Here is a 72089-nt window from a genome sequence, read left to right as displayed (position 1 = left end):
GGGACTTAAGGCGCTACAATGTTTCCTCACCTGGAAGCCTCTCCAGCACTTAAGACACTGCACTGTTTCCTTACCTGGATCGCTCTCTGGCACTTAAGGCTCTGCACTGTTTCCTCACCTGGAACCCTCTTGAGCACTTAAGACGCTGCACTGTTTCCTCTCCTGGAACCGGCTTCGGCACTTAAGGCGCTACACTGTTTCCTCACCTGGAATCCTCTCCAGCACTTAAGACACTGCACTGTTTCCTCACCTGGATCCCTCTCCAGCACATAAGGCTCTGCACTGTTTCCTCACCTGGAACCCTCTAGAGCACTTAAGACGCTGCACTGTTTCCTCACCTGGAACCGGCTTCGGCACTTAAGGCGCTACACTGTTTCCTCACCTGGAACCCTCTCTGGCTCCGGCACATAAGGCGCTGCACTGTTTCCTCACCTGGAACCCTCTCTGGCACCTAAGGCGCTGCACTGTTTCCTCACCTGGAACCCTCTAGAGCACTTAAGACATTGCACTGTTTCCTCACCTGGAACCGGCTTCGGCACTTAAGGCGCTACACTGTTTCCTCACCTGGAAGCCTCTCCAGCACTTAAAACACTGCACTGTTTCCTCACCTGGAACCGGCTTCGGCACTTAAGGCGCTACACTGTTTCCTCACCTGGAAGCCTCTCCAGCACTTAAGACACTGCACTGTTTCCTTACCTGGATCCCTCTCCGGCACTTAAGACGGTGCACTGTTTCCTCACCTGGAACCCTCTCCGGCACTTAAGGCACTACACTGTTTCCTCACCTGGAAGCCTCTCCAGCACTTAAGAAACTGCACTGTTTCCTCACCGGGATCCCTCTCCGGCACTTAAGGCTCTGCACTGTTTCCTCACCTGGAACCCTCTAGAGCACTTAAGACATTGCGCTGTTTCCTCACCTGGAACCGGCTTCGGCACTTAAGGTGCTACACTGTTTCCTCACCTGGAAGCCTCTCCAGCACTTAAGACACTGCACTGTTTCCTCACCTGGAACCGGCTTCGGCACTTAAGACGGTGCACTGTTTCCTCACCTGGAACCCTCTCCGGCACTTAAGGCACTACACTGTTTCCTCACCTGGAAGCCTCTCCAGCACTTAAGAAACTGCACTGTTTCCTCACCAGGATCCCTCTCCGGCACTTAAGGCTATGCACTGTTTCCTCACCTGGAACCCTCTAGAGCACTTAAGACATTGCACTGTTTCCTCACCTGGAACCGGCTTCGGCACTTAAGGCGCTACACTGTTTCCTCACCTGGAAGCCTCTCCAGCACTTAAGACACTGCACTGTTTCCTCACCTGGAACCGGCTTCGGCACTTAAGGCGCTACAATGTTTCCTCACCTGGAAGCCTCTCCAGCACTTAAGACACTGCACTGTTTCCTTACCTGGATCGCTCTCTGGCACTTAAGGCTCTGCACTGTTTCCTCACCTGGAACCCTCTTGAGCACTTAAGACGCTGCACTGTTTCCTCTCCTGGAACCGGCTTCGGCACTTAAGGCGCTACACTGTTTCCTCACCTGGAATCCTCTCCAGCACTTAAGACACTGCACTGTTTCCTCACCTGGATCCCTCTCCAGCACATAAGGCTCTGCACTGTTTCCTCACCTGGAACCCTCTAGAGCACTTAAGACGCTGCACTGTTTCCTCACCTGGAACCGGCTTCGGCACTTAAGGCGCTACACTGTTTCCTCACCTGGAACCCTCTCTGGCTCCGGCACATAAGGCGCTGCACTGTTTCCTCACCTGGAACCCTCTCTGGCACCTAAGGCGCTGCACTGTTTACTCACCTGGAACCCTCTCCAGCACTTAAGGCACTGCACTGTTTCCTCAACTGGAACCCTCTCCGGCACTTAAGGCGCAGCACTGTTTCCTTACCTGGAACCCTCTCCGGCACTTAAGGCACTACACTGTTTCCTCACCTGGAAGCCTCTCCAGCACTTAAGAAACTGCACTGTTTCCTCACCTGGAACCCTCGCCAGCACTTAAGACGGTGCACTGTTTCCTCACCTGGAAGCCCCTCCAGCACTTAAGATGCTACACTCTTTCCAAACCTGGCATTCTCTTCAGCACTTAAAATGCTACACTGTTTCCTCACCTGGAACTGTCTTCAGCACTTAAGGCGCTACACTGTTTCCTCACCTGGAAGCCTCTCCAGCACTTAAGACACTGCACTGTTTCCTCACCTGGATCCCTCTCTGGCACTTAAGGCTCTGCTCTGTTTCCTCACCTGGAAACCTCTAGAGCACTTAAGATGTTGCACTGTTTCCTCACCTGGAACCGGCTTCGGCACTTAAGGCGCTACACTGTTTCCCCACCTGGAAGCCTCTCCAGCACTTAAGACACTGCACTGTTTCCTCACCTGGAACCGGCTTCGGCACTTAAGGCGCTACACTGTTTCCTCACCTTGAATCCTCTCCAGCACTTAAGACGCTGGACTGTTTCCTCACCTGGAAGCCTCTCCAGCACTTAAGACACTGCACTGTTTCCTCACCTGGAACCCTCTAGAGCACTTAAGACGCTGCACTGTTTCCTCACCTGGAACCGGCTTCGGCACTTAAGGCGCTACACTGTTTCCTCACCTGGAACCCTCTCTGGCTCCGGCACATAAGGCGCTGCACTGTTTCCTCACCTGGAACCCTCTCTGGCACCTAAGGCGCTGCACTGTTTCCTCACCTGGAACCCTCTCCAGCACTTAAGGCACTGCACTGTTTCCTCAACTGGAACCCTCTCCGGCACTTAAGGCGCAGCACTGTTTCCTTACCTGGAACCCTCTCCGGCACTTAATGCACTACACTGTTTCCTCACCTGGAAGCCTCTCCAGCACTTAAGAAACTGCACTGTTTCCTCACCTGGAACCCTCGCCAGCACTTAAGACGGTGCACTGTTTCCTCACCTGGAAGCCCCTCCAGCAGTTAAGATGCTACACTCTTTCCAAACCTGGCACTCTCTTCAGCACTTAAAATGCTACAATGTTTCCTCACCTGGAACTGTCTTCAGCACTTAAGGCGCTACACTGTTTCCTCACCTGGAAGCCTCTCCAGCACTTAAGACACTGCACTGTTTCCTCACCTGGATCCCTCTCTGGCACTTAAGACACTGCACTGTTTCCTCACCTGGAACCGGCTTCGGCACTTAAGGCGCTACAATGTTTCCTCACCTGGAAGCCTCTCCAGCACTTAAGACACTGCACTGTTTCCTTACCTGGATCGCTCTCTGGCACTTAAGGCTCTGCACTGTTTCCTCACCTGGAACCCTCTTGAGCACTTAAGACGCTGCACTGTTTCCTCTCCTGGAACCGGCTTCGGCACTTAAGGCGCTACACTGTTTCCTCACCTGGAATCCTCTCCAGCACTTAAGACACTGCACTGTTTCCTCACCTGGATCCCTCTCCAGCACATAAGGCTCTGCACTGTTTCCTCACCTGGAACCCTCTAGAGCACTTAAGACGCTGCACTGTTTCCTCACCTGGAACCGGCTTCGGCACTTAAGGCGCTACACTGTTTCCTCACCTGGAACCCTCTCTGGCTCCGGCACATAAGGCGCTGCACTGTTTCCTCACCTGGAACCCTCTCTGGCACCTAAGGCGCTGCACTGTTTACTCACCTGGAACCCTCTCCAGCACTTAAGGCACTGCACTGTTTCCTCAACTGGAACCCTCTCCGGCACTTAAGGCGCAGCACTGTTTCCTTACCTGGAACCCTCTCCGGCACTTAAGGCACTACACTGTTTCCTCACCTGGAAGCCTCTCCAGCACTTAAGAAACTGCACTGTTTCCTCACCTGGAACCCTCGCCAGCACTTAAGACGGTGCACTGTTTCCTCACCTGGAAGCCCCTCCAGCACTTAAGATGCTACACTCTTTCCAAACCTGGCATTCTCTTCAGCACTTAAAATGCTACACTGTTTCCTCACCTGGAACTGTCTTCAGCACTTAAGGCGCTACACTGTTTCCTCACCTGGAAGCCTCTCCAGCACTTAAGACACTGCACTGTTTCCTCACCTGGATCCCTCTCTGGCACTTAAGGCTCTGCTCTGTTTCCTCACCTGGAAACCTCTAGAGCACTTAAGATGTTGCACTGTTTCCTCACCTGGAACCGGCTTCGGCACTTAAGGCGCTACACTGTTTCCCCACCTGGAAGCCTCTCCAGCACTTAAGACACTGCACTGTTTCCTCACCTGGAACCGGCTTCGGCACTTAAGGCGCTACACTGTTTCCTCACCTTGAATCCTCTCCAGCACTTAAGACGCTGGACTGTTTCCTCACCTGGAAGCCTCTCCAGCACTTAAGACACTGCACTGTTTCCTCACCTGGAACCCTCTAGAGCACTTAAGACGCTGCACTGTTTCCTCACCTGGAACCGGCTTCGGCACTTAAGGCGCTACACTGTTTCCTCACCTGGAACCCTCTCTGGCTCCGGCACATAAGGCGCTGCACTGTTTCCTCACCTGGAACCCTCTCTGGCACCTAAGGCGCTGCACTGTTTCCTCACCTGGAACCCTCTCCAGCACTTAAGGCACTGCACTGTTTCCTCAACTGGAACCCTCTCCGGCACTTAAGGCGCAGCACTGTTTCCTTACCTGGAACCCTCTCCGGCACTTAATGCACTACACTGTTTCCTCACCTGGAAGCCTCTCCAGCACTTAAGAAACTGCACTGTTTCCTCACCTGGAACCCTCGCCAGCACTTAAGACGGTGCACTGTTTCCTCACCTGGAAGCCCCTCCAGCAGTTAAGATGCTACACTCTTTCCAAACCTGGCACTCTCTTCAGCACTTAAAATGCTACAATGTTTCCTCACCTGGAACTGTCTTCAGCACTTAAGGCGCTACACTGTTTCCTCACCTGGAAGCCTCTCCAGCACTTAAGACACTGCACTGTTTCCTCACCTGGATCCCTCTCTGGCACTTAAGGCTCTGCTCTGTTTCCTCACCTGGAAACCTCTAGAGCACTTAAGATGTTGCACTGTTTCCTCACCTGGAACCGGCTTCGGCACTTAAGGCGCTACACTGTTTCCCCACCTGGAAGCCTCTCCAGCACTTAAGACACTGCACTGTTTCCTCACCTGGAACCGGCTTCGGCACTTAAGGCGCTACACTGTTTCCTCACCTTGAATCCTCTCCAGCACTTAAGACGCTGGACTGTTTCCTCACCTGGAAGCCTCTCCAGCACTTAAGACACTGCACTGTTTCCTCACCTGGAACCCTCTAGAGCACTTAAGATGCTGCACTGTTTCCTCACCTGGAAGCGGCTTCGGCACTTAAGGCGCTACACTGTTTCCTCACCTGGAAGCCTCTCCAGCACTTAAGACACTGCACTGTTTCCTCACCTGGATCCCTCTCCGGCACTTAAGGCTCTGCACTGTTTCCTCACCTGGAACCCTCTAGAGCACTTAAGACATTGCACTGTTTCCTCACCTGGAACCGGCTTCGGCACTTAAGGCGCTACACTGTTTCCTCACCTGGAAGCCTCTCCAGCACTTAAGACACTGCACTGTTTCCTCACCTGGAACCGGCTTCGGCACTTAAGGGGCTACACTGTTTCCTCACCTGGAAGCCTCTCCAGCACTTAAGACACTGCACTGTTTCCTTACCTGGATCCCTCTCCGCCACTTAAGGCTCTGCACTGTTTCCTCACCTGGAACCCTCTAGAGCACTTAAGACGCTGCACTGTTTCCTCAACTGGAACACTCTCCGGCACTTAAGGCGCAGCACTGTTTCCTTACCTGGAACCCTCTCCGGCACTTAAGGCACTACACTGTTTCCTCACCTGGAACCCTCTCCAGCACTTAAGAAACTGCACTGTTTCCTCACCTGGAACCCTCGCCAGCACTTAAGACGGTGCACTGTTTCCTCACCTGGAAGCCCCTCCAGCACTTAAGATGCTACACTCTTTCCAAACCTGGCATTCTCTTCAGCACTTTAAATGCTACACTGTTTCCTCACCTGGAACTGTCTTCAGCACTTAAGAGGCTACACTGTTTCCTCACCTGGAACCCTCTCCAGCGCTTAAGACACTGCACTGTTTCCTCACCTGGAACCGGCTTTGGCACTTAAGGCGCTACACTGTTTCCTCACCTGGAAGCCTCTCCAGCACTTAAGACACTGCACTGTTTCCTCACCTGGATCCCTCTCTGGCACTTAAGGCTCTGCTCTGTTTCCTCACCTGGAACCCTCTAGAGCACTTAAGATGTTGCACTGTTTCCTCACCTGAAACCGGCTTCGGCACTTAAGGCGCTACACTGTTTCCTCACCTGGAAGCCTCTCCAGCACTTAAGACACTGCACTGTTTCCTCACCTGGAACCGGCTTCGGCACTTAAGGCGCTACACTGTTTCCTCACCTGGAAGCCTCTCCAGCACTTAAGACGCTGGACTGTTTCCTCACCTGGAACCGGCTTCAGCACTTAAGGCGCTACACTGTTTCCTCACCTGGATCCCTCTAGAGCACTTAAGACGCTGCACTGTTTCCTCACCTGGAACCGGCTTCGGCACTTAAGGCGCTACACTGCTTCCTCACCTGGAAGCCTCTCCAGCACTTAAGACACTGCACTGTTTCCTCACCTGAAACCCTCTAGAGCACTTAAGATGCTGCACTGTTTCCTCACCTGGAACCGGCTTCGGCACTTAAGGCGCTACACTGTTTCCTCACCTGGAAGCCTCTCCAGCACTTAAGACACTGCACTGTTTCCTCACCTGGATCCCTCTCCGGCACTTAAGGCTCTGCACTGTTTCCTCACCTGGAACCCTCTAGAGCACTTAAGACATTGCACTGTTTCCTCACCTGGAACCGGCTTCGGCACTTAAGGCGCTACACTGTTTCCTCACCTGGAAGCCTCTCCAGCACTTAAGACACTGCACTGTTTCCTCACCTGGAACCGGCTTCGGCACTTAAGGCGCTACACTGTTTCCTCACCTGGAAGCCTCTCCAGCACTTAAGACACTGCACTGTTTCCTTACCTGGATCCCTCTCCGGCACTTAAGACGGTGCACTGTTTCCTCACCTGGAACCCTCTCCGGCACTTAAGGCACTACACTGTTTCCTCACCTGGAAGCCTCTCCAGCACTTAAGAAACTGCACTGTTTCCTCACCGGGATCCCTCTCCGGCACTTAAGGCTCTGCACTGTTTCCTCACCTGGAACCCTCTACAGCACTTAAGACATTGCGCTGTTTCCTCACCTGGAATCGGCTTCGGCACTTAAGGTGCTACACTGTTTCCTCACCTGGAAGCCTCTCCAGCACTTAAGACACTGCACTGTTTCCTCACCTGGAACCGGCTTCGGCACTTAAGACGGTGCACTGTTTCCTCACCTGGAACCCTCTCCGGCACTTAAGGCACTACACTGTTTCCTCACCTGGAAGCCTCTCCAGCACTTAAGAAACTGCACTGTTTCCTCACCGGGATCCCTCTCCGGCACTTAAGGCTATGCACTGTTTCCTCACCTGGAACCCTCTAGAGCACTTAAGACATTGCACTGTTTCCTCACCTGGAACCGGCTTCGGCACTTAAGGCGCTACACTGTTTCCTCACCTGGAAGCCTCTCCAGCACTTAAGACACTGCACTGTTTCCTCACCTGGAACCGGCTTCGGCACTTAAGGCGCTACACTGTTTCCTCACCTGGAAGCCTCTCCAGCACTTAAGACACTGCACTGTTTCCTTACCTGGATCCCTCTCCGGCACTTAAGACGGTGCACTGTTTCTTCACCTGGAACCCTCTCCGGCACTTAAGGCACTACACTGTTTCCTCACCTGGAAGCCTCTAGAGCACTTAAGAAACTGCACTGTTTCCTCACCTGGAACCCTCTAGAGCACTTAAGACACTGCACTGTTTCCTCACCTGGAAGCCTCTCCAGCACTTAAGACACTGCACTGTTTCCTCACCTGGAACCCTCGCCAGCACTTAAGACGGTGCACTGTTTCCTCACCTGGAAGCCCCTCCAGCACTTAAGATGCTACACTCTTTCCAAACCTGGCATTCTCTTCATCACTTAAAATGCTACACTGTTTCCTCACCTGGAACTGTCTTCAGCACTTAAGAGGCTACACTGTTTCCTCACCTGGAACCCTCTCCAGCGCTTAAGACACTGCACTGTTTCCTCACCTGGAACCGGCTTCGGCACTTAAGGCGCTACACTGTTTCCTCACCTGGAAGCCTCTCCAGCACTTAAGACACTGCACTGTTTCCTCACCTGGAACCGGCTTCGGCACTTAAGGCGCAACACTGTTTCCTCACCTGGAAGCCTCTCCAGCACTTAAGACACTGCACTGTTTCCTCACCTGGAACCGGCTTCGGCACTTAAGGCGCAACACTGTTTCCTCACCTGGAAGCCTCTCCAGCACTTAAGACGCTGGACTGTTTCCTCACCTGGAACCGGCTTGAGCACTTAAGGCGCTACACTGTTTCCTCACCTGGAACCCTCTAGAGCACTTAAGACGCTGCACTGTTTCCTCACCTGGAACCGGCTTCAGCACTTAAGACGCTACACTGCTTCCTCACCTGGAAGCCTCTCCAGCACTTAAGACACTGCACTGTTTCCTCACCTGGAACCGGCTTCGGCACTTAAGGCGCTACACTGTTTCCTCACCTGGAAGCCTCTCCAGCACTTAAGACACTGCACTGTTTCCTTACCTGGATCCCTCTCCGTTACTTAAGGCTCTGCACTGTTTCCTCACCTGGAACCCTCTAGAGCACTTAAGACATTGCACTGTTTCCTCACCTGGAACCGGCTTCGGCACTTAAGGCGCTACACTGTTTCCTCACCTGGAATCCTCTCCAGCACTTAAGACACTGCACTGTTTCCTCACCTGGATCCCTCTCCAGCACATAAGGCTCTGCACTGTTTCCTCACCTGGAACCCTCTAGAGCACTTAAGACGCTGCACTGTTTCGTCACCTGGAACCGGCTTCGGTACTTAAGGCGCTACACTGTTTCCTCACCTGGAACCCTCTCTGGCTCCGGCACTTAAGGCGCTGCACTGTTTCCTCACCTGGAACCCTCTCTGGCACCTAAGGCGCTGCACTGTTTCCTCACCTGGAACCCTCTCCAGCACTTAAGGCACTGCACTGTTTCCTCAACTGGAACCCTCTCCGGCACTTAAGGCGCTGCACTGTTTCCTTACCTGGAACCCTCTCCGGCACTTAAGGCACTACACTGTTTCCTCACCTGGAAGCCTCTCCAACACTTAAGAAACTGCAATGTTTCCTCACCTGGAACCCTCGCCAACACTTAAGACGGTGCACTGTTTCCTCACCTGGAAGCCCCTCCAGCACTTAAGATGCTACACTCTTTCCAAACCTGGCATTCTCTTCAGCACTTAAAATACTACACTGTTTCCTCACCTGGAACTGTCTTCAGCACTTAAGAGGCTACACTGTTTCCTCACCTGGAACCCTCTCCAGCGCTTAAGACACTGCACTGTTTCCTCACCTGGAAGCCGCTCCACCACTTAAGATGCTACACTCTTTCCTCACCTGGCATTCTCTTCAGCACTTAAAATGCTACACTGTTTCCTCACCTGGAAGCCCCTCCACCTCTTAAGATGGTACACTCTTTCCTCACCTGGCCTTCTCTTCAGCACTTAAAATGCTACACTGTTTCCTCATCTAGATCCCTCTCCAGCACTTAAGTAGTATGCTACACTGTTTCCTCACCTGGACGCCTCTCCAGCACTTAAGAGGCAACACTGTTTCCTCACCTGGAACCCTTTCCAGCGCTTAAGACGCTGCACTGTTTTTCATCTGGAACCCTCTCGAGCGCTTAAGACGCTGCACTGTTTCCTCACTTGGAAGCCCCTCCAGCACTTAAGATGCTACAATATTTCCTCACCTGGAACCCTCTCCACCATTTAAGATGCTGCACTCTTTCCTCACATGGAACTGTCTTCAGCACTTAAGAGGCTACACTGTTTCCTCACCTGGAACCCTCTCCAGCGCTTAAGACGCTGCACTGTTTCCTCACCTGGATCCCTCTCTGGCACTTAAGGCTCTGCACTGTTTCCTCACCTGGAACCCTCTAGAGCACTTAAGACTCTGCACTGTTTCCTCACCTGGAAGCCTCTCCAGCACTTAAGACACTCCACTGTTTCCTCACCTGGAACCCTCTAGAACACTTAAGACGCTGCACTGTTTCCTCACCTGGAACCGGCTTCGGCACTTAAGGCGCTACACTGTTTCCTCTCCTGGAAGCCTCTCCAGCACTTAAGCCACTGCACTGTTTCCTCACCTGGAACCCTCTCCAGCACTTAAGATGCTGCACTGTTTCCTCACCTGGAACCGGCTTCGGCACTTAAGGCGCTACACTGTTTCCTCACCTGGAAGCCTCTCCAGCACTTAAGACACTGCACTGTTTCCTCACCTGGATCCCTCTCCGGCACTTAAGGCTCTGCACTGTTTCCTCACCTGGAACCCTCTAGAGCACTTAAGATGTTGCACTGTTTCCTCACCTGGAACCGGCTTCGGCACTTAAGGCGCTACACTGTTTCCTCACCTGGAAGCCTCTCCAGCACTTAAGACACTGCACTGTTTCCTCACCTGGAACCGGCTTCGGCACTTAAGGCGCTACACTGTTTCCTCACCTGGAACCCTCTAGAGCACTTAAGACGCTGCACCGTTTCCTCACTTGGAACCGGCTTCGGCACTTAAGGCGCTACACTGCTTCCTCACCTGGAAGCCTCTCCAGCACTTAAGACACTGCACTGTTTCCTCACCTGGAACCCTCTAGAGCACTTAAGATGCTGCACTGTTTCCTCACCTGGAACCGGCTTCAGCACTTAAGGCGCTACACTGTTTCCTCACCTGGAAGCCTCTCCAGCACTTAAGACACTGCACTGTTTCCTCACCTGGATCCCTCTCTGGCACTTAAGGCTCTGCACTGTTTCCTCACCTGGAACCCTCTAGAGCACTTAAGACGTTGCACTGTTTCCTCACCTGGAACCGGCTTCGGCACTTAAGGCGCTACACTGTTTCCTCACCTGGAAGCCTCTCCAGCACTTAAGACACTGCACTGTTTCCTCACCTGGAACCGGCTTCGGCACTTAAGGCGCTACACTGTTTCCTCACCTGGAAGCCTCTCCAGCACTTAAGACACTGCACTGTTTCCTCACCTGGAACCCTCTAGAGCACTTAAGACGCTGCACTGTTTCCTCACCTGGAACCGGCTTCGGCACTTAAGGCGCTACACTGTTTCCTCACCTGGAAGCCTCTCCAGCACTTAAGACACTGCACTGTTTCCTCACCTGGATCCCTCTCCGGCACTTAGGGCTCTGCACTGTTTCCTCACCTGGAACCCTCTAGAGCACTTAAGACGCTGCACTGTTTCCTCACCTGGAACCGGCTTCGGCACTTAAGGCGCTGCACTGTTTCCTCACCTGGAAGCCTCTCCAGCACTTAAGACACTGCACTGTTTCCTCACCTGGATCCCTCTCCAGCACTTAAGGCTCTGCACTGTTTCCTCACCTGGAACCCTCTAGAGCACTTAAGACGCTGCACTGTTTCCTCACCTGGAACCGGCTTCGGCACTTAAGGCGCTACACTGTTTCCTCACCTGGAACCCTCTCTGGCTCTGGCACTTAAGGCGCTGCACTGTTTCCTCACCTGGAACCCTCTCTGGCACCTAAGGCGCTGCACTGTTTCCTCACCTGGAATGCTCTCCAGCACTTAAGGCACTGCACTGTTTCCTCAACTGGAACCCTCTCCGGCACTTAAGGCGCTGCACTGTTTCCTTACCTGGAACCCTCTCCGGCACTTAAGGCACTACACTGTTTCCTCACCTGGAAGCCTCTCCAGCACTTAAGAAACTGCACTGTTTCCTCACCTGGAACCCTCTCCGGCTCCGGCACTTAAGGCACTGTAGAGTTTGCCTATCGGTCAAATAACTACATTGAAGCATTTTCCACTGAGTGAACTGGGCCACAGGCCTCAAGTAACTGGACAAAAGCTCAATCACTGCACACCGACAACACACCCCGGAATGAGCATCAATAGGAAACTCTTCCAGCAAACCACACCTCAGGGGCAACCGCTGTCACACCTAGGAGCTGGCCTCTGTAAGCCATCACCACTGGCAGTCCGAGCCCAAGACAGCCAAACCAAATTCAGCCACTCCCTGAGAAGGAAACTATTTGGACAAGTCCCACACAGTGAAAGGACCTTGGCTGAGATGGCTCTTGGGCTTCAATGTTTTTCTTTAGTGCAAGGTGTGCGAGCACTGGCCAAGCAGTCAAAGAGGACTACATGCCGTTATCCTCTGCTGTACAGCACATGCTATCAAACCAAGGTGTACTACCTTACCAGGGTTCCAGTAACTCTTCTCACCGGTGGCCAGGGCGCTGCTCCCCTCTGTCCTTCTGTCAATCTTAGCACCATAAAGCGACCCGTTACATGCATTTTGCTGCCAATGAATGAATACATGCATTGGGACTCAGTGTAGTATGACCCTGCAGATGGGGTGAGCGTTAGCGAGCTTGCCAACTTACCGGGGCAAGTGAGCAGGCATGTAAGTGAGCCATGCAACCCCCTCTCTGAATAAGAGATGGAAGAGGGAGGTGGGGGGCTTGAGAGATCTTCTGGTCTCCATAGTAACACAGAGAGGTTTCTCCAGCCCCCAGCCACTATGTAATCATTGGGGGTCATTACGAGTACGGCGGTAGGGGGTTAACGGCACCGCTAAGGATGCCGGTGCCGTTAACCCCCTACCGCCGCATTCCGAGGTCCCTTAGCGGGTCCCACTAGGGCCGGCTGGTTTTACTAGCCACCCTTAGTGGGACTCGCTAAGGGACCAGGTAGCTAACAACGGGCCCGCTATTTGCAGGCCCGTTATTAGCGCCTTCCCCATTCCCATTGAGCCCTATGGGGGCGCGAATGGGAATGGGGAATGCCATTCAGAATGGGGACTTACCGGGTCCTCCAAGGTTGGAATGTCCTGGTAAGTCCCCATTCTGACACCACGGACCTGGACACGGGTTTGGAGGCAGCCTATTAGCGCCAAGGCAGCCTCCAAACTCGTAATGACCCCCATTGTCTGCTGAGCCCTTCGGTTCAATGTTTACCAATCCCGACTGCCACTCAACCAAAATCTTTTTTTCAAAATTCCAAGCACCAAAAAGGGCTGCCCGAGGAACACTTTTTTTGTTAGAGATTGGCATGGGCAGGCACTGACTCCAGGGACTGGCACTGGCTGACAGAGCAGTCTCCAGGGGTGCTTCAACCCTTTCTAAAAAGGGGTTCCCATCCGGTAGGGCCTGCACGGCAGTCTCTGTGCAATCCCTAGAAGGCAGTTCAAATCCCAGAAGGCAGTGCATCCCTAGAAGGCAGTGCAATCCCCAGAAGGCAGCGCAATCCCTAGAAAGCGCAATCCCCAGAAGGCAGTGCAATCCCTAGAAAGCAGTGCAATCCCTAGAAGGCAGTGCATTCCCCAGAAGGCAGCGCAATCCCTAGAAGGCAGCGCAATCCCCAGAAGGCAGTGCAATCCCTAGAAGGCAGTGCAATCCCTAGAAGGCAGCGCAATCCCCAGAAGGCAGTGCAATCCCCAGAAGGCAGCGCAATCCCCAGAAGGCAGTGCAATCCCCAGAAGGCAGCGCAATCCCCAGAAGGCAGTGCAATCCCCAGAAGGCAGTGCAATCCCCAGAAGGCAGCGCAATCCCTAGAAAGCGCAATCCCCAGAAGGCAGTGCAATCCCTAGAAAGCAGTGCAATCCCTAGAAGGCAGTGCATTCCCCAGAAGGCAGCGCAATCCCTAGAAGGCAGCGCAATCCCCAGAAGGCAGTGCAATCCCTAGAAGGCAGCGCAATCCCCAGAAGGCAGTGCAATCCCTAGAAGGCAGTGCAATCCCCAGAAGGCAGCGCAATCCCTAGAAGGCAGTGCAATCCCTAGAAAGCAGTGCAATCCCTAGAAGGCAGTGCATTCCCCAGAAGGCAGCGCAATCCCTAGAAGGCAGCGCAATCCCCAGAAGGCAGTGCAATCCCTAAAAGGCAGCGCAATCCCTAGAAGGCAGCGCAATCCCCAGAAGGCAGCGCAATCCCCAGAAGGCAGCGCAATCCCCAGAAGGCAGTGCGATCCCCAGAAGGCAGTGCAATCACCAGTAGGCAGTGCAATCCCCAGAAGGCAGTGCAATCCCCAGAAGGCAGTGCAATCCCTAGAAGGCAGTGCAATCCCCAGAAGGCAGTGCAATCCCTAGAAGGCAGTGCAATCCCCAGAAGGCAGTGTAATCCCTAGAAGGCAGTGCAATCCCCAGAAGGCAGTTCAATCCCCAGAAGGCAGTGCAATCCCCAGTAGGCAGTGCAATCCCCAGAAGGCAGTGTAATCCCCAGAAGGCAGTGCAATCCCTAGAAGGCAGTGCATTACCCAGAAGGCAGTGCAATCACCAGTAGGCAGTGCAATCCCCAGAAGGCAGTGCAATCCCCAGAAGGCAGTGCATTCCCCAGAAGGCAGTGCAATCACCAGTAGGCAGTGCAATCCCCAGAAGGCAGTGCAATCCCTAGAAGGCAGTGCAATCCCCAGAAGGCAGTGCACTCCCTAGAAGGCAGTGCAATCCCCAGAAGGCAGTGCAATCCCCAGAAGGCAGTGCATTCCCCAGAAGGCAGTGCAATCACCAGTAGGCAGTGCAATCCCCAGAAAGCAGTGCATTCCCCAGAAGGCAGTGCAATCACCAGTAGGCAGTGCAATCCCCAGAAGGCAGTGCAATCCCCAGAAGGCAGTGCAATCCCCAGAAGGCAGTGCACTCCCTAGAAGGCAGTGCAATCCCCAGAAGGCAGTGCAATCCCCAGAAGGCAGTGCATTCCCCAGAAGGCAGTGCAATCACCAGTAGGCAGTGCAATCCCCAGAAGGCAGTGCATTCCCCAGAAGGCAGTGCAATCACCAGTAGGCAGTGCAATCCCCAGAAGGCAGTGCAATCCCCAGAAGGCAGTGCAATCCCCAGAAGGCAGTGCAATCCCCAGAAGGCAGTGCAATCCCTAGAAGGCAGTGCAATCCCCAGAAGGCAGTGCAATCCCTAGAAGGCAGTGCATTCCCCAGAAGGCAGCGCAATCCCCAGAAGGCAGCGCAATCCCCAGAAGGCAGTGCAATCCCCAGAAGGCAGTGCAATCCCCAGAAGGCAGCGCAATCCCCAGAAGGCACCGCAATCCTTAGAAGGCAGTGCAATCCCCAGAAGGCAGTGCAATCCCCAGAAGGCAGTGCAATCCCTAGAAGGCAGTGCAATCCCCAGAAGGCAGTGCAATCCCCAGTAGGCAGTGCAATCCCCAGAAGGCAGTGTAATCCCCAGAAGGCAGTGCAATCCCTAGAAGGCAGTGCATTCCCCAGAAGGCAGTGCAATCACCAGTAGGCAGTGCAATCCCCAGAAGGCAGTGCAATCCCCAGAAGGCAGTGCAATCCCTAGAAGGCAGTGCTATAGAATGCCATCAAGAGAGACGCAAGGGAATCGCTCCTCACTAACACCTAGGTCCACACACTCTCCACTCCGCACCTCACCTGTGACTGGGTGAGCTGCTCCCCACCTTGTCCTCCCCTGGTTCCTAGTAGATCCTTTGCTACCAAATTGCCCACCCTCCCCCTCCCCTAATGTTAGCTCTGAATGTCTATTTCTCTCAACGTGTCCTTCCCACTATGATTTGTAAAGAGCTCTGTTCCTTCCCAAAGCTATGCACGCGCTTAATAAATACCCAAATAATAAAAATAATAATAATAAGATGATGTCCTGCCAGTCGGTGCCTTCTCTATATGATGAAACGTGACAGCGGCGACATCCACTAGTCTACGCTACCAAAGAGAAGGTCCCATTGTGTGCAAAACTGAAAGGGAGAAGCTGGGGTCTCTCGCTGCAGGATCCCTTACTCCGGCAACCAGGACTCCTATCAAAGATCACCAGAAACAGATGACTGCGTTCAACGTGGAAGCCATCACCAAACCCTAACACACAGGCCCGGCTCCTTTTTCTTCACCCGTTCTTTCACATGTCTTGACCTTTCACACCTATTGTCAAAAAGCTCCCCGAAGATGCCAAAGGGTGCTATTTGGCGCTGCACTCAACCTAAGTAAAGTAACATCAAGGCGATGCAATCAAGGCACTGGCTACGCTGCATTCCAACTGGTGGCAAACCCATTAGCTGCCAGTGACCACGGAACCATAGGTGTGTCCAGGGAATGGCCCGGGGTTGCACGTGCTACTCCTGGAATCTGATTGGCCTCCCCAGGTGCCAGACCTTCAACCTAAATTATGATAATCTCAGTGCGATCTAACTTCATGCCACGCCTGCAAAAGTCAGTGCCCCACTTGGGTCACCCCAAAAGAGCCTGGACACGCCACTGCCGCAACCGTAAGATAGTGCAGCGGGTTGAGCGCTCGCGGCTGCGATCTGAGCGTGATCTGCAGGTCGCAGGTTTGAATCCCGACAAGGCCAACTCAGCCTTTCATCCTTCCAAGGTCGATAAATGAGTACCAATTTCGGTTGGGTGATATTGTATGCAAATACGTTCTCTATAAAGCGCTTTGGATAAAGGCGCTATATAAATAGCACATTATTATCATTAGAGCGATTGCATGCACAAAGCCTTCAGAAAGTATCTTTTCAGCACGTTTTGAAGTGAGGTCGTGTGTGTGCTGTTAAATGAAACCCCATTGCGAATACGTCAGGTCCCCTGTTTGTCACTGTGTAAAAGGCGAGATTTAATGTCGCCAGTAAAATGTCCCCGTCCCACAGCCTTGCCCCCGCTTCCGAGCTGGTGTCAGAGTCAAGGCGCGGCGCTTGAGTTGCGAGCGACATGCGCTGAATAATGGCGCAAGCCAAGGGTCTCTCGGAAGGGTTGCGTGGCGGGCCATAAGTCACGCTCAGCTCAAGGCGGGAGAGTTATGGGCGAGGAAGGGGATGGAGGCAGAGCAGCCCCAGGCAGTATATTCAAGCCAACCTAAAACAGATTGGGAATTAGAGATAACAAAAATCAATCCCAGGGAATCGGGACCCTGCTGAGCGAGACAAGGCGATATACCCCTGTGAGCCCACTCCTCCCAGACGCCATGCTAATACTTTAGGCCAGTGCTTTAAGAAGAAGTGCTAAGAAGCTGGACATTCCGGCGCAGCGCACTCGGTGCCTTCCGTTTAGGCGCGGCACCTTGGGCAAAGGTCCCTTTTAGGCCCCCCTTGTTGTTTGCAGGCAATGCCCAGTGAGATTAAATAATGTGCCAAGGAGCACACACTTTGATAAAACAGTGCATCTGAGATCCTTTCACACACACCTCCACTTTATGGTCATGCTTTTGTGTTAAGAAGGTCTGAATAGCTGTATGAAATGGGACTTTCTTCTATCACAGCTGTAAACTGAGCTCTAGAAGAAGAGTTTTATTATTGCTCGCTTTCATTGCCTAATGAGGAATTTGGTAGGTCACTGCAGCTGTGTGCAAGCATTCCCTTGAAAACATTCTATCACAGCTCCAATTACTTAAACATTTACATATTAGAATAGGTACTGCTAATAGCAAAGAAACATCTTAAGAAAGTTGGAGTGCTTATACAATCACTCTGGGTGGTGGGGAAGGACCCTGGTAAAGAAGGGTTGCATCAAATGAGAGTTTCTAGAACCTCTGACCAATGTTCCCTCTAAGCTGTTCGCAGGTGCACTTGCCCAGCTTCCGTCTGGGTGCCGCTCAGAAGATTTTTAGCAGCGCACACAGACAGTTCTCACCTATTCAAAATGATTTATAAGGCACAAGCCACAGCAATTACCTGACATTTTCTTTCTCTTAAAATAAGCATCTTGTCTTGATATTCTGCTAATTTGCATTACACTACTATGCACCTAACATCCCTAACAGCAAAATACAACACAAGAGGTTAAAAACTAATATGAAAAACTGGCTCCATGAACAGAAGAATCTAACCAATATATGCCTGCACACATTAACCAAATAATGTTCCCTCCCCACCCATGGCTCCTAAACCAGACTCTACCACACTTTTACCATATGAGTACATGAACATGCTACCGGACAACCTTAACTCTTCCTCTCTTGCCTCTGCGAAAGGTTAGCAAACGTGTATCTACTCCACTTGTTTTATATTTGTTGTAACATGAATAACGTTCCCGCGCCAGAATTTCTGTTGCTCATTATGCCTTACCAAAAGCTTTGCCCACACTATATAATCTAACTACATGCTCTAATAGCGGATACTGACAGTAGGTAAGCAGGCTACTGGGATGTGTAACCAAATCCCACACTTCCTCTTCTTTGTACATATGTCACGCAAGTCCTTTGAAGTAGCCCCCTTGTAAATTAGCGCATTATAAATCACAAATATTAATTTGCCCTCTAAGGATTTTGAAAAGACAAATGTGATGCTCAGCGTCTCCTACTTTAACATTACTAACATTACCATATAAGTGGAGAGCAACATTGCAATATCATTTACTTAACCTACAAGGGATAATGGGTATGGACTATGCCTGGGATTACTCGTCCATAGCATCAGGGCACCGGAGATTCAGACAGGAGAATGCTTTTCACACAATCTGCATCGTTTCCAATTGTTCAGAGCTCCCTTGGGCATAGACCTTCACACATTGTATGGTAACTCGCTTCTATACAAAACAGTTTCACTGAGCACTCGTGTAATCCTACACAATGATATAAGGGTGGGGTATATTGGAAAACAATCTTGTATGCACTGCAAAACAATTGTGTACGTGCAGAGTCGTGACATTCTTAAAATGAACATCATACATTGAGGCCTTTAAATATGCCTTGCTTGCAAAGAATTGTGGGTCTGCAAATATCCCAGTGAGTGTTTACTGCTACAATCCTTCACTTTTTACAGTGCTCCATCAACTAGTATTGGAGGCAAGCACAGGGGCCGGGGAAGGATATGTGTGGTAGCATCACTCTTTGCGGATGATGAACGAAGCAGCAAATTTCAAAGACCAAGTCAAACGTTTCGGCAGTACACTGAAGGAAATGTGTAGCGTGTTTGCTAAAGGATCGGAAATTCTAGTACCAATCTAGAAAACAGCACTTTCTTTTTCTTTCTATGCTACACTGATGAGGGCTTTTAAATAAAACCATGTGTTCTGTGTGTGCACTCTCTAGCATCTCCCTGCATCTTACAGACGAGGGATCCATAGTTACAGAAGAAGGCACTAAATCAGTTGTATCTTTGATGAATTGATGCAATTAACTTAAAAGGCATATATGTGTGATTTTCTTCAACAGGGCTCCATAATAAACCTCAGTAAGGCTCTTGTTTAATTTAATCTAGGCTGTGGTGCACAAGGGTGGGCAGAACTATACACTTTATTATGTGCCCTGTCATTTCACTCCCTATGTCAGGGGTACAAGCAGGGCTCTAATCAGATTTTGCTCCCTATTTGGAGTCAAATGATTTTTCAGGGAGTAAAAACGTAATTGGCTTTGCTAATAGGGATACTTTCTGCTTATTTAAATATGTGCTTTCCCCATAAAATTCCTTTTGAGATCGGGCATTAATATTATTAGAGTCCCTTCCTACCTATGCCACTGCTCTACTGGTCACTAATTCTAAAAAATATCAGTGGAGCTTTGTGGGTCCAAGTAATATGTTCATTGTTTCTCATTTTTTTTGGGCGCATTTTCCTTTTTAGGGAGTAAAAATGCATGGTGCATATGTCTCTTAGCTCTAATGCGGGTGTTATCACTACCCACAAGAGAACGTAATGTGGATAGTAAGAAGAGGCACAGGATGTTGGATCATCATATTCTAAGGTCCAGTTATTCTGATGCAATTATCATTCTTACACAAATTATTAGAAGCATGTTCACCTGGCCCTTGAATTACTTAATTAAAGTGGCACTTGAACTCCTTTCAACATGTTGTTTCCTCATTGCTTTTTATTGCCATTAATCCATCAGCAAATGTATTCTATCTGAGTTTCTTGACAGCCACATCAGTTATGACAAGAGATATTTGAGGGCCACAAACACAAGGGACGTTGTTCACAGAAGTAACAGGCTGACAAGCCAGCCTATTCAAGGAGTGGAACCCACCTACCCCAACCCACCAACAAGAGCCAACCTACCGAACGGTAACAATGAACAATAACGCAGCAGCCTTGATAAAGACCCCCTTGGGTCGAAACACGTGTCGGCTGACCATGAGATTATCGCATCAAGAATAAAATTCCCTTTTTTGAAAAATCAGAATACAAAGAAACATTTTTTTAAGAATAAATATTGTTTGCACAAGATATCTGGGAACACAACTAAGACATATTTGTGTTTTGTAATACAAATTAGTGATTTTCCAGTGGCATAAAACATACTGGGCCTCGTTAATACTTGGGGCGGTACCCAATACCGCCCAAATGAATTACTGTTTCCGCCACTTGGTCCGCAGGAATTTCTGCAGAATTACAACTGGTGGTGGTGGTGTAATTACCCATTCATACTGAGTCCATATTGGGTCCATTGGACTCAATGTGGCTTTTTTTTGTGGAATTACCGTAGCATAAATTCTGGTGATTTTGGTGTTCAGTTGGAGGATTTACCTCCAGGATTCTCCTGGAGGCAAATCTTCCACTCCAAGCCCAAAATCATAATTTGGCGTAGTGGTATACTTTACCACTTACCGCCGAACTCGTAATGAGGCTGACATGTTTCTCTGCGCAGAAGTACGTTTGCAAGGTACTGTGGCAGATATTGAAGTCTTGGACTGGTTGATGAGTTTTCTGTATAATCACATATGACTTATTTTAGCCTATGTGTTTTGAAAAAGTGTTGTTAGATTTTTAAAGAATTGCAGTGGCTGGGAAGAGGAACTTCCTTTGCAAACTCTTCTGCGACGGTAGCTCACAAAGTGGCTTACCTCATTAGTCAGTTGCCCACATGGAAAATAATGTGCGCACAACAGCCAACCGGTTCTGCACATAGAGAAAAATAATTAGAGGGAACATTGCCTCTGACCACTTCTTTCTGTGAACGTTCTTAAGTTTGGAAGATAAAGCAAGGGTGGGGGCGGAATTTGTCTGCATGCATTGTATGACGTACCCGGCAACTTTTGGCAAAAGGCAGCGCATGCTGATTTGAAGACAGCCGATGAATATAGCCCACCAATACCAAATGTCAACTACATTTCCAATCCGGAATCTGTTGTGAGGGAATAAGGACAGAGCCCCTTTAACGGAAAGGGCTCAGAACTATGGGAGGGGAGCAGGACGCGGGAGTAAAGGGAGGGGCAAGGGAAGAGAGAGTCAGTTGTGTAACAGAGGAATAAAGAGAAGGTTGAAATGGAGACTGGCTCCTGCATACTCATTTAATGTGCGTGGTATGGCCCAAGGGGGGGCAACAACTGGCGACGAAGTGCTACTGTACTGTCACGCTCACCTGGGTCTCTCCGGGAGCAATGGATTCCTCCGGTCTCTTCCGTTCGTTACCCCTGGGCTGGAAAGCTGACCTGCCAAGAGAATGGGTGCTTTAAAGGGTTTTAGGTGAGGAAGGTGTTCCAACCCTCCCTCCGCCTTCCCTATGTCCCAAGTGCAGTGTATACCCTTATTTTGGGCGTGGCTCACCTTTTGATTTTGTCTAGCATGCTCTCCATCCTGCATCGACAGGGGCGCAGTAGTCTGGGGATCTGCTGCTAGTTTTTTTACTATTTCTGGTTGAGAGTGTCCTTCCGATGTAATTGAAGTATTTGCCAAGTTACTGCACTGGGAATTGTTTGTAAGTTCTATTCACAGGCTTGATTCCTGAAGATCACGTAGCAGGAGCCGCTGCAGGTAAGTTCAACTGTGAGTGGAAGGTAAATTCTATGATGGGCAGTTACTTCACTGGCTATGCGTGCGTAGAATTAATGAAAGTTCTTTGTCTTTGCAGGTTTTTGAATGGAGCCGCTACTGGGTGAGGCCGCAGTGAGGAGAACTCTGCTCAGCTTGCAGACAGAGGTAAGTTAGAATGGATGCATCTTTGGTCGCGCTGGAGACAGAGGCATTAGTAGCATGCGCACGCTTACTGATTCTAACTTGTTCCTTTTCTTTACAGGTCGAGTCCGGAGCGTTGGTGTGACGCGCAGACGAGAATCTTGCTCGACTGCAAAGAACAAACAGGTAAGGATCCGATATCAAGTCCAGGCTGCTGTGAAGCGGGAGACAGGTGAGGATCCGATGGAAGTCCAGGCTGCTGTGAAGCCGGAGACAGGTGAGGATTCGATGGAAGTCCAGGCTGCCGTGAAGCGGGAAACAGGTAAGGACCAATGAAATCCGGGCTGCGGTGAAGCGGGAAACAGGTAAGGACCAATGGAAGTCCGGGCTGTGGTGAACGTGTGCTCAAGGCTACAAAGTGCACACAAAGCACGGGCTAGTTCTTGGGCGTGGCTTATATAGGCAGCCAAGCCCAGACACAAGAGTGTGCTACACAGTTCCACCAAGTTCCTGGATGTTACACCGACATCCATGTTGGAGGTACAGGAAGTAGCTGGATAATAAAGGCTATGCTAAAACAACGCTATGTGAGTGAAGTGCGCTCTATGACTGCCTCAGTGAGTGTTTTGCTTGCCAGGCCTTAACCCATTTAGCCCGTATTTGTACTTTCCGCCTTCCCCATGTGTTTGTGCTAGCGAGGAGTAGGCCCCTATGCTGGTTCCCATGACAGATACGTCCCAGGCTGTGAAGAAAGTGGGCAAGGAGTGCCCGGCAGAACGAGGGGCATGAGTGCCCTGCAGTGTCGAGAGCAGCGGGTGAAAGAGACGGCCTTGTAGGGCCAGCAACACAAAAGAGGAGCGACAGTGATGGTGAACACGGCAGAGTTCCAGCAGGAATGGTGAATGGGGAGCCCAGCAACGGAAAGATGGAGGCTCCACTGAGCCCAGTAGTGCAGTGGTCGTGACAGATGGCCCAACCCTTTTAGAGGTGGGACCGAGGATCCCGCCAGTGAACAATGGAGGGCAGTGCGTGCCCAACTGGTATCCGGTGGTCCTGAAAGACCAAAGAAATATCGAGGCTTAGTACCACAAAATGAAATACGTCAATCACGGGTCGAAAGATACAAGTATCTTTATTTCTGAACAGAATTCAAAGTAAAACAGATAGCTATCTGGCTCCCAACACCTCGCAGTGTGTACCAGCAGACACAGTGAGGGGTGAGAGTGCTGGACATCTTAATGCAAGCTATTTTATACATTTTCCAATCATTGTCCAACCCCTCTCCAAACAAATAATTTACATGTTAGGGTTCGTGCCCAGTTCACATGACAAATATTACAATATTATTCAATGGATTTAACACGTTTTCATGTCCATGAAGATACAATGACAGTATTGGGTTCCCGGCTCATAGTAAGCCTAGTTTCAAGAAAGAACGCAATATATTACAACCAAAGCACATGTTTTGAGTTTGCTCTACATTGTCTCGTTGTTTATATGAGGATGAGGCTTGTGAGCGCAGACATCATTTGGATTGCAGTTCATATGAGTCACAAGGTTTCTTTGCATAGAACAAACAGTCTGCTCTCGGTCAGCCTAGATGTTGACACAACTGAAAGGTCATTCGGCTTGGCTGCAGTTGAAAACACAGTCCACTATTTTAGGACACAAGCAAGAGTTAAAATCAAAATGGCGGACGATTCTTAAAATGGCGGCGAAGTTGATCAGAAATCGGAGCATTTCAAACACGGTTTTCTGTGCAGCGCAAATGGACTTAAGCCAAAATTCATAACAAGGCGGTATTATATGAATACAATTTAACAAACCCTCCTTTTGGCCTAAGCCAAGAGCATTACTCAAACATTCGCTTTACTCAAAACCCCACACCTCAATGTCCGAACATCCTGAATCACATTCTTCAGAAATATCAATCGCCATGAGTTCCTTGATAGTAATATCCTTCATTCCAAAAGCATTAGTAGTCTTCTTGGGCGTATGTACCTTTGGTCCTAGTGTATCTATTGTTTGTGCACAACATCCTCCTAACATCGAACATATGGCAGGGATACATTGTACACAACAACAACAAAACAATAGAACACCAAGAACTATCATTAGAACTGCAAAGAGTTTCCAGCCCCATGATCGTAACAAATCCCAGAACCAAGCACTAACATACCAGTTTCCCTCAGGGACATGTACTTTAGTACACAAGGTATGCAGATGTTGTATGCCTTGAATGTGGTAGGGGAGGAGTCAGGTACAAAAACACAACACGCGGATCCCACCAATTTACATACCCCACCATGCTCAGCTAGGATGACGTCTAACACCATCCTATTTTGGAGGGCCACTAATCTAATTGCCTTTTGCTCCCACGTCATTTTAGTACAGAATATCAGTGGTCCTATGGATGGTTTTTTCCAGTACCCTTGCTAGTCTTCTGATATCCTCAGAATTCATTATCTGCCCCCAAAATGACACAAAGGATTTTGCTACATTACACATAATTTGTGAAGGAGTCTCACCATTCTCATCCCACCTTGGATGAGCTCTAGAAACTTCAGTAGTGGTAGCCACATATCCCGCTGATAACAAGATACACAAGTAACAAGTACCCTGCCATTCTCTAGGTAACGAAGGATAAGCTTCATTGCCACAAACAAAGTAAACAGGATCTCCTACATACAAAGGTCTGTCCTCACTGGTTGGATTTGCAATGTTAGTACAACCCTCGAATGTACCCATTGGCTGAGAATCTTCCTTTGTATACAGAAAGAAACAGAGTTGGGGCTATGATTAATAGTATAGGAGGGAGGCATGGCATCCTGGTTGCCTATGGGAGCCATCTTGAAGGATATCAGTGACTAAAAAGGTCTAGAGAGTCTATCGGAAGGCCTAATAGAAGCAACATTGAGTTTGCTTCTATTTGAAAATAACAAACATCCCAGAGGTGTTAGGACTCATTTTTCAAATTCATTTAGATTAGTCCCATCAAAGTTCCCAGAAATACTATTGTTCCAACGACCAAAGAATAGTGCCCTGAGCAAGGCATAGCATGCAGTAGTTAAAGGTAGAGGATGAATACACCAGCCCAGCCCCGTTTCCCCGTGTTGTGGCAAATGTACCTAGCAATTTGTTCTGTTTCCGAATCGCATGGGTTGCATTCATGATCATTAGGAGAGTGTTATTATGATAACCCTGTCTAGGTTGGGAGTCTCGAGAAGGAAAGGTTTGCAGATGCACAAAAGGTGGAGACACAGTGGAGATTATTTCAGTGGGTAACAAAGTCTCAAACGGATGCACTCTTTCCATGTACAAGAACCCAAACGCACATATAATTAATAAACAAACCAGTACTGTGATTAAAAAACAGTGGGTCCTCACAGACCATGATCTCTGATGAACAGAATCTTTGTCAGCCATAAGACCAATAGCTTGCTCCACACGAGTGGATTTAGGAAGGGACATTGTTTCTCCGTTTAGAAGCCTCTGCGTTAGGCTCTTTTAGTTCATCCGTCGGTGGCTCCTGACCACGTGGCCTATCTTGCTTGACAGTAACTTTGCTGGTCCCTGCCTCTTATTATTTTTCAGCAAAAGAGTGACAAGGGACTGGCTCAACGATGATTCCTTGTGGGCACAGCCGATGCTGTGCTGTATGTCCAGTGTCTCGGACGCAGATTGTACCTCAAGACTCCAGGTACAGTGTGATCTGCGAACAGAGTGTTGTTGCTTCCTGAAGGAAGTGATGAAGCAGAAGCAAGATTGCTCAATGGTGAAGAAAGAGAAATAGAAGAACTTGAAGGCAAAGCAGCAGTCTCCCCAGGCCCCGTGGGCTCAGGAAGGATTTCCGTAGGCAAAACAGGCTTATGATGAGTATCAAAGTGAACAATTTCCTTCTCTTCCGCTTTGTTGTGTTGCAGAGGAAAAGGTATCTTCTTGATGTGCATTGCGTGGATCCACTGTCGTTTCCCTTCCATTCGCACAGCAATCTGTATGGCCAAGAGGACTTGGTACGGTCCTCTCCAGCAAGGTGCGAGACAGGAAGCTCTTTCAAACGATTTAACGGGCACCCAGTTGCCAGGTCGGAGTCGATGACCTGGACCCTTGTATTTTACTAGGAGGTCTTCTTGCACCTGTTGATAAATCAAATACAAGTTTTGAGTTAATTGGTCACAGTAGTCACAAAGGAGTAAATGCTCTACATCGATTAGCCGCTTGGGTTTGGGCACATTGCAAATATTGGCTGGTCTCCCCATGATTATCTCATAGGGAGAGAGCCCTGTCCTAGACTGTGCAGTCGTTCACATGGACAATAGAACTATTGGTAAGGCATCTGGCCATTTCAAATTGCTATTCGCACAGATCTTCGCCATCTTATTCTTTAATATACCGTTGTGGCATTCAACAAGTCTGGCACTCTGAGCGTGTCTGGCCGAATGGAACCGTTTATCGATCTGCAATCCCACACATACTTGCCGGATGACATCAGCGATAAAATGTGGACCATTGTCTGACCAAATGACTCAGGGCAAACCGAACCTAGGGAAATATTCCTTCAGCATGGTTTTCGGCATCGTCATTGCTGTGGCATCTTTTAAAGGAAAAGCTTTGACCCATTTACTGAAAGCGCAAATATCTACTAGAACATATTTGTAACTCGGACAACGCTCCATTTCAATGAAATCAAAGTGTATAACCACAAAAGGCATTGGGGGTGGACCAAAACTACCCCTCTGTGGCCCTCATTACGACCCTGGCGGAGGTCCATGGTGCAATTTGCACCATGGACCATGGCGCAGAGCTGCCAATACCGCCATGGGGGTTGGCGGACTTACCGCCCCATTCCGAGGTTGGCGGGGCGGTAAGTCCCCAATCCCCATTTACCCTTCCCCATTCCCATTTTTGCCCCATAGGGTATAATGGGAGTGGGGAAGGCGTTAATTACGCCACCGTAAATTACGGTGGCGTAAATAACAACAAGTCCCGTAGCGCCATGGATTTTTCCGCCTGCAAAAAGCAGGCGTAAAAATCACCATGGCGCTACGGAATGTCGTAGTCTGGCGGAGAGGTACGCCATGCATTACGCTGGCGTAAACCCCTCTCCGCCAGGGTCGTAATGAGGGCCTGTGTCGATGTACCTTTCCCAGCATGTTGTAAGCATACCATGCAATTTTCAACAAAACACTCAGCAGTTTTCAAGATATTTGCATTAACCCAGACATGTTCTAACAGTTTACAAAACTTTTTAACACATATGTGAGTTCGACCGTGAGCCATCATAACCATAGCAGTGACATAAGCATCGGGCAGCATCCATTTTTGTTTTCTATTATCTACCCAACAACCTTCATCGTCTAAACTTGCTGACCATCATTCCACTGTTTAAGTTCGTCTGGAGTGGCATCAGCGTGAATGTCTTTTATACAATCAATTCCTACATCTATTACAGTGTTAGCAACCTCTTTTGTTATATACATTTTGGAACGTTAATCAGTGGCAGTCTGTTTGGCTATTCTGTCAGCAAAAGCGTTTCCTTTCCCTACATCATCTGTTCTTTCTGGAGTGCTGTGCACTTCATTATTGCTAACTGGGTAGGGAGCGCAAGTTCTGCAAGTAGCCGAACTATCAGGGTACCATGTTGTATCTTAGTTCCATGCGAGGTCAAGAAACCTCTTTCTGCCCATAATTGACCGAAGCTGTGAACCACCCCAAAGGCATACTGACTGTCTGTAAATATATTTACACTAAGCCCTTTGGAAAGTTCACAAGCTCGAGTCAATGCAATAATCTCTGCGGCCTCCACAGAGTTACGCAGAATTCTTTTGGTTTACACAATAGTTCTTAATGTAGTGATTGCATAAGCAGTAGTGGATGTACCATCTGGAAGTTTGAAGCAGGAGCCATCGCAAGACAGCTCCCTGTGTGGATCGTTTAATGGTGTATCATTTAAATCAATTCTGCCTTTAGTCTCTTGTTCTGTGGTATAGAGGCAGTCATGTGACATCTCGTCACTGCAAGCAATTTCTTGTGGAAGAGGCAATAGTTCGGTCGGATTTAATGAGCAACATCTCTTAATTTGGATATGTGGTGAAAATAGAATCAGCTCATATTTTGTTAATCGTGCTGATGTGAGATGTTGCGTTTGTGTTCTGTTTAATAGAATATCTGCAGAGTGAGATACCATCACGATTAAGGAGTGACCCTGGACCATACCCTCACTTTGTTTTACAGATGCAGCAGCAGCAGCAACAGTTCTCAAACATCTCAGCAAAGTGCATGCAATGGGTGAAGCGTGAAGGAAAAATAACTGCAAAGTGTATTCTTTCCTCCATGTTCCTGCATTAACACAACCAAAGCGCATCCATCACATTCATGCACATACAACACAAAGGCCTTGTCGTAATTTGGTGTGCCCAAAACTGGTGCTGAACACAACGCAGCCTTGAGCAGAACAAAAGCTTTCTGGCAATCCATGTTCCACAGTAAAGGCAAAGAAATGCCCTTCTTTGTCAATGCCAACATTGGTTTTATAATTAATGAAAAGTTAGCGATCCACTGTCTACAGTATGAAGCCATGCCTATCAAGGCTATGACCTCTTTCTGTGTATTTGGGAAAGACATGCTATAGATGCTTTGTATCCATTCAGCTGTCAGTCTTCTCCCCTCATTTGACAGGAGATAGCCTAAATAGGTGACCTCCTGTAGACAATACTGAAACGTTTTTAATGAAGCCTTATGCCCATGTTCTGCTAGATGAATAAGCAGTAACACGGTGCTCTCCTCACAAGCAACTTCTGAATCTGCAGCTAAAAGCAGATTGTCAACATACTGCAACAGCGTAGAGGTGGAAGGCAACTCAATATCGAGCTGTTCCTTCAATGCTCTACTATAAATGCTTGGACTCTCAGTGTACCCTTGTGGCACACGAGTAAATGTAAACGAGCGTCCCCCTTGGGTGAATGTGAACAAATATCTACTGTCAACCTGTACAGGAATACTAAAGAAAGCATTCTTTAGATCCAAAACACTGAATGGAGTAGCTGAAGTTGGAATCATTGTCAATATAGTAGTCACATCAGGCACAATAAGAAATTGTGGAGCAACAACCTTATTGATAGCACGCAAATCGATAATAAAATGAAAAGGAATCACATTATCCCCTTTCTTATACACCGGTATAATCTGGCTATTACACAAATTTCCTGCAATTTCCCCAATCACTCCTCGATGTACAAAATCAGAAACTATACTCTTTAAAGCTTGTTCATCGTCAACTGAAATCTTCTACTGTGGAATACATGGTAGTTTAACACCTGGTTTCAACACAATTTTAACAGGCTCAATGTGTAAAATGCCAACGTCATTATCATCAACCGCCCATAAACATGCTGGAACCATATCCAATTCAGTTGGTAAAGGCCTAGTCAAGAATTGTGAAACAGAGGTTCGTTGAGGTGAAATCGTTAAATGCTCTCCATCCAGAGAACAGTAAATAACAGCATTCAATTCTTTCACCAGATTCAACCCCGACAAATTTTCACCACAATTCTTTGTCAAAAGAAATTGACATGAATCAGTAAATGGTCCCAGAGAAATTGGCACCGGCTGAGAAACTGGACTAACCAATGACATACCAGAGAACCCTGACAGCGGAATATCTGGAACCCGTCAATGGTCAACGGAACACTTCTGTGCTCCTGTATCTATCAAAAATAGATGTTTCCTATTCCCCACCTTCATCTCAAGGTAGGGCCCTGTCTGATCGACGGGAATAGGTACTAGTTCCAGACTCTGCTTCGGGCTGTCCTAACGGAACAGTACATCATCAAATGCAAGATCCTCAGAAAAATAAACAGTCGAAGGATTGTCAAAAATGTTCCCATTATTAACACTATGCTGCTGACTATCCTGTGAAAATGACAGTTGATTCTGAGCTAACTGACTTCTACCATGACCCCCTTACCCAGGACCGCCTCTGGATCCTCTACCCATGGTACCATACGCGTTATTCGATCACTATTGAAGGATCGGGCATTGTGCTCGCTGTTAGGCAGAATCATATGCAGTACCCTTAGGGAACACTACATACAATTAAGACTACAAGTGACAGTACAATTTCATCTTTGGTACAAGCCTGTACTCCACAGTCAAGTGGTAGTGATGGCTGAGCAGCCAGACTTATCTCAAGAGCAAATGAGCAGTAATAGGAATTACACAAAGGACTACAATTACTGTGACTCAAGCAAACACTGACTCAAGATTTCTGGTTAAAAAATATAAGTACATTTATTTGTAAACCATCTGTTCACAAAACACATTACTTCTATTAAATAAAACCACACTCTAAATATACTACACACAACCAATTCCTCTTGTTCAGGTCAATTCAAGGTAAGTACATTAGGATTTGACTGACCAGTGTTTTGAAACAAAGACGTTACCGTGGGTTAATACGCGATCACTTTTTGACAGTAATGACAGTTCGGTCTTACAAAAGAAAAGCGTACCCGCGGGAGGAAATGTAACCGAAGTCAAACACACTTAGCACATAGAATTAAAGCAAGGGAATAGTTGATAAAAATCATAGTCAATACTTTTGTCAAGGCAATAGAATCAGAGGACGTGTTCTAAGAGGCAGATACAAGTCAATAGGCCTGCGCCAGTGTCAAATGGAGCAGATGCTCTGTTTTCGAGGATCACACGGTTAGAATAGTTCAAGATTAACGTTGCCAGGAGTACTTGGATATTGTCAAAGGGAGGCAAAAGTTATAAGAGGGAAGGAAGAAAGGACATGCCTTTGGAAAGGAAAGGGTTCTCCCCGATTCCTTAAGGTCGGCCGGAGAGAACGACCAAATGGACACAGTACCTTATTCAGATGAAGAAAGCTGGTGCTACGGCAGTTGTTCCTGGTAGTTCCTGCAGACTCACGGTTCCTGAAGCTTCAGTCGTGGGGACAAGAAGGAGGACGTCTGGAGCGCTCTTCACTACCCAGGGATGAGGCCAGCAGGAGCAAAGCAACAATGAATAAAAGGTGCGCTCCTTAAAAACAGGAGAGGGCTCTTCTGATGGCTATCCAGACCACTACAGCTCAGTGCAGTGATTTTGACCCAGAAGAGGATTCTCTGGCTGTAGAAGGTGAGCTGGTTGATCCCACCAGGCTCAAGAGAAGAAGACTCCGGACTGGATCTTCTCTGTCGTTGAAGAATATATAGCTCAGGACTGCAGCAGGGCTTCACCGGGATCCAGGAGTTGCAGCAGCCATCTTCTTCTCCACTTCTCTTCGGTTCTTGTAGTTCCAGTGGCGTCTCTAACTTCCAGCCCAAGAGTCCTGCCTTTTATGCCAAAATCCCCCATTCACTCAACCTGGCTGTCAATCACACAGCAGGGTGGTTGTCCAGCCCGGACAACCATCCCAGCCAATAGACACAAAGTGTGATTTGGGGCTCCAAGGAGACCCTGTGCAGGGGGTGACTAAACCCCTCCCTCACATTCAGCCCACCAAGACACCCAGAAGCCAAAGGAGGGCTTCTGTGTAGAAACCCACCAAAGGACGGCGAACAAAGAAAACAAACCTGGTTTGATGCGAAAAGCAAACAACAAGAAAGACTTTAACAAAATGAAATGGCGACTAAACCCAACCAGAGCTGAAATAAAATGTATTTGGTCAAGCGGGTTTATGTTCGAGGCTACTATAATAGCCTGGAACAATACCACGTTTATATAATATAATCGCGGTAGGAAAGTTAGGGTAGATACCACTGCCACCAGCCAAGTATTAAAGTTAAGGGAGCGAAACAAGGCTCCAAGAGACACAGAAAAAAAGGAATAGGAATTAACCCTTTCCAGTACTCAATGTAAGATGGGGTGTACTGGGTCTGTAATTTAAAAGTGACTATATAAAGTTAATGACAACTTTACCTGTTTCTGGGGGACAATAGTCAGCCCCAGAAAATGGAGTCAGGGAGAAGTCTCAAAGACAACCCTGTGTCTCTGCACTGAAGGTGCCGTGGGACACACAAGCAAAAAGATGATCTCTAGGGAGTTGGCGACACTCCATAGCACATGAGCACAAAAAAGTACAACACACACAAAAATACACTGTAAGAGTGGAAAAAGGCTCACACTCTTACCAGGCGGAAAAAAATAAAACCCAGAAATCCAGCAAAGCTGCTGAGGCACTCACTAGGTAAGGGAAATTAGCCATAAATGAGAATTCTCGCTAACACTCACCCCACCCCCCCAGACTAAGGGACATGAGGATTTAATCCACTCCCTGATGGATCTCTTACCTCTAGTCGGTTAAAAACATCCTAGAGAGACCATCAGCATTTTGGTGGTGACTTCCTGCTCTCTGTGCTCAATGGTAAAATCAAACCCTTGCAGGTAGATTGACCATTTTAGTAGTTTAGGGTTTTCCCCTTTCATTTGCATCATCCATCTCAAGGGTTGGTGGTCAGTCTGAATCATGAAACTAGATCCATACAAGTATGGTCTAAACTTCTTCATTGACCACACAATAGCAACACATTCACATTCTATTGTTGCCCACCTTGTCTCAGGATCCTTTAACTTCCTGTTGATGAAACAAATGGGATGTTCCCTACCTTTCTCATCCAGTTGACTAATGACTGCACCTATACCTGTATTTGAAGCATCAGTCTGCACAATGAAGGGTTGGTGGTAGTCAGGAGCTCTTGGGATGGAGCTTGACAAAGGGCTTTCTTCAGGCCTTCAAAGGCTTGAGTGCACTTCTCATTCTATCTGACCTTCTTTGGAAATGCTGGAGAGGAGATAACATTCAAGGGAGAAGCTATGGTCCCATAGTTCTCTATGAAGTTCCTAGGAAGGATCTCACTTGGGTTTGAGTAGTAGGGGTGGCCCAGTCTTGTACAGCCTGTACTTTGCTAGGCAATGGCCTTATTTCACCTCCTCCTACCTCATGTCCAAGGTAGACCACTTGACTCTGACCAATTTGGCATTTGCTTGCCTTTATGGTCAGATGGGTCTGCTCAGGAGCCTGCAAAACATACCCTAGGTGATCAATATGTTCTTTCCATGTAGGGCTGAACACTGCAATGTCACCCAAGTATGCCATGAAGAAGTCCTCCATCCCATTCAGAACTTGATTGACCATCCTCTGAAATGTAGCAGGTGAATTCTTGAGTCCAAAGGGCATTACCTTAAACTGGTAGAGGCCTGCTTGGATGGAGAATGCAGTTTTCTCTTTGGCATGGTCTGTCAGAGCTACTTGCCAATAGCCTGAGGTTAGGTCAAAAGTGCTGAGGTACTTGGCTGCACCAGGTTTATCCACCAGCTCATCTGTCCTAGGTAAAGGATGGGCATCAGTCTTTGTGACTGCATTTAGAGCTCTATAGTCCACACAGAATCTCAATTCTTTGGATTCTGCCTTTGGTACAAGCACAACTGGGCTAGACCACGGACTAGTAGAGGGCTCTATAACCCCGAGATCAAGCATCTTGTTGACCTCATTCCTTATATGGGTTCTCACATTGTCTGACATTCTGTACCCCCTGCCTTTCACAGGCAGTCACCAGTGAGGATATCATGCTGGCCCCAAAGGGTCAAGCCTGGTGAAAGTGAGAACAGGGAGGCAAACTGATTTAACAGTAATTTGCACTCATCCTGCTGGTCAGATGTGAGACTGGAAGAGAGATTAACTCCTCACACTTGCTCATCTAAAGGTAAGCCTCTGAGGAGGTCAGGTAGAGGTTCACTCTCCTGCTCCTCCTGAGCTGAAGCTAGAAGCAAAGCTCCTATTCCAGGTATAGAGACATAAGCCTTTAAACGGTTGGTGTGAAAGACTCTGGGAGCCTCCATAGGATTGCCTAAGTCCACCAGATAGTTCACCTCTCCAAGTTTACCCACAACTTTGAAGGGTCCTATCCACTTGCCCTGCAAGGCCCTCTGCCTTGTGGGCACCATAACAAGAACAAGCTGGTCTTGAGTAAACTCAACCATGTTAGCCTTCTGGTCATGCCAATGTTTTACCAGAGCTTGACCAACCTTCACGTTATCACTTGCCTCTTCCATCATGTGTGACATTCTCCTCCGGAGACCTATCACATAGTCAGTCACTCTGACTGGCTTGGGGGAAGGAGCACTCTCCAACCCCTCCTTAATCAGGGCCAATAGACCTCTGACTGGATGGCCATACAGAAGTTCACAGGGACCGTAACCTACTCCCTCCTGAGGGACTTCTCTAAATGCAAAGAGAAGGCATGGCTGTAGAAGGTCCCACTTTCTTGTTAAGGGGTTCTTCAAAAGCACTTATCATGCTCTTCATAGCTCTATTAAACCTCTCAACCAGTTCATTTGTTTGTGGATGGTAGGCAGTAGAGAACTTGTAAGTGACTCCACAGTTTTTCCACATGGCTTGCATGTAATGAGACATACACTTGGATCCCCTGTCAGATATCACTTCTTTAGGAAAACCTACTCAGGTAAAAATACCAAGTAGGGCCTTAGCCACAGCCTGAGCCGTAACAGTTCTCATAGGTATTGTTTCAAGATACCTAGTAGCATGGTCTACTACCACCAGGATAACTCTGTTACCTGAAGATGTGGGAGGATCAAGAGGACCAACAATGTCAATCCCGACCCTCTCAAAAGGAACTCCCACCAATGGGAGAGGCATGAAGGGTGCCACATTCTTGGCTCCAATCTTGCCAGAGGTTTGGCAAGTGTGAAAGCTCCTACCGAACTTTTCTACTTCTGAACCCATCTTAGACCAGTATAAGTAAAGTGAGAGCCTTTCCTTGGTCTTCTTAAAACTTAAGTGACTAGCCAAAAGTATCTCATGGGCTAACAGTAGGAACTGGAGTCGGTTCACTAGAGGTACTACAAGCCTTTTGCAGTCTCCAGGGGTTGACTCTGTCGGTTCACTGTAGAAGAGGCAATCTTCCCAGTACAACCTGTACTTCCCAGGCTCTTTCCCATTGAGCTGAGAAGCTGCCTGTAGGCGAAGACCTTCAAGAGTAGGACACTCTCTTTGTCCTCTGCTGAAGTCTGCCCTGTTGGGTCCACCGTCTGCCTGTAAAGACTGCAGCTCAGGATGTTCAACAGGGTCAAGAACTCCAACCAGAGTAAGATCTTCTATCAGATCTGATTCCTCATTATCTGGTTGAACCACACAGGGTTGGACCTCACACTGAGCCTCGGCTGGTGGAGGAGTCACAGGTGTGATTTTGGACAGTCTCGGCGATGTCCTTGTGGGCACATGGGTGCTTGCTGTTTTCTTGCTGGCAGACTTGGGTTTCCCCTTTGTCTCTTTTTGTCTTGCAATAGCAGTAAGTAAGTCCTGTGGACTTGGGGTGATAGTTTCTTCTATCAGGTCCCCAGGAGAGCCTCTCAAGGTCCTCTCCCTGGCAGGCCTTGTGAGCTCCTGCTTCGGCTTACTGGGAGGTCTGGGGGTACTAGACATGACTCCAGGAGATTTCAGATCATTACCCAACAGAACTCTCCCAGGTACTTCACTCTACACACTAACAGGTATTCTGACAGTCATGTCATTGCACTGGATGAGACCTGGTAACTGGGGAACCATTTGCACAGGGCCTCCAGCTAACTTGGTTAGGTATTTGGGTGCCTTAGCAACATCCTCTACCCTGAAAAAACATTCATCAACCACAGTTATGCTGGCTCCAGTGTCTCAGATGGCAGGTGTCTCCTGACCATTCACAAGAACACTATCTTTAGAATACTCTTTAGTATCATCTGGGATTGAGTTATAGACATCTAAGTTCTGTTGTTCCCAAAGACCCAAGGACACTAAAGAAACACTAGCTGAGACTCTCATGGGCTCATCAGCTAGTAACTGAAAGTTTCCACTGGCTATAGGTACTTCATCCACCTGGGAGAAGGCTAAGGAGACAGTGTGGACCCCCTAAAGGTTTACCCTTACATCTGGGATCCCCTTTCACATATCAGTTGACCCAAACATAACATTTCCCAAATGCTTTGATGAATGGGGGTTTGTTCTGACCTCCATCTGGTTTGGGTCCAGAAGGTACACTAGCCTGATTCTGTTTCCCTTGTGGCTTACCCTGGTTATGTTTGTGGCCCTCTTTTGGATGGGAGTTACTGTAATTTTCCTTGTTATCTTTCTTTGGCTGCTTTCCCTCATCCTTCTTCTGAGTTGCCCCAGAATCCCTGTGAGTAGCCCTGTTGGCAACCCACAAGTCAGCAGCCTTAGCTAACTTCTTAGGATGTATCTCCTTTGAATCAGCCAAGTGCTGTCTAAGCTCAGGAGAGCAGGCATCATAAATTGACTCCAACATAACAAGATTCCTCAATCCTTCATAAGTGTTCACTTTGTAACCTGTAACCCAACCGTCTAAGTTTTTCAAACATTCACACACCCAGGTAGCCCAAGGGGTACCATCATGCTTTTGGAGGCTCCTAAACCTCTTAAGGTATTGGGAAGAGGTCTTCTCCAATCTATCTATCAAAGCTAGCTTTACACACTCATAATCCTGCTTATCCTCCTCCACAAACTCCATTACAGCATCACTTGTAACAGGGTGAAGCCTAGAGAAAAGCCAAGGAATCAACTGATTCCCTGAGATACCCTGAATCCCATGATTATACTCAAACATTGCTAACCAATCCAAAACATCAAGTTTAGTCCCATACTTATCAATCATTTCCTTTGGCATACGGGGTCTCTTAGGACTGGAAGACCCAGAAGATCCTGGGAGAGAAGCATTTTCTACAATTTCTTCATCTCTAAAGCATGAGCCATCTCCATTTCTCTGAGCCTTAACTCTTGATGTTTCATGGCAGTTTGTGCCTCAATATGTTTCACTTCTAATTTAAGTCTCATTTTCTCAAGTGAAATGAATTCAGGAGTGAGTGTAGGACCTGATGGGGTCCTTGTGGACAGAGGTTGCGGTTTCTGAGGAGGCAGGGGAGTTGTAGGGCCTCCTAATAAAGACTCATCTACTTCTTCTATTCGAATACTCTCAGAATCAGAAACATAATTATCCACATTTGCTGTAGTGGTAGGCCCTTCTGACCCACTCTCCAGACTTTCCCAATAACTTAGCAACCAGTTCAGATTTGTTTCCTTTACCACAGAGGCTCTGTTCCCTACACATGGTTCTTAAAACCTCAGCAGTGAAGTTTAAGAGGCTCTCCTCACTGTAGTTTTCCATTTTTGACATGATTTTTCAGTTAATAGATTATTGTGGTTAGTTGACTCAGGGTATAGCAGCACTCTACGTGTAAAATCCCATTGCTGTACACCAGTGCTAGGCAGAATCATATGCAGTACCCTTAGGGAACACTACATACAATTAAGACTACAAGTGATAGATAGGAATTACACAAAGGACTACAATTACTGTGACTCAAGCAAACACTGACTCAAGGTTTCTGTTCATGTACTTTCTCCGCAGTGTCCCTTTGAGTGAGCTAAGACATTCAAATCCCTGAACTCCTGTGGGACATTCATGTCTGTCAAATCACTCCAAATATCAGCCAAATGCTTTCCCATCCCCTCTATCAAAATATTCTGTTCGGGAATACTTTCTTGGTTCAGAAATCGCAGTTAAGACAGCTGATTTTTCACTTTCTTCTATATATTTCTTAGCCCATGCATACAATTGTCCTTTTCTAGCTTTAGATACTGTACCACAAGTCACTATTCTTGAATCAGCACTCGCCCCTTCAATTGCTACAAGTGGAGCAGAACCACTTGGAAAAGAAAGTTCAGACAAATCTTGTTCAATCGGTAGTGGAGACACTACCACTGGCGGTAAAGACGGAATCAAGGGAACAGCAACTGTCGGTAAGGGTAAAGATACAGAAGAAGAAACGACAACAGGAAGAGGAGCAACAACTGGAGAAGGAGCAACAACGGGAGGAAAAGGAACGACAACGGGAGGAGGTGCAACAGCAGGAAGAGATAAAACAACAGAGAGAGTCACATAAGGAGGTGGTGCAGTGGCAACAGTCCTACGCTCATTCAATAGCTTATTGATCAGTTTGTCTGAGGTATGAAAATCCTGAGACGGATATATTTTCTGCACTCCAAGTTGAAAAGCCCTATCCATACTTCTAATAGATTCCGACTGTTTCTGTTGATCATACAATAATGCTTTTTCAGTGTTAGACATATGTTGACGGGCGTGCTTCTCTTTACTCTTAAGTTGCTGCATAGCTTCCTTTCACCAATCCTTAATTACATCAAATGCTGCAGGCCTAGCCTTTTTCTTCAACAACATAGTCTCTAAATATTTTATATGGGCAATTTCAACAATACCATGAACTGGCAACTGAAATTTGGAAGCATGTCTAGTTTGTCCTTGCCAAATATCATTAAATACAATACTATTGAGGCCGTTGTCATGATCTCTGCTTCCAAAAGGTCAGGGTTTTCCCAACTCCCTTGGAAGCAGATCCATAACCCAGGTTCCGAGTGCCAACCAGTCCCAATTGGGACCTTTTGGACCCAGTCCTGGCGCCAGTGGCACCAGGCTCATAAATATGCCCAGTCCCAGCGCTGGAAGCGCCGGGCTCATAATGCTTGGGTGGACTTACCTGCAGCAGACCATGCTGCTTACTTGCCTGCCAGTTGAGCCTCTGATCCTCTTCTGTTTGGAACTACTTTTCCTGTTGGGTGGGGCAGGAGCCACTCCCTAGATTCAGAACACTGGAACTCTTCTGGAAAGCAGGAACTCTTTTCTTACCTAGGCGTGGCTGTGGAAGGAGACACCTAAGCACTACAGGAGGCTATTTAAACCACACCCGATGGATGAATCTTGCTTTGCGTTATTCTGCATCCTCTGCAACAGAACGCTCATCGTGTCTTCTGCATCTGATCCTGGGCCTAAGGAAAAAGGCTTACCATCCTGAATCCAGTCTTCAGCAACACCTATAAAGACAAGAAAGAACAGGTTAGCATTACGGTCTTCAGTGACAGCTCTTCACTTACCTGGTCCATCGGCTGTCACCAACGCCTCGCGCTGCATTCCGGCATCTGAAAGACAAAGGCTTACCTACTCTTCGTGCGCTCCAGAGGTCTTCACACTGCATTCCGGCATCTGAAAGACAAAAGCTTACCAGCTCTTCGCACGCTCCGGAGGCCTTCGGCGCTGCATCCCGCATCTGAAAGACAAAACAAGGTGCGTTTAAAGACATTGGGGAACTTTAATACTCACGTGCCATTACTCCTTTCCACATCTAACCCAGTGGGTATTCCGGCACCCTGCAGCCGCTCCGAACTTGTACCTGCAAAATAAAAAGACAGTTAGAGCGCATCGTGAAGCAGGCAACAAGCGCTTACTTACGTGCTTCCAGGCGCTTCTATTCATCACACGGGCTCCATCTTCAACTCACTTCAGCCCGTCATCCGCCATCGCCGGAACCCTGCAAAACAAGAAACATCATTACTAAAGACTTTAAAGACATTAGAATTACTCGAAACTTACCGTTCGTGCAGTAAACGACGGACAGCAGTCCTCTGAAGTCAATAGGCCTGCTCCCCTTATCCAGTGAAGAAACTGGTTACAGCACCCTGCCCCGAGGCAGATGGAGAGCACGGCGTTCACTTACCTAAGGTGAGAGCGTTAACCTTTGGGGTTCTACAGTAGAAGAGAAAGGGAAGAAGAGAGAGACATTCAATAACCCAGTTCCTTAATCCCATATTTTCTATCTGCAGACATTTTACCCTTCGAGTCAGACATACAGTGCACAGAGGTCCAGCCCAAAGAGCCAGCCGTGTGTTACACATCACCTTTGAAGATACGGTATACGCCCAGTCAAGACCGGCGCCTCTACGGGAATCAGGTGAGCGTTACAGAACGCAAAGCCTACCACAAAACTCCCGTCCAGGCGCTATGGAAACCTCGGATACCGACCAGCTAGCCCAGTTACTTGGGGAACTAAGGGCAGAAGTGCATGCAGCCCGTCAGGAAACGAACGCTCTAAGAAGGGAACTGATTATTTCCAAGGAGCGAACAGATGATCTCGCTAGACAATTGCTACAGTCACAAGCCGGACAGACCCCGTTACCCGCATCTGGGGGAAATCTTCCTTCTACATCCTCTATGAATCCAGTGCAGATCAACCTACCTGGGAATGTACCTCTGGCTCCGCCTGAACGATTTTCTGGTGACCCAAAGAGGTTTGCAGTATTTATCAATCAGTGCCGGTTGCATTTCTTATGCCGGCCAGCAGCCTTTCCTACTGATCAAGCTAAAGTAGCTTTCGTGCTTTCGTACCTTAGTGGCAATGCGGCAGACTGGTCGATCCCTCTAGTAAATCAAGATGATCCGGTCCTCCATGATTTTCAAGCTTTTCAGCTCAGTATGGAAAAACTGTTCGCAAGACATTCACAGGGGCAGGCCTTGGACAATGAGCTTCTTTCGTTGCAACAAGGTAATCAAGACCTTTTGGCTTATATTGCGTCTTTCAACAGACTGATAGTGGAAACTCAATGGCCTGAGGACAAAAGGATTACGCTGTTTTATAGAGGTCTACGTGGAGAGCTCAAAGATGTGTTAGCCCAAGTAGTGAATCCCCCACAAGATTGTTCGGACTATATAGACTTAGTCGTTCAAATAGATCACAGACTGCAGAACAGGAAGGCCGATCGTTCCAAGTTTGATGCTCGAGTATTTTCCAAACCGCCAACTCCTTCCAAAGGAGTAGACTCCGGGGAACCCATGCAAATAGGGGGTCTGAAAGGTCCTCTAACACAAAAGGAGCGGGAAAGGAGAAAACAGTTGCAATTATGCCTCTATTGCGGAAACTCAGGGCACTTTCTTCGGGACTGTCCGGTGAAACCTGCCAAGAAGGCAGTAGGAGCTGCAGTTACCAAAGTTACAAACTCTGAGCAGGGAAACGACCTCGCCCGACAAGAACAGAGGTCCTCTTGCCGAGCGTGAAAACCAGTTCCGTGACCTCGCATTTCGTGATACCTATGGTCCTCATTAGCCCTGATAATCCGGATCGATTACATGCAATTGAAGCTTACGTCGACAGCGGTGCCATCGGCAATTATGTGGATCATGAAATGGTTTTGAGGATGAATCTAACTCTTTGTCCCAAGGCTGTAAAGGACGTCATTACTACGGTGGATGGTACGGAGATAGCCTCCGGGCCAGTAACGCATACCACTCAAGAGGTGACGCTAGTAAGTCAAGATGGACACCATGAGAAGATCGTGTTCGATGTGATCAAGGCCCCTCAGTTTCAGATTATTCTAGGAATACCTTGGTTAGAGAAACACAATCCTCTGATCGATTGGCGAGCAAGAACGGTCCAGTTTCCAGAATGTGTCTCTACTTGTCACCCTCCACCTGGTGTTGCACTGGCAGCAATTTCTTCAGAGACTCCCCAGTTACCTCCCGAATACCTAGAATACCAAGATGTTTTCCGGAAGGATCAGGCTAACTCTCTACCTCCTCATAGGTCTTATGACTGCCAGATAGACCTGATACCTGGATCTACTCCTCCTTGTAGTAGAATTTATGCCCTCACCGAGCCTGAGAACCTTCAACTTCGACAATACCTGGATCAATACCTGGCAAATGGGTTTATTCGTCCTTCCAAGTCCCCTGCTTCTTCAGCTTTGTTCTTCGTTCCAAAAAAGGAAGGAGACCTTAGAACTTGTATAGATTATCGCTCCCTGAACCAGATCACCGTTAAGAATAGATATCCGTTACCTTTGATCTCTGAACTCCTGGACCAAGTCAGAAAAGCATGCATATATACAAAGCTGGATCTTAGAGGAGCTTACCACTTGGTACAAGTAAAAGAGGGCGATGAATGGAAGACGGCCTTCCGCACCAAGTATGGGCTATTTGAATATCAGGTCATGCCCTTCGGACTTTGCAATGCCCCGGCCGCCTTTCAATATTTTATGAACGATGTCCTCAGAGAGCTCATAGATGTGTGTGTTGTTGTTTACATTGACGACATACTCGTTTATTCTTCATCGGAATCTGAACATCGGAAACACGTGAAAATGGTCCTCGAAAGATTGCGTCAACACAAACTTTTCGCTAAATTGGAAAAATGTGTTTTCAACGTGACTGAAGTTGAATTCTTGGGATTCATATTATCACCTGGCGGAGTGCGTATGGATTCAAAGAAGGTCGATGCAGTTCTCAAATGGCCATCTCCATCCTCCGTAAAAGGTGTGCAAAGCATGTTAGGCTTCGCTAACTTTTACCGCAGGTTTATCCCCGAATTCTCTCGAATAGTCCAGCCCATCACTGCCTTGTTAAAGAAAAACAAACGTTTTGAATGGTCTACCGAGGCGGAACAAGCTTTCCAGGATTTGAAGACTAAATTTATCTCTGCACCAATCTTAAAACACCCTCGCCCCGAACTCCCCTACATCGTGGAAACTGATGCTTCAAGCCTTGCCATGGGGGCAGTTCTATCACAAAAGGACCCGGTAACCAATCAGTTGCATCCCGTGGCATTTTGGTCCCGCAAATTCTCGCCTCCTGAAATCAATTACACGATTACTGTCAAGGAACTTCTGGCTATCAAGTCTGCCTTTAAGGCTTGGCGGCATTATCTGCTGGGGGCCCGACACACCGTTACTGTGATTACGGATCACCGAAACCTGCAATATTTGAAAACCGCAAAAGCCCAATCCTCTAGACAACTCCGTTGGGCATTATTCTTTGCCGAGTTTGACTTCATAATTACCTATCGACCTGGTACAAAGAACGGTAAAGCTGATGCCCTTTCTCGGATGGGAGTGGAAGAACACTTGATCAACCCTAAACCTGTACCAATCATTCCCGAACAAAGAATTCTGGGTGTAATCGCCACAGAATCCATAGAGGAAGTTAAGGATAAAGCCAGGCAACTTGTAACTCCAGCAGACATACAGAATTGGCATCTGCAGGGAAAGGACTTTGCAGTAAAAGACAACTTATTGTATTTCCAAGAACGATTATACCTACCCAGCACAGATTTACAGAAAAAAGTAATCTCTTGTTATCACGATTCTTTAATGGAAGGACATCCCGGTATGGCCAAGACCTCAGAAAAGATCAAGCGCTACTTCTGGTGGCCGTCTTGGAAAAAAGATATCAGAAACTTTATAATGTCCTGTGGAGTATGCGCCCAAAACAAGAGTCAAAAGGAAAGACCAGCAGGCCTCTTACGCCCTATTGACATCCCACCTCGCCCTTGGCATACGCTTTCTATGGACTTCATCACCGATCTACCTCCATGCTCCGGATACAATACGATTCTAGTAATCGTGGACTTATTCTCCAAGATGGCGCATTTCATTCCGCTCAAAGGCTTGCCAACAGCAGTAACTCTGGCCCGAGAATTTCTCGAAAACATCGTCCGACTGCACGGTTTTCCTTCGGTTCTAATTTCGGATCGAGGTAGTCAATTTATTTCTCATTTTTGGCGAAGTTGCTGTCGGTCGGCTCAAATTGATGTGAGACTATCGACCAGTCACCACCCTCAGACCGACGGACAAACCGAGAGGACCAATCAAACTCTGGAACAGTATTTACGCTGCATGCTGCAACAAACTGAAAAAACTTGGAAAGACATCCTTTGGATAGCCGAATATGCCTACAATAACTCTGTCCATTCGGGAACTGGGAAAACCCCGTTTTTTCTCTTGTACGGCAGTCACCCTCGAACCTCGGAGTTGGATCCCCTCCAAGATCTTGAAACACCAGCAGTAGACTACCTGCATTCTACAATCACCCAAGCCTTTAAGGAAGCTGTTTCTCACCTTCAAAGGGCTAAAGAACAATACAAGAAAGGAGCAGATCAACATCGGAAGGAAGCCCCTCAATATCAAGTAGGGGATCAAGTCTGGTTATCCACCAAATATCTACCTCTAAAAGGGCCATGCACATTCAACCCAAGATACCTTGGTCCCTATTTCATCACTACCATAGTAAACCCAGTAGCGGTCAAGTTGGACTTGCCCCCGCACATGAAGATACATCCGGTCTTCCACGTCTCTCTATTAAAACCCGTGCAACCTCAAACCCGACTAACTAAATCTCCAAAACCTATCCTAGTTGATGGAGAACTCGAGTTTGAAGTCAAAAGCATTCTGGACTCCAAGATCTCCAAATCTAAACTATTTTACCTAATTGACTGGAAAGGCTACGGCCCCCAAGAGAGATCCTGGGAACCTGCTGAATATGTCCACGCTCCTCGCCTAATCAAAAGATTTCACCGAACATTTCCTGACAAGCCAAAACCCCCGGAGAAACCCGGTTTGGGAGGGGCCTTGAGGGGGGGTACTGTCATGATCTCTGCTTCCAAAAGGTCAGGGTTTTCCCAACTCCCTTGGAAGCAGATCCATAACCCAGGTTCCGAGTGCCAACCAGTCCCAATTGGGACCTTTTGGACCCAGTCCTGGCGCCAGTGGCACCAGGCTCATAAATATGCCCAGTCCCAGCGCTGGAAGCGCCGGGCTCATAATGCTTGGGTGGACTTACCTGCAGCAGACCATGCTGCTTACTTGCCTGCCAGTTGAGCCTCTGATCCTCTTCTGTTTGGAACTACTTTTCCTGTTGGGTGGGGCAGGAGCCACTCCCTAGATTCAGAACACTGGAACTCTTCTGGAAAGCAGGAACTCTTTTCTTACCTAGGCGTGGCTGTGGAAGGAGACACCTAAGCACTACAGGAGGCTATTTAAACCACACCCGATGGATAAATCTTGCTTTGCGTTATTCTGCATCCTCTGCAGCAGAACGCTCATCGTGTCTTCTGCATCTGATCCTGGGCCTAAGGAAAAAGGCTTACCATCCTGAATCCAGTCTTCAGCAACACCTATAAAGACAAGAAAGAACAGGTTAGCATTACGGTCTTCAGTGACAGCTCTTCACTTACCTGGTCCATCGGCTGTCACCAACGCCTCGCGCTGCATTCCGGCATCTGAAAGACAAAGGCTTACCTACTCTTCGTGCGCTCCGGAGGTCTTCACACTGCATTCCAGCATCTGAAAGACAAAAGCTTACCAGCTCTTCGCACGCTCCGGAGGCCTTCGGCGCTGCATCCCGCATCTGAAAGACAAAACAAGGTGCGTTTAAAGACATTGGGGAACTTTAATACTCACGTGCCATTACTCCTTTCCACATCTAACCCAGTGGGTATTCCGGCACCCTGCAGCCGCTCCGAACTTGTACCTGCAAAATAAAAAGACAGTTAGAGCGCATCGTGAAGCAGGCAACAAGCGCTTACTTACGTGCTTCCAGGCGCTTCTATTCATCACACGGGCTCCGTCTTCAACTCACTTCAGCCCGTCATCCGCCATCGCCGGAACCCTGCAAAACAAGAAACATCATTACTAAAGACTTTAAAGACATTAGAATTACTCGAAACTTACCGTTCGTGCAGTAAACGACGGATAGCAGTCCTCTGAAGTCAATAGGCCTGCTCCCCTTATCCAGTGAAGAAACTGGTTACAGCACCCTGCCCCGAGGCAGATGGAGAGCACGGCGTTCACTTACCTAAGGTGAGAGCGTTAACCTTTGGGGTTCTACAGGAGAAGAGAAAGGGAAGAAGAGAGAGACATTCAATAACCCAGTTCCTTAATCCCATATTTTCTATCTGCAGACATCTTACCCTTCGAGTCAGACATACAGTGCACAGAGGTCCAGCCCAAAGAGCCAGCCGTGTGTTACACATCACCTTTGAAGATACGGTATACGCCCAGTCAAGACCGGGCCTCTACGGGAATCAGGTGAGCGTTACAGCCGTACTTACAGTACATTAGACTAGCCGGTGAGCCAACACGTGGCGCCGGTTGACCTCGTCCCAAAGATTGTCTGTCTCTGCGGAATAAACCCCTGAAACAGGCAGACAATTTCCCAGGCATGTCAAATTACTGGTGTTTCCTGTCGTTTGTACTCAAGAGTGCTAATCTGCAACCAATATCAGGATTCTTAGGAATGGGGCACGATTCACCTAATTTCAAAGACTAAGGAGACCGATCGGATTAAAAAGGATCCTCGTGGTTGGCGCTTTCGGCAAAGAGCCTGCCTCGATATGGGGACCCTCGTCAAGATGCCCTCTCGAACCGCGTGCTCACTGTCCAGGGATCGGATCGTGCAGTACTGTCGAGGTGTTGCATCTCAGACCAAGGGGCCCCCTTTTTCTCACTCTCCGATCCCGTTCGGATAGCCGTGTCTTCTTTTCAGTGAGGAGACATCAATCTTGAGGGTCCTTATTCAAGCACCATCTGAAAGACCAAAGAAATATCGAGCCTTAGTACCACAAAATGAAATATGCCAATCACGGGTCGAAAGATACAAGTATCTTTATTTTTTAACAGAATTCAAAGCAAAACAGATAGCTATCTGGCTCCCAACACCTTGCAGTGTGTACCAGCAGACACAGTGAGGGGTGAGAGTGCTGGACATCTTAATGCGAGCTATTTTATACATTTTCCATTCATTGTCCAGCACCTCTCCAAACTAATAATTTACATGCTAGGGTTCGTGCCCAGTTCACATGACAAATATTACAATATTATTCAATGGATTTATCAAGTTTGCATGTCCATGAAGAAACAATGACAGTATTGGGTTGTCGGCTCATAGTAAGCCTAGTTTCAAGAAAGAACACAATATATTACAACCAAAGCACACGGTTTGAGTTTGCTCTACAATGTCTCATTGTTTATATGAGGATGAGGCTTGTGAGCGCAGACAACACTTGGATTGCAGTTCATACGAGTCACAAGGTTTCTTTGCATAGAACACACAGTCTGCTCTCAATCAGCCTAGATGTTGACACAACTCAAAGGTCGTTCGGCTCGGCTGCAGTTGAAAACACAGTTCACCATTTTAGGACACAAGCAAGAGATAAAATCAAAATGGCGGATGATTCTTAAAATGGCGGCGAAGTTGATCACAAATCGGGGCATTTCAAACGCGGTTTTCTGTGTAACGGGAATGGGCTCAGGCCAATATTCATAACAAGGCGGTATTAAACGAATACAGTTCAACAGTCCGGAAGCAGATGTCTAGCAGCACACCAGTGAGACCAACACCGCGGGAGTGGCGTTCCGCACCGGATGGTGAACAGAAGGTGAGGAGCTCAGCAGCCTACTCCAAAGCATGAAGAAGTCAGGAAGGTGACCAGGAGACGACGTACAGCCCAGCAGCCCGCGCCAGGAGCGAACAAATCAGGAAGGTTACCAGGAGGCGGAGCGCCCAGCAGTCCACGATGGAGCGCGGAGAAACCAGTGCCCTGAAGGACTGCCACGGGCAAACCGCTTGTGACACGCACCGACGGCAGGAGCAGCACAGAGGACCCAGGGGACGCTGGTAAGGAGCCCCAGACCCCTTCCCCACCATCGCATACTGCGCCTAGGGCCACACGTCCAGCATGCATACAAAAGCACAATATAAAAGACGACACAATAGCACCACAGGGAGCACTCGGTCTCCAGCAGCAACCGACACAGAGGCCCCTCCACCACGAGAATCAGCGAGGTGGCACTGTACCGCCCACAGTGCCTCCACACTTCCAGCTGCTGCGGACAATAAGAAGCATCTCAGTGAGCACCAAGTGAGTCAATGAACGACTCAACAGCGCCCCGCTGCCAAGGTACGCACAAACGTGCACAGTGGCCCACCAGCACCTATGGAACATGACATTGCCCATCATTTGAGCATCGCCAGCAAGCCCAGAACCTGAACCAATGAAGGAGGCAACAATCGAGAGGGAAGGAGAAGAGAGAGGAGAGACACACGAAGCAACGCAACGAGAAAATGTGGGCGAGACCCACGAGCCACCGAGCAGGGCTCATCGAACCATAAGGAGATCCTAACGGCTGATTGAACAAATGTAGCCCGGAATGTCTCATGTTATGTGGGGTGGAGGTATTGTGAGGGAATAAGGACAGAGCCCCTTTAAGGGAAAGGGCTCAGAACTATGGGAGGGAAGTGGGTCGCAGGAGGCAAGGGAGGAGCAAGGGAAGAGAGAGTCAGTTGTGTAACGGAGGAATAAAGGAATGGTTGAAACGGAATCTGGCTCCTGCATACTCATTTAATATGCATGCTACGGCCCAAGGGTAGGCCCACAGAATACATCATGAAACCAGATTCCTCTACCTCACCAGTAGCATCAACACGCAAATATTAATCTCTCCGGGCTGAGCGTCTTCTTCTCCACCCATTAGTGAAACTCTTTTATATGTTAGCCACCAACACGGCTTAGTCAAAAATAGGTCCTCAATGTAATGTACACCCCCTTAGTCATCTCCAAAAGTCATGATTTAGTTTCCTGGTGAGGAGAACGGCATGACTGCTGCCGACTCATCGCTCAAAAGAGCCAAGCCAGTTGGCAAGGTACACACTACACCAGGTCTCCATAGAGATCCATCAAGTTTTCATGGAAAATCCCTCTTTCCTAGGAGTCCTAACAAGGATACCAACAATAAAATGCCAGAGACCCTGTATCCCAAAGCTGGAAAAGAGCTGCGAGAGACCAACACGCGATCCTGTGTGTCCACTGCAAGGCATGACCGATATTCCTCGCTACCAGAAGGCAATCGTGGTTTACTCTTCACCACAGGGTCTCCGAAACCTTACAAAATAGGCAAAGGCCCTAATGAAGTGTAGCAGGGAATGCATCTATCACACTTGGTGGGAGACAGTTGGTGGCAGGCACAGAAAATGTATAAATATTTAACCGCCCCCTCTTCCCTGTCTCAGTCAACCTACGCTTACCTAAGTATCTGTATCACCCTAGGATGTGGTCAGGAAAGTCAATGGTTGAAGGTTTCCCCAAAACCCTGACTGTCTGGGAGAAACACTAGTGTATAAGAAATGTGAAGGAAACAAGGAAAGGCAGACAAAGGAATTCTAGTGAACGTATTAGTTTAGTTATTGATTGGAATATTAATATCTTCCCTCTGCCTCAGTATACCAGTAGGTTGTTTTGTTTTCGTATAAAAAGGGTTAATCGCAACAGACATTATAAACACTTATACTATTTCTAAGCAATTGTGGTAAAAACTTTAAAAAGCAAGCATTGGCAATGCCAACAGTTTGGGCTTTTGAGTAGGCATGGGAAAGGCACTTTCCAGGCACTGCTGTAGTGGTAATAACTGGCTGCCGATGGTAGCAGCTGCAAAATGGTGCGAGCACCTGGGCATCTAATAGCAGTGCCTGGCAAACGCCTAAAACCTTTACACAAGCCAAACTGCTGGTTTTGCCAAAGCTTATTTTTAACAAGTCTTCAGCAAAGGGCACCGCTTATAAATCGAGTGGCTGAAGGCAGACCTGGTTAAGACATTTTGATTACAAAAGTAACATGTTTACAGCTCCAAATAAGTCATTCATTCTCAGAAAACTGCTTTGAAAAAAACACTAGCAGGCACTTTGATTGCAAAGTTTGATGGTAAGGCTTAAATGAAGCAAGCTCGAAGTTTTCCCATGAGGAGGTGTTTTGGGCGAGAAGGGGCAGGAACTGGTTGCGGGTCCCTTTATGGAATTTCGGGTGGTGGATAACAGGGGCAGCCAGTATTGGTTGCAGCAGTAGGTGGAGCCCCAGAAAGCCCTCTGAACACGGCCACGTTGGCCTGGGGAGTGACTGGGGCCCTACATTGCTTACGGTGGGCCCCTAAGAATTTATGCGGCACTCCCCTTTTTGGGCGGGGGGAGTGCCATGTAATCCGTAGCAGTCCGGGTGGGTCGCAGTGAAGCTAGCCCGCCCCCCCAGCCCCTGTTCTACGGGAAGTGCCAAACAACAAGCTGGGACACGGCAGTGAGAGAGGCGCGACACCCACTAGCAACAGAGGTGCTGCCTCAACAAAGTTCTGGGCCACACCAGTGAATTCAGTGTGTGGCACCCCCCCTAGACACTGAGTGCAGCGTTAACAAGGCAGCATTAGCCAATTAGGATTGATTTAGATGGTGATGAGCAGAGCACAAGCTCAACTCCCAGTTGTGAGGGTCGGGCAAACTGTTACTCTCCCTAATGGCGCTCTGCTCACGCCATGCTTAACATTCTTTGTTTTCATTCAACGTGTCCCCCGTGTGGCACACATGCAGGAGGACTCTTCCATTTTCCTTCACAGGGGGACAGAGCTTTGCATGCTTCACACCTTTATACTCACCATGGCGTTGAGGATAGCCTTGGCCTGATCAATAAATCTATCTCGCCATGATTTCGATTTGCAGGCCATGGGTTTCCAGTTACTATCCGGAATCTCAGGCACCTCCCTCTGTAACCTTGACCTCCCAGGAACTGTATGTAAGGCAGGAGGGATGAAAAACTGGCAGGAATGTGCCATGGGAACCTCACATTGGACCACTGGTGAATCATACATGACTTTCATAACACGCCTGCTCTCCGTGGTCGCGTGACAGAGAGCAGCTAGGAACTCATCTATGGTTTCCACCTGACCCTGTTGTGCACACTGTACTGAGTCAGGACCACTATCTACCAGTGGAGGAACGGGCAAGGGTTCCTCTATCACATCCAGCATAGCAGCGATGATTGGTGCAGGATCAGGGTCTGGATACATCTCAGGAGGAACACTTGTAGGTCGGGATCAGGTTTCCTGTGAGCCGTGGGTGTGGCAGCACACACTAGTGTCTGATCGAGGAAAGGGTTGTGGTACACCAAACTGATACCCCTCAGCATCAGCAGTATCCCTGCCTTCCTGGTGCCCTTCTCAAGGAACTCCCAGGGATTGTGTCAATGGCTTTGCACCTCCCACATCACCCTGTGACAGGTGGTAGGCTTGCGCAAGTTGATGACTGAGCAACTGGTGTAGTTCCCATTGCCTGTTCCATCTGCAGACACTCCAAAATAAAGATCTACACGCAGCCGGGTATTTCTTCCAAAGATCAGGTAATAATGCATAAACCCAGTGGTATCATTCTTCATACAGTTGTAAGAATGGGTCACAGAGGCCACATGTTGACTCCAACTGGTCTTCTCCTCTGGCCTCAGGGTGTCCAGCATAGCTAAAAGGGTGTGATTGAACCTTTCCACTTGACAATCCCCCTGAGGGTGATACAGAATTGTATGGGTCTTCTTAATGTCAACCAGCTCCAGCATCTGTTTAATGAGTGTCACCTCACAATCTGGTCAATGGTCAGAACAAACCGTGCCAGACATCCATACTGCACAAAGTACTTCTCCAACAGTACACAGGCAAATTTAGTGGTGCGCTGATACTTGGTGGGAAACATCTGTGCATACCAAGTAAAGTGGTGTTTCGCCACTAGGATGTTCTGCACAAATTAATGACACATCTCTAAACTAAGGAAGTCAATGCAGATGAGGTCTATGGATCCAGAACTTTGCATGTGATGGGTATATGCTGTAGGAGAAGCCGTGGTCTTCCCGGTGACACACCTGGCACAGTGCTGGCAATAATATTCTTCAACGGCTGTTACGCTCACCTGATCTCCGCGGGGGCGTTGGGGCACAGTTGGGGCCCTCCCTGGAGTTGGCTCCTCTGGATCTGGTTTTACCTCAGCTGCTGTAGGTTAGACTGCTCAGGTCACTGCCAAAGGCCTTGGGAGAAGGTGAGAGGCAATGCAAATGCGGCAGTTGGATCACGATCCCCCTTGAACTCCTCTTGCCAGGATGAGGGAAGTATGCATTTCCCCATAAACTCTCACCTGTTGTTTAGTAAAGATGAGCTCTCCGTCCTGCTTCTCTTCAGCAGGGGTACTGTAGATAGACCTAGTTGCTTCACTGGTCCGTATACATGATGGTCCAGACCGGCTGCGACCAATCCCCTTTTTGAGGTAAGTGTTCGTAATAATGATTAATTCTGGCTCATAATTCTAATAATGTCCTTCCTTTTCACAATAGATGTGAAGATGGCCCCGCAGAGTCACAATGTTGGGAACAAGCCTGCATGGTGCCAGAGGGGTGAAGAAGCGGTCCCACTGGCGGGTAAGTTGGGTTTTAAGGTAAAACGCAAGGCTTAGGAATTGCACGGCCAAGCGTTAAGTGTTTATGCAGTTTCTAACCTTGCACGTGCCGTTTCTCTTGCAGGGATAATCTGGCATCGGCGATCCGAAAACCTGTCAGTGGCTGGTAGATGGAAGATCCCTGAAGATCCTGGACGAGAAGAAGACTCCCGCGTGGGCACGCTCGGACAGGTGAAGACGAGATGAGTTGCAAGCAATGGATTTGCAGGAACAGGTAAGGTGCGCACTGCGTTGAGAGCAATGGTATGGCTGAATTCAGATGAGATGTGCGCTGTGCTGTGAGCGATGGTATGGCTGGATTCAGGCGAGGTGCGCGCAGCGCTGTGAGCAACGATATGACTGGATTCAGGTAAGGTTTGCACTGCGATGAGAGCAATGGTATGGCTGGATTCAGATGAGCTGTGCGCTGTGTTGAGCGATGGAATGGCTGGATTCAGATGAGCTGCGCGCATTACAGATGATGTCCAGGCCCAGCGTGCAGAACTGGAAGAAGGTAAGAGCTGTAAACGGCAGTGAGCGTTACGCTGCCCAGGGCAGATTAACATGAACCCTCTACATGCGGGTGGGGCTGGCTTAAATAGCCTGGCTCCAGCCACTCCCCTTTAGCCCTGCCTTGTGGCCCCACCTCACCACTCCCATAGCATCCTGCACGTGCCTGTCAACGTCTTCCCCGGATTCGATATTAAAGAAAAGAACCGTGTGCCCACATGACACGTTACTACTCACGTAACCCAATGCAGTGAAGTGATCAAAGAGTGAATGTATAACAAAATTGCGATCCTTAATATAAAGCGGACCAGAAGTTTTAATATTACGAAAATTCAGAGCATTCATCGCTGCATACTGTAAGTAGAAGGTACCATGTCCCCGGACTCGATATGAAAACAAAGAACCTTGTATTCACGAGACACGTTACTAATCACGTGACCCAATGCAATCACGTGATCAAAAAGTCTAAACGACTTACGATCCTTATTAGAAAGCAGACTGAAATTTTAAATGTTGGAAATTATGAGTATGCAAATTAACAAGGGGGGGTCCTGGGAGTCTCTCTGTCAGACATTAGTCCTGGTTGCGAGAGACTTACCCAGAGTCTTTAGCTCACTATCTTTCACAGAGAAGAAATATCCTAAACATATCAGTCTTTGTCCTGCCCTGGGGCAGTCCAGCACCGAAATGCTAGGCAATTCTCCTCTGAACAAGAGTACCAACAGCATCCCCAGACACGTGTTTCAGTCTGGTTGGACCTCATCAGTAGGGAGGAGCTGTGCCTCTCTAAGAATAGTGAGCAAGGGGTCCACGTCTGGATTCCCCTAGTAACTTAGGGTGAGACCCAAAGTTACTTGCATATGCAAATTAACAAGGGGGGTCCTGGGAGTCTCTCTGCCAGACATTAGTCCTGGTTGCGAGAGACTTACCCAGAGTCTTTGATGAAATTATGAGTATTCATCGCTACACAATTAATACAAAAATGTAAAGGTACCCTGTACTGAAAATAAGGATATGAATTGTGAGGATAAATAATTTTTTGGTGACAAATTACTATTATGAATCGTGGTGATTAGAATAAATAGTTAACTAGTTCACATATCTTTGGCCCACGGTTGCAGCGTTGACACTGCAGCAGTTCCCAGGCTCCGGCAGTGTCACATGGATATAACACAATATAATGAACTATCACCCACTTCAAAGAACAATAAATGGGCTGATTCATGGAATAAATGTGCGCCGAAAAGGGGAGCGCAAGCGGGAAAATCGCTGCGCAAACGTGAAAAACGCAGCGCACGCGTGCCAAAGCCGCGCACATCGATTAATGGAATTCAGTGCACGTGTAAATCCTGGGATGTGCGCTAAAATCGCGGTTGGCGCACGCGGGCGCACACGTCATTAAACGGCGTGCGCTACGCGCACAGGGAAACACACATAGCACAGCGCACACAACAAAAGTGGGCGGAACACAGGGCGTAACATGCGGAAATGTGGGCGTTACTGGGGAAGTACAGGAGGTAAATGCTTGCAACGCCCACACGCGCCACAACAACACGTATTCATGAAAGCGAATGGCGGAAAGGCATGCGCCAAAAAAGACGCGCTAATCCGGAAACACGTACGCCAACAGGAACCAGGTGTAAGTGGCCCACACAGCTTAAAAGGGCACGCAAACAACAAACAAGCTCAGGCACTACAATGAATATACCATTCCTCGCAGCAGTGGTCGTGGGACACCGCAGGAGGAGGATAGCCAGGCCCCGCATTTTTTTACCCAGGACCTGCCTTTTTGGGATGCCTGATGACCAGGTGTATGGGAGGTACAGGTTTCCACCACACATAATCCTAGAACTGGTCAGGGAGTGGGAGGATGACCTCACATATCCCACCCTGTGCTCCCAAGCACTTCTTGGCTACTGGGTCATTTCAGCGGACAAGTGCGGTAGTAGGGGGGTGTGTCATAGGCTACGCAGTCATGCTGCCTACACCAGGTGTTGGCCATCATGACTACACGCCCCTCAGTGCCCAGGCACATATATATGCCCAGAACATCTACAGAAAGGCAGGCCGTGGTCCAGGAGTTTTACGGGGTGGCATACTTCCCCAAAGTGCTATGTGCCATTGATTGCACCCATGTGGCTCTACGTCCTCCCAGGGCCGCTGAGCACATATATTGAAACCGCAAGCACTGGCATTCAATCAACGTGCAGGTTGGATGTGATGCCAAGGGAATAATCACTTCAGTATATGCCAACTATCCAGGGTCAAGCCATGATTGTTTCATTTTCAGAATGTCAACCCTAAACCGGGACCTGGAAGCTGGGCGGCATAGCACCACATGGCTAATTGGTGAGTATAAATGCCTCTGCACATGCATGCATATCAGAAACTGAGAAATGGGAAAACCCCACTAATGAGAACCATTATCACCTCCCCAGGGGACAGTGCCTACCCTCTGAGCACCTACATGATGACGCCAATTCGGAACCCCACCGCACCACCCGAGGTAAGCTATAACACAGCCCATATTGCAACCTGGGGCATAGTGGAGCGCACATTCAGAGTGCTCAAGTCACGCTTTCGCTCCCTTGACTGCTCTGGTGGGCAGCTGCTATACGTGCCCCCAGTAGTGTGCAGGATCATAGTGGCAGCATGTGTCCTGCACAATGTTGCAACACGCCGGCGCGTACCGGTGGACATCGTGGTACCCCCACATCCCCAACCACATGCACGGCCGCTGCGCATGGGTGGTGAAAGGGCACATGGTGAGGCAGCCCGTACCCAGCTTGTGGCAAATGACTTCACCTAAAATCACAACCCTGTTGAGTGCACACAGCCCTGGCACATACCAGCTGACAATCAATGATGATGGCAAAAGGGACAGTCAACTGTCACAACCATACCAGCCTGAGATTGTTCAGCTAGAAGTGTTACATTGTGTGCATCCCTACCTACTCAAAAACACCCAATGCTGTGTCACAAAAAGACACACATTCATGCGACAGGCAAAATTACCCCCTTGCAAAATATCACATCAAAATAGTGCCATGTCACCCAACCCCTCCCCATCTCAGCTACCCAACACACCATGGCATGGCATGCAATGTGAAAGCAACTAAATGAATGCACAACACATTGTGAAAGCAACTAAATGAATGCACAACACATGACACAAGTGTCACAAAGTGCAATGTTCCTAATGTAAACAGTCCACAGACAATATGCTCTCAGCAATCAATAAGAAACACCACACATGAACAAATACTTACCAGCAACACAAAACATCAGTACAGGAAGAAAGCGTGGAAATATAAGACAGGAAAAAATTAAAGTAGTGCAAGTCTCAAAACCTGACCAAGGCAGCACATGGACCCCTTCCAACTGCAGAGTGTCGCTGTCAGGCAAATGTGTCAGTGTACTGCATACACCATGAACTGCATCTGCAAAGGAGACGGCCTTCTGAAGACATGAAGAACCTACATGTATATAAGGAGAAAGACATGGATGCACAAGCACATATCAATACACCATGCATTGTAGAATCCAACAACAATCCCCACTAGGGATGTACACACAGTTTTGACTACAGACTGCCCACACAACTCATGGGAGCCCAATGTCACTGTGTAAGTTACTGTCACTTGGTCACACCCTTTGCAAGCCCATGGAAAGGGGAAGCAGGAGGGGTGTGTGTGTCAGGAAACCAAGCATCTAACCCAAAGACAGGACAAGCCTGCATGTGCCAGCTGGAATACACAGTGGATGCCCACGGGAGCCACACAAAGCAACCCACTGTAAAAAAAAAAAAATGCCCATGTGTGGACCAGGAGGGGGGGGGCACCCAAGAGGCATGAGGTACAGGGTGCATCCCAACACCCACATGCGTGGATGTTGAAAAAATAAAAATACCTCCATGGGCTCATGGCCTGCACGGCTACGCTACAATGGGAGAACTGCCGTCGCTCTCTTCACCCTCTGCTGCTACATCAGGTGGTGGCCGTGATATGGGAGGCAGCCCACGCAAAGCCCTGGTATGGTCCTCCATGGCATCAAGCATGCGGGTCTGGAAGGTTTGGTTCTGCAGGTTGATGGTACGGAGATCCCCATGCAGCACCTCACGGGTTGCCTGCATTTCTGCCTGCATGGCCTCATGTGATGCCCAGATCTCCGCACGGGTTGCCTGGAGCTCAGCTGAGAGTGAACGTGTGAGCTGCTCCAGCTGCTGTTCTGACCTAAAATTCCGGGAAGCCTCAAGTTCACCCAGAGTATCTCTGAGGAACCTGTGTTCTAACCTCAGGGCATCCCTGTGGGCCTGTGACTCTACAGTTATGGCTTCACGCAGAGCCTCCAGTCCAGCCCGTCAGTCCCTGTTGTACGCCAACATGTCCTCCCTGTGTGAGTGGCAAATGGAGTCTGTTGCATGCTGCTGGAGCTCCATCTGCCTTTCATGGGGGAGAATGGAAATGGCCACCTTATCCATGGCCTGAGCCATCATCTCACACGATGCCCCCTGTTGTGCTGCTATAGTGTAGATGGACTTCTCCCACACAGTATTGCCTGGTGACGCACAACCACCGCATTGACGGGCACCACACCTGTTTGGGGCAAGGCGATCTGCACCTTGCTGTGCTGGCACTGCCTGAGGCTGCAGGACTGCATTCCTCCTTTGATCTGCTGGCCCAGGAACATGAGCAAATATTGTGGAGTGTGACCCTGCATCTGTAACCGCCACAGGCGGACTTTCCAACACTGACATCCCCATAGAGGGGTCTACCCCCAGTGCAGGTGGGTTGGACAGAACAGCATCCCTGCCAGAAACACTCACCTGCGATGGCACATATGTCTCACTGTCCGATTCAGCACCTGATTCATAGAGGTATCCGGAGGTGTACCCAGAGACACCCGTGGACATCATGGTCTGCGGGAGGATTGGGTTTTCACCCACCACCACCCCACGTCCTCCACTTGTGCCCGGTTGTGGCTGAGATCCTTCCTGGGTGTGCACCATCCCCTCCTCCTCAACAGCATCAAGTGCCTCATCACCTGCAAAAACATGAAAGACAACAAATGGAAACAGGCATGAGCACCATAGCACACACATATGCCTAACGAGACAGAGATCCAGTACATAAATTGCACATGTCCCACATGTATATAATGCTGGCATGCATGCACTGTCAATGAGTTGGAAGGGGAGGCAAAGATCACACACTGAGGACTCCAAGATGGAAAGCAAACATGTGCAGCATGCTGGATCGCACTGGCAGCACACATTAGCCGGTGAGTGGCATATCCAATACACATACATGACACATGCCATCACACAGATGTCACGTAGCATTGCCATGGTACATTTGACAACTACAGCCATATGGTAGTGAATGAGTACTGTCACCCATCCATGTGAGATGGAGATGATGAGATGAAACATGCAAAATAGTATGACAAAATACGCATGTGCCACATGCTGCAACACATCCAGTGTTCAATTACACAGTGATGGCAGGCAGATGGATACATCAATGGTTGGTCACTTCAACATGACAGAAGACAGCAGTCATGTTCTATATTCAAACAGGGCCCAAAAATGATTGTGTGCAGGCCATTACTCAATCAGCCTAAATCATTCCCCTAACAAGGTAATAAATGTGGGCCATTGTGGGGTGTAATCTATGACAGAAGCATGTCACATATGTGGCAGTAGGGTAGAAAAATGTGTCGGAAAAATGGCAAGGATTGAAACAATCAGGCTGAATGAACAGGAAAACATTTTTAACAATGTTGTTGCAAGATGACAGTTGATGGGCAATGCAGTAATCTTGTGCAAATTGGCTACTGTGGTCAGAAGGGATACTGTCATACCCAAAACCAAGGCAGGGCAATGGTTTGGAGGAACAGCATGGGTGACCCATACCAGTCATGACTACACACCCTCAACTGGCACTCAATCAGAACACATCACCCAAGCAACATACACATGAATTACATACACATGCATGGGGACGCACCGGACAATGTTTCAAGATCTGGTAGGTCTCCCACACCTCAGATCTGTTCCTCTGTGACGAAGGTTCCAGCGACAGACTCATGTTCATTGAGTTGGTCGTCCTCTGGTGGAGACCCACCGCCAGTCACCAGAGTAGAGGCATGACTGGAAGCCAGCTTGTTCTTTGCTCTGCGTTTCAGGTCATTCCACCGCTTGAAGCAATCATCAGCTGTGCACCTCACAAATCCAAGGGCACTAATGTGGTCCGCGATGGTCTGCCAGTGGGCCCTACGTTGAGCAGGCGTAGTCTTGCACCCTGCAGTCACCACCATTTCACGGCTATGTGCCAACACATAGGCCACAAGTTCATTTAGTTCGGCGTCATTGAAGCTAGGCTTCCTTGACGTGCCGGAGTGTGTAGCCGTGTCTGGGGTCCCAGCCTGTAGTACAAGAGCACCCTTCTTCTTCTTGGAATGTGGTGCTGATCCTGAGTGTCTTACTCCGCTCTGGTTGGTAGGGGCAGAAGCGCAGATGGACTGGGTACTGAGTTTTCAAAGGCACAATGACCAAAGGTCTCACTGCAGGCATTGGCTGCAGGGTGATGTTGGCAGAACCAATGTCGGTGTGATGGACTTGGACCGACACTGTCCCGGCTGGTAGACTTGGAGCTGGGGTGGATTGAGCTGCAGCTGCCCCTGCAGCCTCCTCACCCTGGCTACTTTGGGCAGCAGATGACATTGCTGCCCCAGATCCACGTGGCCTAGTGACAGCAACTTTCATCACCACACATGGCTTAGACTTGGTGACCTGGAAGTCAGCCTGGGAGTCATCCTGTGCCGGTTCAGTTGACAATATGGGCGGGTTTAAGAAGGGCTGGTCCTGGGATGGTGTCAGCTAAATTTCCCACAACCATTGGGGGGCATAGGTGGACCAATTGGTCCTCCACACACTGGCCTTTGGGGCACCCTGCACATCCTGGCCACCTTTTGGAGGTCGGCCACCTTTCCCTCCCTTACTGCTTGGTCGCCTCCCAACCATGGCACTGATGTTGTTGTGCATATGAGAGTTGCAGTAAACAATTGTCCTGGGCAATTGGGGTGAAAGGGGTAGGGTACTAGATGGAATTGGTACCCTAGTGCTCTAGCAAGGCTGTCTGTGACCCCTCGGGGAAGATGACGGTCACGGAACGCACAGACACTCCAAAAACAAAAGTAAACGTTCACGCAACCCCTGGTAGACCACATGCGTGGAAAAATGAACCCGCACTACGCTGTGGCACCCAGAAACACAAAAATAAGCATACGCGTGTTACACGCAGCCTACAATGACCTCTGAAGGGGTACGCGACACACGGGGGTAACCACAGTTGGTAAATACGTGCGCGACTCACCGTCTGCCTGGAAAAAGAACGTGAAAAAGATGCGCGTTGGCAACACCCCCGCCAAAAGAAGAAATTAACGCAGTCTGAGGAAACAGGGAGTACAAACTGGAACCGTTGTGAAGTAATCGTGTGTGAACCGACAAGAAGTACAAGAATCACCCACTCGCTCTCCACAAAAAGCACGCACAAGTAAATGGCATCCTACATGTACCTTTTAAGCCAGCCCACACGTGTAACGTCTCTTAGGCGCCTACACGCTAAGGGCCTTTCCTCCAATCACACGCAGTGTCACCCGGACGTGCAGTTTTTTCACGTGTACAATAAACATGCAACCATGTTGTGGGAAACGCCCGTGTGTGTAACGTCACAGGCGCGCTTATGCAGTAAGGGCCTTTCCTTGAATTACACGCTAACGTGCTGTTTTTTCACGTGCCAAATCACTCCGTATCAAGCTGGCCACGCAACAACACACGGAAGACCACGCTCCTGCCCAGAAGGCCGAATTACTGCCCCCCAGAGCCCTGAGCACGCTCCCACCTGCCATCTGCTGCTGCCTGCCTGCCTGCTGGCCACGTGCCCTGCTATTTGATGCCTGCACGTCAGCCATCTGCAGGGGTCCAGTTGCTGTGACCACCCCTGCTGGAACAGAAGACTCCGACTGGAGTACCATCTTGCTCCACAGCCCAGCCCCAGGGCCCAGTCGCCCACCCACACCTGCCTCAGGGGTTGCCATGTCGGACATAACACCATCTGGCACCACTGGCAACCCCCAGCCAGAGAGGCAGAGGGCTACCAGCATCAATGCTGCAGAAGTTGGTCTCCTGGTGGAGCAAGTCCAGGGGCATTATGATGCCCGTTTTGGAAGTTCACGTGCCGACAGAGAAGGAAGGAAAGGGATCTGGACGGACATCGTGGCTTCCATCAACGTGGAGGAGGTAGGCAGCCCGCGACTTGCAACACGTCCGGAAGCGCTGGGAGGACTTCAGGTCCAGGACCCTCAGCAAGGCCCGGCGTCTCCTGAACGCAAAGCATGCAAAGGGGGCCAGGTCCGCCTTACCAACATGCAGGTGAGGGTCGTGGAACGCATACACCCAGCGCTCCACCTCCAGGTCCTTGGGAGGCAGACCCGTTCAGAGTCGAGCGGTAAGTGTGCATGCGTATTGATTGGATGCTGTGCATGTTGAGGTGTGGCAGGTGTGTGCAGGTTGCACAAATGTCTTGGAAGGCCCATGTATGGATGTGTATGTACAGGGACATGAGCCTGCCGCATGAGAGTCCAGTCATGTGTGAGGCATTTCAACAGTGTATGTGTACAAACGCATTATGGTCAAATGCATGTTGGGGTACACTCCTGTTTACATATCTGTGTATGTACTATGGCATGGTTGGGATGTGACACATGGATGCGGGTTCCACCTTCATGTACGTGCATGGTGTACATGTGTGTGTGAGGGTATTTGACATGTGTGCCACTGTGGTACACCATGGATGCATGTGACACTGACATGTAGGAGGCTGATTGGCAGATGTGACATGGATGCCGAGGATTTCACTGCAACAGGTGTTGTAGATGTACAGATGCATGTACATCTGGTGGCGCGTGTGCATGTGTTTGCCAATCCCCGTGTTGGATGTGACATCAGGCTAACCTTCAGATGGTCATGGTGTTGTATGTGTATGGATGGTGCTGGCTGCTGCAACATTCCTGTTCATTTGCACATGTGTGTCGCTAGAAATGATATGTGTGTTGGGGAGTGTGATGCCATGTGTGAAGTTTGAGACTGCCACTCATCTGCAACGGTCATGTGTGTATCAGACCATTGTACAGTGCCCATATGCCGGTGTTCTGTCTCTCTCTGTCTGCAGAGCCAACTGATGAAGAGGGCAGAGACGGTGCTGTGGAGCACACAGGCAGGGATCCCACCGCCAGCCAGAGAGGCAAGGCACAGCTCCCCTCCCAGGTTGCCATCTCGTCGGGGAGTGAAGAGTCTGGTGCCGCCTCCGTGGCCGCAGCTGTAGGGGGTAGGTCCAAGAGGCGGAGGTCGGAGGTGGACTCCTCGGCAGCAGAAGGGGCAGTTGAGACCCCACAGGGGCCTACGGAGGAAGATGGCACGGAGTCATCCAGGTTGGTGGGGGGTTTGGTTGAGGAGGAGGCCGTGGAAGCCACACACACGGGGCCTGGAGGGGGGGATTCCACTGGTGCCAGTGGTGCAGTCCAGGGGCAGGGACAGAAGGCAGCAGAGGCCACCACGGAGGTGCCTGTGTGTAATCCTGTTCCCGATCCTGTGACTACATCATCCGGCACCAGCAGGGATGCCTTCGTCCAGACCCGTTTTCAGAGAGGGGATAGCCGCACAACAACTGGCCTTCCTCTCCCTGCAGACGTGGTAATCCGGGACCGGCTTGAGCCTGTCCTGGGTGGGGTGGCGTTGCGTGTTCGTGACATTCGGAATGACGTGCGGGGTTCTCGCGAGGACAGCGCATGTCATTTCGATTGTCTCGAACACCGCGTCAACCTAATGGGCGGGATCACCAGTGCTGGGTTCCTCTGTGTGCTGGAGCTTCTGCCGACCCCCTCCTCAACTGAACTGCCTATGCGCCAGTCGTCCTCCGTGCCATCTTCCTACCCAAGTGTCACCCGGGCACCCTGTGGAGCTGTCCCTGATCCAGCGGCCAGGCTGGTGGAGGACACATCCCTGCCACAGTCGGGAGTCGGAGGTCCAGCAGGGGTGGCCACCCCAACAACTGGACCCCAGCAGGTGGATGACATGCAGGCAACAACGGGCAGGGCACATGCACGGCAGCAGCAGGCTCAAGGTGGGAGCGATGATGTCTCGGGGCCAACAACATCAGAGGGGCAGGCATCGGCCAGAGGGCAGGAGGACCCTGGATTGCAAGTGTCTTCTGTGTGGCAGCGGTTGGGCCAGGCCATAGATGCGGAGCAGGGGTGGGTGGAGAACTCCATGCGCAGTGCGCGGAGGCGGGCCAAGTGCCTCGAGGCAATTCGCAGGGAGTTGGAGTTGAACATGGCACCGTCCCTGCGAAACCTCTGGGACATGGAAGAGGCCCGCCTCCAGGACATAGACCAGGAGTTTGATGATGCCCTGGCCCGGGAAATCAGAAAGTGAGCCGTCGGACTGGCCTGCCCCCAGTGTATATAGTTTGTAGTGTTAGGTTTCATTTTCATTTTCTTTTATTTTGGGGTGATTGGACTATGCCCCACACTTTTGTATATAGTTCTTTTCTTAGGTCGTTTTTTTGATAGGTTTCATTTCTTTCGTTGGGCTCATGGACCCTGGATGAAATCGGTCTACATAGTTGAACAGTGGATGTATGAGAGAATTTGATTTTTTTACTCACCATGGATCAATGGATTTTACAATTTACGTTTCCTTTGGATTTGATTTGGTGGATCGAGAGTTTGGACACATTTTCTTTTGGATCACTTTGGATTGGTTCTTCATATGTTTTTTTATTCTGTTTTGGACATACATTTCATTTCATGCTTGAAATATGTTTTATGCTTTCATTTCATTTCATTCATTTTGTTCACAATACATTTTGATTTCTTGCTTCCATGTGTGATATTCGCTCATTGGGTTACTGCATGTGAAAAAGTCCATTTACACAATCACTGGCACCCAGTGTGTGTGTGTGAGGGACATGTATTGATGTGCATAGTTGACTTTCGTGTTTGTGTCATGAAATAGGTATTTCAGTGTGGGGTGGATTTAGGACTTGATTGCCTCTCAAGACTGGGGTGGCGTGCTGTGGGATTTTGGTGGACATGAGGCTCATGATTGTGCATCTTTATGACATGTTGGGGGGATATGAGTCGGGGCCTGCTGGCAGGTGCCCATCAATTCTGGGTGGGTGCGGGTGCAGGGGGACATAAGTGGGGGCCTGCTGACAGGTGCCCATCAATGCTGGGTGGTTGGGGGTGCAGGGGGACATGAGTGGGGGCCTGGTGGCAGGTGCCTGTCAATGCTGGGTGGGTGGGGGTGCAGGGGGACATGAGTTGGTGATCACTAGTGGAAGGTGACATGTGGGCTGGCTGGGGGGCATGCCCATGGTAAATGGGCTGCCTGCGGGACATGACCAAGGGTGCAGGGTAGTCCCCTGTGGTGTGGGCTGCCTGCAGGGGCTGGAGAGGGGGTAGAGGGCACACCTGGGAGGACCCACACTAGCAATTCACGTGTGAAACACCCCGCGCACCCCACTGAATTCACGTACCCTGCTCTGCAAGCGAAATCGCGTGTGAAACTTCCTGCGCACCCCAGAAATACACATACCCTGCTCGCACAAGGCCTATCGCATGTGAGACTCCCCGCGCACCCCACTGGATACACGTATCCCGCTCTGCAAGCGAACTCGCGTGTGAAAGTACCCGCGCACCCCTCAGAATGCACGTACCCCGCTCTGCAAGTGGATTCGTGTGTGAAACTCCCCGCGCACCCCAGAAATACATGTACCTCGCTCGCCCAAGGCCTATCGCGAGTGAGACTCCCCGCGCACCCCACTGGATACACGTACCCCGCTCTGCAAGCAAAATCGCGTGTGAAACCCCCCACGCACCCCAGGAATACACGTATCCTGCTCGCCCAAGGCCTATCGCGTGTGAAACTTCCCGCGCACCCCACTGGATACACGTACCCCACTCTGCAAGTGAAATCGCATGTGATACTCCCCGCGCACCCCAGAAATACACGTATCCCACTCGCCCAAGGCTTATCGCATGTGAGACTCCCCGTGCACCCCACTGGATACACGTACCCCGCTCTGCAAGCGGAATCGCGTGTGAAAGTACCCACGCACCCCTCAGAATACACGTACCCCGCTCAGACTGCGAAATCACTTGTGTAAGTACCCGCGCACCCCTCAGAATACACGTACCCCGCTCGCACAAGGCCTATCGCGTGTGAAACTTCCCGTGCCCCCCAGGAATACTCGTTCCCCGCTCACGCGAATGCAGTGTAGTGGCCCTGTTAGCTGGTCCAGGGTTAGCGTGGCACTTTGCGCTCCATTGGGGATTTCAATGGCTTTTCCTTGCGCAAGGGGCGTTGTTGGGGGCATAACCAGTGCTGCGGGATGTTCTCTGCACCAGCGCTCAAAATGGCTTGGCAATTCCATGAACACGTGGTGCGCCAGAATGCTGTTTAGCGCACACGGCTGGCGCACACTGGCGCACGCTCCCTCTCTGCGCTGCTCGCGTGCGCTGCCTCTGCGCTGAAATCTATGAATTACCCCGAATATGACCAAATCATATCATATTGAAATGTAGGTACCACATCCTACCACCTATTTACAAGAAAACATGTAATTCTGTATCGCTGTTCAAACCCAGAGAAGTACATCGTAGTCGGCATATGGTACGTGCTTCTAATTGACATAACAGTGCAAGGCGGTCGCACCCCCTGGGGAGAGCTCGTGCTTGCAATAGGCCAATCAACTTGTGTATCAATGGGCATTCACACTTAGGGGTATAAATGATAACCTTTCACCGATTCATCCTTCATTCTGCCTGTTTAGTGTATTTGGCTAGCCGGTGCAGTGAGAGACACTACGGTTGGAGGTACTGGGCTCCGGTTGGTGGCACATTTGCATGAATTGCATGGGTTTCAATTGCATTAATGATATTTAGACCGTATGCCTTATCAATTTTTCTAGTTTTTGGTTTTTTAATACTAGAAGTTCAATGTATACATGTTTCTCCTTTCTTCTTTTCTTTTTCTTCTTTGCTTTTAATCGCTGTTGGGACTGTTATTCATGATGGCATGTTCCTGTTTATTTGTTGACATTGGGACGTGGTAATGTATACTTTATTTAATGAGTTTATGTTTTCCCTGTAATCTATGCCCTTACCCATATGCTGGGGTATGTTACAATTATTTTCCATGCAAATTTTGTTAAAATGGTTTGTTATGCATTTTACATGCTTATATCACTTGTTTGGTACAGAGCTTTGCCTTGAAGAAGACCTGTTGAGGTTGAAACACGTGTTGGCAAATAACTCTGATGGTTGAATAGAGCAAATGAACAGAATAAAACAATGAGCTATCGATTTAAGTCTCCTATGAGAAGATTTTGTGTATATCAACTTGTATAATATTTGTGACATTTACAATCACTAACTAATTATATGCTGAATTTTTGTGAGCTATTAGCGCATTTAGTGCTAGAACAATTACTGTGTTTTGTTCTAATGTGTAGTAGGTGTGGGGTGCCTACTTGTTCCACTAGTATGCAGCAGCTCGTATTGATTGATTAAAGTGGGTTTTTCAGTAGAACTAGCTCAAACGCTTCCATAGCCTGGCACACCTCAACAATACTGTTTCTTAGGACTAGCAAGCAGTCAGTACTCACAACATCAATCTGCATTCATCTAAACGTGGTATTGACTGGCAAATTACACAGGAACCAATGAAAAAGTAGCCCACAGTCAGAAAATGGCAATGTATTCCTTGTGTTACTGGCTGAGAAACACCCAATACCTTTTTTAGTAATATGTGTTACGAAATATGCATTTTAAAGAGCAGTTGTTCAGGTATGCTGGGCAGGGACATCATTTAGGGGTCGCCAGAGGTTGCAACTACGACCTCTAATGTCTCCCTTGCGACCTCTGTGGTCTCCCTTGCAACCTTTTGCAAAGTCTTTTCTTTTCCTTTTTGTGATGCAAGCTCCTGGGCTGTGGCCAGCACCATGCGACTCTTTACTTCTGGAGTGGCTGGCTTTCTTGTTCAGGCCCCATAAAAAAAGAACACAAATAAGAACAGGAGTGCCACAAGTCTAACACTTTCAGCACTGACCCTAAATAAGAAAGAATAGGAAAACCAAATAATGTGTCCTTCTGTAATTCTATACAATAATTCAATAATTGCTAGACTCATTAAAGGTTCATTTCAGGCACACTTCAGGGGGTGAGTCACTGATTTAGTCTGTTCTTAAACACCTCAACTCAGCCTTTCATCCTTCTGAGGTCGATAAATGAGTACCAACACAGGTTGGGTGATATTGGGTGTATATTTTTTCTATATAAAGCACTAAAGCGTAAGTGCTATATAATAACACATCATCATTTGGTCATGGATGTCTGCTTGCATTCACAGTGATTTGGTAATATGGGCCTATACACACTCATCTTAATGATACATATGGCGACCCATTCTTGTATGAAATGTACATCACATTATAGTGATATTGTAACCATATTTTTCATAGTGTACAATGCTATGTGATGCCACTTCCTGTTTTGTCAACGGGTGAAAGGTTGTGTTCCATCGCTTTCAGCAATATCACTTTGGGGTGGAGTCAAATGACCTCACTTCCTGTGATGTCATCAGGGGGTCAAGGGTTGTGTGATGTCACTTCCGCTACCGCTGGCATTTTGATGAATTGACGTCCCTGACGCTGGGCCAGTTCTTCGGGCATTGCCCCAATGCTGTATAGTGTAGTCTGAAGCCACTCCCTTTACTCTGGAACGTGCTCTGAAGAAATATGATTGGATAACTAAAGCACGTGCAAATCTCTCGCCTGGATTTACAAGAGAGCGACTCGTCAACTTACCAGAAAGGTTTTCTGATCGCAGTGGCGGCTGGTGAGTTTGAAAGCTGGTGGGGCGTACATTTCCCAGGGTGAATTCCGGAGCTTGCACGCATAGCGCGTGAGCCCACACCCCACAAGCAGGGTGCGGGGGGGTTCTCCCCCTGTGAAATTTTTGGAAAAATGGCCTACAAAATGTCCAATTTACTGTCCAAAAAAACCCACCGAAATATGAAAAAAAGCATTAGGTTTTACATACTAATGGTGGTACATTATTCTTATGTGTGCAAGTGTGATGGTGTATTTTACAGCAGCTTGTATTGAGAATAGCTGGTACTATGGTGTATGCATAAAGAAATTCATTATATAGTCAGTAATGATGGAAACATATGTTTGTCATGCTGTTACTGGCATTCACATGCGTTCATCCTCTTACTAAGGTGGGATTTTAGGCATTTTCTGAAAGGGGGAAACTAAATAGATTTTGAAATAAAACTGAGTTGTTGAATTAACCATAACCACTGGCATTTCAGTGTGCAGCTTGGAATGCCAGTATTTGTATCCTGTCCCTGACATTATAAAAGGGATCAGGGATGAGCATATGCATTATGGGGGGAGAGGGTGCAAGTCAAACAACTAGTCCGAGAAGCACAGGGGACCCCCACATATTTCAACCTTAGTGGGCCACTTCGGTTGGTGGGTTTTACCGTGTTTGTTCCGGATGCAAAACGGTCCATCATTTACTTAAATGTCCCTGACCTGTCATCAGCCCCAGGTTTCATTTTAGATATTGGCCTTGCTGGTCCAGGCGGTTAAAAAAACAAATCCACAACTTTTTAAATGAAACCCAAAACGGTGGGCTCAAATTACTCAGTTAGCCATCCCATTAACGCATGTCGAAGTTAAACATGCCCCGGGTAGAATGTAATTCCAAAACTGCCCTTAGTATTCCATCCACTTATTGAAAGTGCGCCAACATTAAATCCCCAATAGCACATAGGCCACTGCCGCAAGGCAGGGTACAAAGAAAGACCCCTCCCGCACTCAGAAAGGCCTTAAACGCTGTTCTACAAAAGCATTTGCGTGAGCCCACACGTGGCTCCGGAGTGTGGACCCTCTCATGGCAAAGTATACCAGCCTGAACAAGTGGGCGACAGTTTATACATAACAGACGCTGCAATCAAACCTGCGGCACAGACAATAAAGGTGATGCAAAAGGAAAACCTGTGCAGGCCTCTACAGTCACGCACATCAAAAACAAACCATCTTATTGAGACATTGCAACATAAACAGAACATAAGGACATGAAGCCATCGCTGTAAAACAGTAGTTTGACCCATGCTGCGCAGCAGCCAACCCTGTGCACATTCCCTCTGTGCTGCTAAAATAAATTGCCCCACCGTGGTTTGAAAATAGCAAGGGGGTGGCCATCTTCCCCCGACAGCATTGCGCTCGCCTGGATCCCCCGCTGGAACCTCATTATATTGCCTCATGGGCTCTCTAATTACATGTGTGAGAGCCGTCTTTGATTTGAGCAAAGGTGTTCTCCTACGTTAACCTTGCACAGCGCTCTGACCCCCAATCAAACCTCAAATTAACACGGACAGCACATGCAAGAACCGTTTGCACCCTGCTACGGAATTGCATCTCTATTTGTATTCACAAATATTTGTGACGTATTCATGTGACAAGTTCAGAAGTTTACGGGCCACGAAATAAAGCGGACGTACCTCCCAATTCATTGGTAGTGTATTGAATGACCTGTATCCTGCACTGGGGCCCAGCCGCGGCCCGCGACCACTCCCGGCGCATCTGCTAATTGTGCCGTTTTATATTTTCGGCATTTTTCGACAAAAAATGCCAAAAATATAAAACGGCACAAGTCACCAGGGAGAGCCCTGGCAGCGAGAGCCTCTCCCTGCCAGGGCTCTCCCTGGTGACTTGTGCCATTTTATATTTTCAGCATTTTTTGTCGAAAAATGCCGAAAATATAAAACGGCACAATAAGCAGATGCGGGCGGGAGTGGTGGCGGGCCGCTGTATGGGCCGCAGAAGCGCATGCCTGCCTGCCCTGGGCCTTGCGTACCGGTCCGGCGTGGCCCAAGGCAAGGCCCTTGGGCCACGCACGGACCGGGGGTAAACAAAAGTAGGCTAGGCGGCTAGGCCCAGGCCACAGGCGGCCCCCGCCGAGTTGACAGCCATCTACTTGGGGCGAGCCTGGTGGTAGCGGGCGGCCCGCTACTACCAAGGCTCGCCCCAAGCTGACGACAGTCAGCCCGGCACTCGGCAGCAACACTGAACGACGTGTAGGCCCTGGCCTACACGTAGTTCAGTGTTGACTGGGCCCTGGCCCTGGCTGGGCCGTGTGGTGGACCACATAGTTTGGGCTCGGAGAGGGGAGTGTAAGTAACGCTCCCAGTCCCCGGGTCCAGAGAAGAAAGGAAAAGGGGTACTTACCGCGGCCGCGGCGCCTGGTCACTGGGCAGCAGCACACTCGTGTTGTTGACTCGTCGTCGGACTCGGCTGGAAAGAAAGAGAAACACAGGGTGTGAAGGCGGCGCAGGCGCACGCACACACCCTGCGCCTCCAGTAGTCATAGGGCCTCATTACACTGTAGGCGGTAGGGGTTTACCGATACCGGTAAGGGCACCGGTACCGGTAAACCCCTACCGCCTTACTACGAGTTCCCTTTGCGGGACCCGACTTTAACGGCTGGTTTTACCAGCCGTTAAAGTTGGGTGCCGCAAAGGGACCTTGGAGCTAATTACGGTACCGCAATTTGCGGTACCGTAATTAGCACCTTCCCCATTCCCATTATGCCCTATGGGGCAAAAATGGGAATGGGGAAAAGCCTTGGTGAATGGGGAATTACCGCCCCCTCTCACCTTGGAGTAGGGCGGTAATTCCGCCATCCACCAAGGCGGACACGGTAAGATACCGGCAGCAACCATGGCGCTAATAACGCCATGGTTACCGCCTACCGTGTAATGAGGCCCATAGATACAGTAATGTCATTGGCTGTTTGCCAGCCAATGACATTACTGTATCTATGGCAGGGGAGGGATAAGTGCGCTGTTTGCGCACATTTCATGCTGGCGGGGCCACTCCTGAAGTGCGCCGCCAGGCTTCTAATTAAAGGGGCTACGTAGAGTGCGCAGAGCTATGAGCTCCACGCACTCTACTAAAGAAAAAAAATATACTAAATTGGGACGTGCCCCGCGGCCCCACTGTGAAAGCCAGGCCGGCCTATTTCCTTGCCACAGCGCCCCCGCGCTGTTGGCAAAGGAAATGCAGCAGCACTAAAGCTAAAAGAGATTCAATCACAGATGTTCTCTGACTGAATCTCTTTTAGCTTCTCTCTTTTTTTGGGGGGGGGGCGGCGCCCGGCCGCCCTATCATAGCAGCCACCACTGTCTGATCGGCGATGGTTACCTGATTTTTTGTGTAAAGTTCACTCTTTGGATAATCTGCGTGCCCATGATGGTTTATTATTGCAGGATACATGGTTAATCAACTCGCCTGCAACTGAAGGGCTCAAGTTGATCACTCAGAGCACCTTGCAGGCCGGATCCGCAGAGCCCTAATAAAAAGCAGCCTGATTACGGAAGTGAAAAAGGAGTTTTTTCAATCGATGATGTAAAACTGATTTAGGTAAACAATGTCTGTTTGGCTACTTACATAAGGGGAAGGACTATTTTATATGTCTTTTAATATATAATTTAAACCTTCACATAGCGCTGGACCTACCCATTGGGCTGCGGAGTGCTTCACGTAGCTCAAAAGGAGGAGAAAAAGAAGTTACAATGTTTTCAGAACAGGAGAGGAAGATTAGGACAGGCAAAGGATTGAACTTTTAGTTCTAAACATCTATGACCCACCTGATCAGCTTTGAGCTTTGATTGATTACCTGACTCTCATTGTAGAGGACTGGCTGGTCAACCAGCATTCTTCCTGGATTTTAGTGGCTGGGGACTTTAACGCAAAATGTCTTCCAGATCACTATCCAGATTGTGAAAGGGACAGTGTAGTGGGGGTGAACAATTATAAATGCCATATCATGTCATATCATATCAATCCTCATGTCATTTTTTGACAAAAGTGAGATTCCTGGGAAAAACACTGGTGTACATTTTTGGGTGATTAGGGACTAATCATGATCAATGGCCGTACAGCTGGCGATATTCCTAACAATTCACCCTGGCAATCTACAATGCATAAATCCTCTCTAACTTGTTACTAAAGATACACAGTTGTATTTGACATGATTAAAACATTGCCAGTGAACGAGGATAATGTAATTTCCTGCCCTAAACAAAACATCAACACATAAAATCAGAAATACTTTTTTCAGGATGCAGGTTAATGCATGTGAGGTGGTGGGTAAATTCCTGGTAATTGTTGAACTGGATTACGGAATTCACGAGAGAGCTGGTTGCTAAAATACCTAAAAAATTGATTAAGGAAGAGAGCGGTAGATCATAAGACCCATGTCTTGGCCAAGAAGAAGCAGGAATAAAGGTAAAAATGTAGGGAAAGCAAAGAAACGGAGGCAAACATATAATAAATGCATGCACTTATAGAAAAACTTGAGCGCATTGAGAATGGCAAAGGATGTTAACGATTGGTTTCACAGATTCAAAAAGGTTTTGGAAATTGGTCTGCACCTGGAATAGGGACTCAAAGTCAACAGATGAACCAATCCTGGTTGACTTTATAGTGAACTCCTTTGCGAACCCTCCTTGGTACTGATGACCGACGGCACTATAGTAACTCACACAACTGGGTTTTTAAAACTGAGAAGGAAGTACTATGTAATTTCATCCCACAGATGAAAACGTGCACTAGCACCTTGAAGCCTCTCACGTGCTAGATGGAATT

This window comes from Ambystoma mexicanum, chromosome 10, assembly GCF_040938575.1.
Source record: "Ambystoma mexicanum isolate Mex_15411 chromosome 10, UKY_AmexF1_1, whole genome shotgun sequence".
NCBI classification, from domain to species: Eukaryota; Metazoa; Chordata; class Amphibia; order Caudata; family Ambystomatidae; genus Ambystoma; species Ambystoma mexicanum.
Note: the sequence above shows the minus strand (reverse complement) of the source record.